At 35.9% G+C, this 54,905-nt stretch overlaps 5 protein-coding genes and 1 non-coding gene across 19 annotated transcripts; 4 read left to right on the forward strand and 2 right to left on the reverse strand.

Annotated features, from left to right (window-relative positions):
• The first annotated feature begins 1,745 nt into the window (after positions 1-1,745).
• On the forward strand, positions 1,746-3,296 carry LOC130742767 (60S acidic ribosomal protein P1-like). The gene is given in 4 exon segments (XM_057594865.1): positions 1,746-2,326; positions 2,329-2,355; positions 2,538-2,753; positions 2,832-3,296. Coding segments are annotated over 4 exon segments (345 nt in total). The 5' UTR covers positions 1,746-2,278; the 3' UTR covers positions 2,886-3,296.
• Positions 3,297-3,586: 290 nt separating this feature from the next.
• On the reverse strand, positions 3,587-7,922 carry LOC130746338 (granule-bound starch synthase 1, chloroplastic/amyloplastic-like). Of its 2 annotated transcripts, XM_057598931.1 has the most exons (14): positions 7,718-7,922; positions 6,947-7,318; positions 6,576-6,656; positions 6,369-6,467; positions 6,207-6,296; positions 5,949-6,012; positions 5,761-5,861; positions 5,535-5,644; positions 5,209-5,452; positions 4,936-5,112; positions 4,634-4,825; positions 4,448-4,534; positions 4,220-4,348; positions 3,587-3,923 (listed from the first exon to the last, which is right to left on the reverse strand). In XM_057598931.1, the coding sequence occupies exons 2-14, from the start codon at positions 7,298-7,300 to the stop codon at positions 3,807-3,809; spliced, it is 1,845 nt and encodes a 614-aa protein (XP_057454914.1). In that variant the 5' UTR covers positions 7,301-7,318; positions 7,718-7,922; the 3' UTR covers positions 3,587-3,806. The 2 variants fall into 2 exon arrangements, with proteins under 2 accessions (XP_057454914.1, XP_057454915.1); XM_057598932.1 differs by lacking the exon at positions 7,718-7,922 and having other exon boundaries at positions 6,576-6,692; positions 6,947-7,086.
• An 8,584-nt stretch (positions 7,923-16,506) lies between these two features.
• Positions 16,507-34,092, forward strand: LOC130746339 (uncharacterized). Of its 3 annotated transcripts, none has more exons than XM_057598933.1 (19): positions 16,511-17,810; positions 18,311-18,622; positions 18,753-18,992; positions 19,110-19,227; positions 20,189-20,346; positions 26,133-26,766; positions 27,389-27,453; positions 27,562-27,663; positions 27,751-27,893; positions 28,921-28,976; positions 29,093-29,754; positions 29,862-30,052; positions 30,159-30,465; positions 30,860-31,147; positions 31,279-31,388; positions 32,209-32,539; positions 32,977-33,384; positions 33,478-33,718; positions 33,801-34,092. In XM_057598933.1, exons 1-19 carry the CDS (start codon positions 16,512-16,514, stop codon positions 33,824-33,826), a joined length of 5,691 nt encoding a protein of 1,896 aa, XP_057454916.1. In that variant the 5' UTR covers position 16,511; the 3' UTR covers positions 33,827-34,092. The 3 variants fall into 3 exon arrangements, with proteins under 3 accessions (XP_057454918.1, XP_057454916.1, XP_057454917.1); XM_057598934.1 differs by having other exon boundaries at positions 20,204-20,346; XM_057598935.1 differs by lacking the exons at positions 31,279-31,388; positions 32,977-33,384; positions 33,478-33,718; positions 33,801-34,092 and having other exon boundaries at positions 16,507-17,810; positions 32,209-32,342.
• Positions 34,093-41,319: 7,227 nt separating this feature from the next.
• On the forward strand, positions 41,320-46,116 carry LOC130746340 (RGG repeats nuclear RNA binding protein A-like). Of its 11 annotated transcripts, none has more exons than XR_009022091.1 (8): positions 41,321-41,642; positions 42,890-43,035; positions 43,414-43,569; positions 43,670-43,723; positions 44,023-44,211; positions 44,328-44,615; positions 44,715-44,787; positions 44,858-46,116. XR_009022091.1 is itself a non-coding variant. In XM_057598937.1 (7 exons), the coding sequence occupies exons 2-6, from the start codon at positions 42,913-42,915 to the stop codon at positions 44,583-44,585; spliced, it is 780 nt and encodes a 259-aa protein (XP_057454920.1). In that variant the 5' UTR covers positions 41,321-41,642; positions 42,890-42,912; the 3' UTR covers positions 44,586-44,615; positions 44,715-46,116. The 11 variants fall into 11 exon arrangements, 5 of the variants coding, with proteins under 5 accessions (XP_057454922.1, XP_057454920.1, XP_057454921.1 ...); XR_009022092.1 differs by having other exon boundaries at positions 44,861-46,116; XR_009022087.1 differs by having other exon boundaries at positions 44,328-44,991; positions 45,223-46,116.
• A 3,016-nt stretch (positions 46,117-49,132) lies between these two features.
• TRNAC-GCA (transfer RNA cysteine (anticodon GCA)) lies at positions 49,133-49,204 on the reverse strand. The gene has a single exon. It is a non-coding gene; the product is annotated as a tRNA-Cys (tRNA).
• A 1,377-nt stretch (positions 49,205-50,581) lies between these two features.
• LOC130746342 (pyruvate dehydrogenase E1 component subunit alpha-3, chloroplastic) lies at positions 50,582-54,090 on the forward strand. Its single transcript, XM_057598941.1, has 3 exons — positions 50,582-51,055; positions 51,421-52,201; positions 53,584-54,090. The coding sequence occupies exons 1-3, from the start codon at positions 50,813-50,815 to the stop codon at positions 53,859-53,861; spliced, it is 1,302 nt and encodes a 433-aa protein (XP_057454924.1). The 5' UTR covers positions 50,582-50,812; the 3' UTR covers positions 53,862-54,090.
• The last annotated feature ends 815 nt before the right edge of the window (positions 54,091-54,905 follow it).

Here is a 54,905-nt window from a genome sequence, read left to right on the forward strand (position 1 = left end):
GTAAAGGTTTCAATATTAAAATGGGATAAATGGTGGATTCATCTTCATTCACGGGATCGTTATCATTAATAATTAGTATCCCATTATAAATCACTATCATACATCACTTTTTTTGTGAAATATCTTGATGATCGCAACAAGGGACGGATTAATTGTTATCCATTTTACTAAGTTTTTGAGAGACACTAGCTATAAGTTCACACCCCATTTTCCTCCGCACACAAAGTGAAGAAGAAAAAAAATTAATAAATATGATACGTTATGTGATGATAAAAAAAAAAAAGGGAAAGATGTGGAATTTGGATGGGAGGAAATGAGTATAAACTTATCAAATTTGTTAGAGAAAGGGGACCCGCTTTTCACCGACTGCTAAAGAAAAGATGGGTGGCTGATGTAAGGGATTTGATATCAAAATGAGTTTTATATTTAACAAATTAAATGAATTAAATGTCATTGCAATTTAACAAATTAAATGTCATTGCATGGTGGTTTGCATGGGGAGAAGGATGAATGATGGGTAAGGCCATACGAGATGATTTTGGTGGATCTAGTTGATAATGAGAAGTTAACAAAATTTATCCCGGTGAGTCAAATCAGAAACCTTTTACTTACAAACTTAGGTTTGCTCTCATTTGTGTCATGTACTAATTAATACGCAATATTAGTCATTAGCTTAAATAATACATGCATGCAATTTAAAAAAAAAAAAAATTTGAGTGCATATGTATCAAGTTTAATTTTTATTATTGGGTTTGAGTTTTGACATAGAAAAGTGGTAGGATGTAATACCCTAGAATGTATGGATATTTCTAACTCTATCAAGTTTATCACCATGGTAAAAAGATATAAATGTTTCCTACTCGACAGAAAGAAATTGTAAAAAGAAAAACAAGACTAATACGATATAAATGTTTCCTACTCGACAGAAAGAAATTGTAAAAAGAAAAACAAGACTAATACGTGTCTTGGAGTTTCCATCTCAGATATATTGCCCCACCTAGCTATCTCTTAATAACAAATTCTAGAAGCTAAGTGCTATTAGAGCCTTAGAGGGTCGACATACCAAGTTGGATCAATAATTCTCTGTCTCTGACAGTGAAAGTCTAAATACTCTCTATGGATAGGATCAATTATCAAAGATTCCTTAGGTTAATTTTGAATTCTATAATGATCCATCTAATCTTTATTTTCTTCCACTTAATAAAGACCTATGTCCTTTAGCACATGAGCTTAAGGGTGATTTGAAACAGGAACTCGGTCATATTCTGCAGTGCAGTGATATATTTTCCCTTCTCTCTTTCCCCTACTAGCATTGTAATAAAGCCCTACAACTTTCGGTGATACTTGATTACAATTTAAAACTTTACAATGATGATAACTGCTCGATTACAACCATACTTATTACCCTATGTAATTCCTTTATTCTTTAGTTGTAGGAAATAGGAAGTGAGGTCAAAGTTTAGGTTCACAACGTTCGGACTAACTTTTCAGTAAATTGAAGAAAAGGTTTGAAATCATATATAAAGAGTACTTAAAAATAATTATGGGAAGGAAATATTAGCCCTGATTTGGTTTGGTTAAATTTAATCATTTCATTTAAAAATCACTCATGTAAAGTCACAAGCATATAATAAAATTTTATTGTGAGACAATGAGGGGGAGTGAAGGGGACACTAATAGAGACAAAATGGTTAATCTTTATGGTCTTTTCTATTTTATGGGTATTCTTCCAAAAATTGATGGAGGCAATGCTTGCTTTTGATTCTCTACGATGGTGCACGACTCATAGGGTATCTTTCAGCACCGCGGTGTGATGTTGATATAGCGGAGCGAACTATGAGAGAAAAACTCATGTTCTAGAAAAACAATGAGATAACAAATGAGTAACGTCTAAGTAAACATATGATCAAACATGTATTTATAGGCATGGTCAAGGTGAAACTTAGTATGGTGAATAGAAGATACTCAGTTTATCACCTCACCAAACTGAAAGTTGGACTCCTCTTGGGCCTATTCAAGCGAGGTCCATTACTTCCTCTCATCACCAGTGTGTTGCAGTGAGCCATTGCCTTACGCATAAACCCTGAAACTCTAGAACTGTCTGTCAACCCTCCTTGCCTGCAATCTCATTTCTTCGATGTAACACTGATCGCTGTGTTTCTATGCAAAATTTTCATGCTACATTGTGATAATTCATCAAGTAAATTGAATATTTTTTATTTTTAACGTTATCTATTTGCCTTTATTCATCTTTTGATGTTTGATTTATAGTGTGAAAATGTCACTGGGAGAGGTTGCTTGCAGCTACTCACTCATGATCCTTAATGATGAATTGATGATAACATCGCCATCACTGTATCCTTTTTTGAACTCACATTCATAATGTATAGTTTTTACTTTTTTTTTGAATTTTAGTTTGAATTATTTCATGCCTCAATTTTAAATCAATTCAAGGGGTTTGAAACTGTTTATGAAAATGTTGGAAGATTGTGTATTTGTGAAGATGGTTTTCTCCTTAAGTTGATATTTGTTGATAGAGTGAGAAGATTTCAACTTTGTTGAAAGCTGCAAATGTACAAGTTGAAGCTTATTGGCCAAGCTTATTTGCTAAACTTGCTGAGAAGAAAAGCATTGAGGATTTGATGTCGAGCGCCGTCGGAGGTGGTGCTTCTGTTGCTGTTTCAGCCCCTGCTGCTGCTGCTTCTGGTGGCGGAGCTGCCGCTGCAGTCGCTCCTTCTACTGAGGAGAAGAAGGTATATTTTTGGTGAAGAAATTGTTCTTTAACTCTGTCTGCTGGTTATCTAATTGGCATTTTTGTTGTAATTTTACAGGAAGAACCCAAGGAAGAGAGTGATGATGATATGGGATTCAGCTTGTTTGACTAGAGGCAAATGCAATCCTAGTATGATCTGATCTATTTTTTGTATTGGGTAATGGGTGCTTACTCATTTACTCGATGGATTTTGTGGGTCTCAATTTTGTTTTGGTTGCATTAGTAGGTGATGATTTTATTGTGTTCTAACTTGGGAAGATAGTCTGTATCCCTTTTTGAAAATTACGATTGAGAAATCATCTATGATGTATCTCCTGCTCTAGGCTGTGAAAATGTGTTATGTGTAGGTCTCACTTTCTATCATATTGCTAATCAGTTTATAGTTGGATTGATGGTTAATTCATTGTATAATTTCTTAGTGATTTAAATCAGTTTAACAAATAAGTTTGTTTTTGACAACAATTGCTAAATTGTACTATGCTATGGAATGGGTTCCCCCCATCTCACATGTGAAATTTTAACATAAGAGGAATTTGATGGTGGTAGTGTCCTATCTCGATTTAGATTGTCAGACGATTTTAGAAGGATTAAGAATTTGATTTTAACATCTTGAGCTCTGTATTTTGAAGTGTAATTATGAAAGAAAATTATCCAAGTATATGAAAATCTGAGATTAAAAACTATGATAAGTGTGTTGACGTATAAAAAAGTCGGCAAAGTGTATTGGTAACATTTAACCTTTAAAAATTGTTAACGTGTTTCCTTAACCTTTAAAAATGTCAGAATTAAAAATAAAAAAAATCTATTGAAAAGTTTTTATAGTAGCTTCAAAACAAAGTTACTTTATAAAAAATGATAACTATAATTATATAAAATTAACCTCTACTTTACATAAAATTCCTAAAAAATAATCTGCGCAGTTTAAAATTAAATGGCCCTATTTTAAAAGAAAACAAAAATGGAAGTATGAAGAACACATGGGAACTTCATGAAACACATACTAGCAGAAGCTTCCCTCACAGCTTTGTTCTTATCATGGAGTTGCCAAGTTTTCCTTTGCTTGTGGAGCAATTTCTTCTCCCTCAATTCCAGCTTCACTGCCGGGAACTCCCAAGCTTAGCAACACTTCCTCCCACCTCTTAGCAGGTCCCTAAATCCCAAAACAAGATTCAGTTACACTTGGTATGGATTGGTAACTCTACAATCATAAACATAAACAATAAACAATAGAAACTAAAGTTTTATCCCACTAAATAAGGTCGGCTATATGGATAATGGATCACATGGTCCGTACGTATTAAAGATACAACCAGTTTTACGTTGGTTGCCACAGGCTTAGGACCAGCTGTGAGACAACATAGGCGGAGTTTTGGTAACTCTACAATAGGGGGGGGGGGGGGAACCATCATGGCTTTGAGTATACTATTAAGGTTCTGCCTCGCTTACCTTCCATGAAAGATCTTGAGCCATGCAATTCTTGATTATTTCTGTAAAAGCTAGAGTTCCATGTACTGCAAGGGCCCTTTTGACAGTCTTTGCTAGAGCATCCACATCCGCAGGATCCACAGCTTCACACTAAATCGAAATATCAAAAGAAAATGAGATAATGGTTAGTTCTTAGCACTTCCGATGCTACAGATACAATTGCATATTAGGAAAGCTGGCTGCTAATACCTCAACATTGAAGGAACCCATCTGAAAACCAGTGAAACCTTCTTTGACTGTGTCGACTAATCCACCTGTTGAGGCAACAATTGGTACCTAGCACAAGCAAGAATAGAAGTTGAAGTAAATGTAAACTCAGTAATTAGATGAAATCTTATGGTAGCATGAAAGGAGTGTGCAAATCAGGAATTATACAGTTCCATAGCGCATAGCTTGTAACTGAATGAGACCACAAGGCTCAAATCTGCTAGGAATCAATATAAAATCAGCTCCAGCAATTATCATGTGGGCTAGGGGAACATTGAATTTTGCAACTCCTCTGGCCTTGTCAGGGTATGCTATTTCGAGTTGCTCAAGCTGCTTTTCCATTTGTTTTTTTCCTGTTCCCTGAAACATAGCATAGCATAGCATATTTACATGAGATTCTTGTATCTTCTTCTATGTATAAAGGACTAAAGAAATTATGTTTACTTTTTTATTTTGGGTTTAATACTTACAAGGGCTACTATCTGAATATTCTCCTTAATAAATTGGGGAATGGCTGCCACAAGAATATCAGAACCCTTTTGCTCTTCAAGCCTACCAATGAAACCGATGAGAGGAATATTTCTGTCGACCGGCAACCCAACTTCTGCTTGGAGGGCTTCTTTCAGAAGAGCCTTTCCTTCCACCACCTGAATTAGGAGAGTTTGCTTAAAATTTGTTATTTGTTATGTAGATATCTTTTTTATGAGCCATGACAAAATTTAGATAAAGTTCAAGATTCTTACTGTTGAAGCATTGTATTTGACTGTTAAATATTTGTCCGTGGATGGATTCCACTCCTGAACATCCATGCCATTCACAATTCCAGTAATACCAGTTCTGCGAATGATGTTGTCCAACTCCACTCCTTTATCTGGGCCTGACACAAGTTCCTCAGCATAGTATGGACTAACAGTTAACACCAGGTCTGATTCTAAAATTCCAGCTTTCATCCAATTGGTTTTCCTTCCAATCACTGGTTTAACATGCCTGCAAGATTATAACAATATGAAGCAGTTTAATTTTATTCTTGTTTATCATGGTTATAATTTAAAACTGATGGAAAATATACCCATCAAGGAAGTCAAAGGAGCTTTTGAATTGATCAGGGAGATTGAGAAGTTGAAAGTCCGCAAATGCAAATCTGCCTTGGTAAGCAATGTTGTGAATGCAGTAAACAACCTGATAATGGTAGCAACCAGAAAGAGCTTCTGAGTTGGTCATGAATGCTAAAATAGGTCAATCACAAAATATATTAAAGTGCGACAGTATGATAATTCGATGTGATTAAAACCTACTCGGGCATTCTTATAGATGCCGATTGACTGGTACATAGATTTCAAGTAGCAAGGGATAAGGGCAGTGTGCCAATCGTTGGCGATGAAAATGACATCTTCACCTGCGTGGAAAAAAAATTCAAACATCAAATTTAAAAGATCTTCTACTGTTAGTTTTGAAGAACTTCATTTTTGACCTGAGTACATACCATATGGTCCTGAGAAATATTTATTGCTCGTAAGATTCAGAACCCTTGGTGCTTCCAAAGCTGCCTGTGAGTTTAGACTTGTCAGTTAAGAGATATGAATACAGATGTATATAGACACATTACATGGACATGAGTTAAGAGATATGAAAAAGTAATGTTCTTTTTTGTTGGAATGTGTTAGTTCTTTACTGAATGCATTATACAAACTACTACATCTGAGAACAGAACTCTTGCAACCAGAGGACATGGATATCGAACCTGGCAGAACAGGCTAAAACGTAGTTGATTGTCTTGGTAATCCTCTCCTGCAGTAGGCCCGTAAAGTTTGGTTCCACTTTTCCCCCAGACCTTAAAGTTCAGACACTAGTGAGTAGTTGAAAAACAGTGAGAGTATTGCTGAAAAACTTGTAATACTCCAACCTTTTCAAGAAAAATAGGGTGATCTACAAATACACGATCAACTCCTCTCTTATGGCAGTGGAAGAAGCCAACTTTTTCTGTTTTGTCTCCTACTTTCACCTGCAATAAGCAGATTTACAATGCATTTAACTATAGAAGAACACAATTGGGTGAAAACCTCTTCTATAAAAATGAAAACCTGATTTCTCATTTTGTCAACTGACATACCTCAATTGTTACACTTGTATCCCATGCATCTTTGTACTGGTCATAGCGTGGAGCTATGGTCATAACTCTATGCCCATTAGCCTAGAGAAGGATTAATTAGAGGAACTCTTGCTCTCACTGAACCCCAAATATGCCAATTAGTATTTAGCTATGAGGAATGCTAATACCAGTCACTTTATCACTCTCCTTACAACACTATCTCTTTTATTGGTTGAAATTCATGTGACCGGATTGCGTGGGATCCATATAACTTGGTAGATTCCACGAATTTCAACTAATAAAACAGTGTGTTAAGGTGTGTTAAAAACAGTGTTGGTAGCATTACGCTAGCTAATTAAAGAGGAAAGAAAGAACAATAACAGTAAGCTTACTGCTAATGCTGGCGGCAGACCTCCTAAAACATCTCCTAAGCCACCAGTTTTGCTCCACGGACCAACCTCCGTCCCGAGGAAGATCAAATTCATGCCACAAATTATGACACCTGTTGGCCTGACATTCTTGCCTTGAAGACCCTTCCTCCTAGCTTGCACTGCCTTAACTTGAATTGGGGTTCTGTTTAACAGCTCATCCACCAGGTTCAAAATTCTCAGTCCATTGTGAGTATTTGTCTGCCTTAGAGATCGAAGTCCCGTCGATGCAGCTTTAGACTCATATGAGAGAATTGATCTGTGGTGGATGTAAGAACTGCTGGACACTAAGTTACTTGAAGCAGCCACTGCCGCCATCTTTGATACTTCTGAACTCTGAAGAACAAAGATTTTGATAATTAGACTGACTCCAACATTCATGGACTCTTTCCTTCTGTTTCCATTTCCAGTTTCAGCTACCATCTAATTTTACTTTAATCTTAAATTTTTATAGTTCTTGATATTGTTTCTACTATAACTTCAAAAATAATGTGAGGGTTGTAATTAAAACTAAAAATGAAAAAGTGAAAACTAGGCATGCCCTTTATACTTGAGGGTTTAATCAGAGTAGTTCAAAGTTCCTAGCTAGCAGATAATATTGAATGCTAAGATAAGAAACCATGTTTCTCATAAAACTAGCTTAAAAGCATGTTTACAAGAAAACGACACATCAAAATAGTAAGTCTAAATTTAATGGGAAAAAAATATTCAAATTTGGAATTAAAACTAACTAACCAGCCAATGATGCACGCAGAGTTTGGGAGAGAAAGAGTGTCTGGAAGATGAACTAAGCTTCAAGGATTAACCAGCAAGTTCATGAAGCATTGACGAGTAGAATTATTGAGTTTTGTCTCAAAACGATGCAATTTGTAGCAGTGTGCTGCTCGTGAAATGACAAGCTTTTGGATTTTCCTTCCACGTGGCAACCATGGAATGATCCTTGTGTACTACATCGCTTAGACACCTCAAACCTTATTAGAGGCTTTCAACGATTTGAGAAGCTTTGTGGAATGATAGGAATAGAATATGCCCTCGTGCAGAATGCCTTATAAAATTTAGGCTTAATCCTCAAATTAGTCCCTGTCTTTGTCTCGTCATCTGATCCAAGTCCCTGACCGGAAAAATTTGTGGAAAACGTCATCATCAATGCAAAACGTTTGGAGCAGATCCTCGCTAGAGCTCGGAGCTCCGACGAGTAATGAAGTGGCACACTGACAGGGTTAAGTGAGCTGACATGGATTTTAAAAACAAATTAAAAATTAAAAATAAATAACACATCAGAATTTTTAATTTAATTAACAAAAATAAAACTAATTAACAAAACTAACCCTAATTTAATTAACAGAAATTAAATTAAACTAAAAACCTAAATCCAAACAAAAACGGTGAAGTTGAAAAACCCAAATCCATATCCCCTTCTTCAGCATGTTCATCTTCTCCATCCCATCATCTTCATCCCCTCAACCTCTGTCTCTTCCTTTCTTCCTCCACACACCTCAACCATCATCTTCAGAATAACCACCCACCACTGCTATCTTCTAGATCTAGACGCAGCCAACACCATCAACCTCTAGATCTAAATGTTAGATTTATTTTTAATTAACTCTCTCTTTTGTTATGTGGATTAGCATTATCAATTAATTAAGATATATTTTGTTTGGTCATTAATATCAATTATGTGAATTATTAATTTAATTCAATTACATGTATTATGATGGATGGTAGATTAGGCTTTTGTTATTAACTGTTCTATGATGGGTTAGGTCAGTTAACTTTGCCTAATGAGGGGACCCTGATCTCAACTGGTAATATATAAACTGCTGCCCCATTAGACAGTTTATCTAGAGAATGTATTACCAGGTGCAGAGAGCAGTTCCATCCTCTGGTGTCTTTCCACTATCATTCTCTGGTCAAACAACATACTCATGTATTCTTCAATCCTTTCAGGTGCACAATTCTTTTCTCATTATTGAATCAGAACATGCTGTAATCTGTATCTATATGTATATGATCTATTTGGTCAGTTAAATTCAGCAATTGGTATCAGAGCTTGATAGATATGGGTTATGGCTGCTTTATGGAATGATTTATTAATCAAGTAATTTCCGTATGTGTGCCTGTTAGCATCAAAACTCCAATGCGTTTCAGTTCGCGTATTTTGTCTGTAACGGCGTTACTGGCGTAATTATATTTCTTCATCCCAAATTTTGTGCATGATTCTAGAAATTGTTTGGATGGTTTTGATCCTTGTTGTTATTCGACCTACATACTAAAATTTGGGGTGACTTGGTTGAGTACTTTGTGAGAAATTGATGCTTTAGTATCTTGAACCCTTAAATTTTCGATTTGCAATTTATCCCTTTGTGATGCATGTTTTCAATATTTGTTTGAGGGCTATTAATCTACTTAAAAATTCGATTAACATGCTCTAAATTATTTCATGAGACATTGAAATTGAATTGGCTGCCATGAATAGCTATATTTTGCAATACGGGTTCTGTTCTTCAAAAGAAAGTCAGAGAAGAAGCATTTCTTGTTATTTTGCTGTAGAAATTAAACAAAACAAAAAAAAATGGTTATTTTCCTTTATTTTCTCTCTCCTGGACGTGGCACATATGTTGGTTACACATGATGCACTTCTTTACCGCACGTGCCTTGACTGATTCCTTGTGGTGGTGATGGTATATTAAATATCAAAACCAATCTGAATTGGCATTCCAAGCACGTTTTTTCTTTTCTTCTCTACCAGTGCAATTATGAAATCAAAATTATCACTAATATATATTTTATATTTGGAAAAGTATTTTATATTTTTATAGTTTAATGTATCACCCATTAGAGAGAAGAATATATTGAGTTTCATGAGCTTATTAAATTATGAATTTTATTGGCTCTACTCACAAAGATAAACGGAACACTCTCTAAATTTGATTATAAAATCTTAATACACTGATTGATTATATAATTTCATGTTTGGAGAATTTCGTTAATAAAATTAATTCTCCGATTGTTGTTTATGTTTCTTTTAGCTATGCAATTATATTAGTGCGGCAATTAAGACATGATGTCATTTTTTTTTGGAAGTCTATAATAAATTTATTATTTAACCATTGTAATACTTGGTTATTACTTAGTTTGTTAAAGTGGTAGTTAAATATAAATTGTGATCAGACTACCATATTTTATGGCTAAATTTTGCTATATGAGTTTCATGTTGAAAATTTAAAATTCTTTTGTGCGCTCCTATTTATATAAACCAAATATTGAATAGTAATTTTTTATTACTATGCTATAGGCTCACGGACCTTAAAATTATGGAGACAGTTCTTTAGTTTGCTAGCAATATTTTTAGTATAATATGTTTGCTATTTTCTTTGTATATGGAACTAATATTTTAGGTCTTTATATAATTAAAGCCTATAATCTTTGTATATAAAATACATCTTATGGTTTATACAAACTTTGGTGTGATTACACACGTTTTATTATATCTTGTGTGGCTGTGATCTCACCTATCGTGAGCGCAGTTATTCAGAATACTTTGGTGTGATTACATGCGCTTTATTATATTTTGTGTAACTGCGATCTCACCTATCGTGGGCGTAGTTATTCAGAATTTGAACAAATTATATTACCTAAATTCTTTAAAGAATCTACTTGTAATTTGTGTATATTTACATTACTGATAATGTACCCTATCAGTATATTATTGTTAGTGTAATTTGTTGTTTTGTTTGTAATGTATTATGCGTTGTTAACTTATGTCAATTCATTCTACTATCCTATCGATATTAGAATTTTTATGGGACATATGATTAGATACATTATATTAATTGAGCAATTTGTTACAATACATTATCTTAAAGATTTGCATTTGCCTATCGCAAAGCAAATTTATATTGAATAAAATATCTATTGACATAATTTTCCTTATTATTGCATTGTGTAAGGAATGGATATACCCTATCGGTATGACATTGCTTGACATGATCATTGTGTGATAGAGAAAATAGTTTTGGCTATTCTTTTAATTTAAAAATACTTAAAGTATCATGTTGTTTTATTCTAGTATGATTAACTCAACTATTTTTCTCTATCAAGTGGGAGAGACTTATATTTATGAGTTGAAGTTATGCAATGTCTCTCACTCTACTAATTGCTCAATTAGTTGAATTTGAAAATGAATACACTTATGTGTGATATACTACTAGATATCACTTTATAATGGGACCTATATTGAGGATATTATTAAATCTCTTTTGAAAATATTGGAATACAATGAACTTCCTATGATTGTTAAGATAATTTGTCAAGCTATCAAATTAGCGTATTGACTTTGAGCAATTGTTTCTTATCCACAATATATAGTGAAAGTGGGAGTTAGAGACTACTTGTTACCATATCCTCTACAGTGATTAATCATATAGATCATATATGCTTCCGCTGATATTATTGGTAAACCCAACTTTATATTTAAGTGTGTTTAGTTATTATCTTATATTTTAGCACTTGAACTTTGAGTGAGTTATTGAAAGTGATCCCAAATTTTATTAAAATACTAGAAATTTTAACTCACTCATTTTGTGATAAATTATGGGTTGCCTAAAGATTTTATGTATGTAACAATATAAGGAGATTTTATGTTGAGAAATGTCGAATGGACATTTATAATCTCCTTAATCTTATATGCTGAGTTTGTGGTTAGTTTCATCACAAATTTCATAAGAATTTGGGGTATATATATTAGGCTCCATTTTGTGATTCTTTAGTAACAACTTCTCATAATAACTCAACATTATTTTATTTCTCTCTAATTAATTATCCTTGGAGAGAGAAAGATTGTGAGATCCAGACTCACATTGACTTTACCGCAAAGTCATTATCCCACTATTAAAGGTTGTACCATTTAGAGTATTTTGGTTCTAGTTGGCTCCAATTGATTCCTAATGTTACCAACGGTATATTAGGTTAGTGGGAGTGTACACACTCTTTTGGAGACTTTGGTACTCAGTCTCGTTCCAGTTACTGAGAGATATATATATGTATATATATTTTCTTGAATCTCAGTAAGCACTTTTAATGAGTGCTTAGGGCTATTTTGTTGGTACAGCACATTTGACATGTAATTTTATGGTGCTTTTGTTTTGGCCAACATTATTCGGTTGATACAACACATTTGACATGCAATTTTTTTTGTGCTTTGTCTTGGCCAACATTATTCGGTTGGTACAGCACATTTGGCATGCAATTTTTGGTGCTTTTGTTTTGGCCAACATTATTCAGTTGGTACAGCACATTTGGCATGTAATTTTATGGTGCTTTTGTTTCGGCCAACATTATGTCTGGTACAGCACATTTGACATGTAATTTTGTGGTGCTTTCGATTAAGGCCAACATTATTTTGTTGGTACAGCACATTGGCATGTAATTTTACTGTGCTTGTGATCATAGCCAACATTCCACGTTATGTATGGTCATATGTATAAGTGACTTGGATGTATAGTATCACTACTCCTATCGAGTATGATTTCTTGCATTTTAAGGTATTTATACTCTTGTTTTAGACCAATGGTCATAAGTGCTTGCTCATTATTGACATTTTGTGTTTTATTAATTCAAGATAACCTTTTGCCAAAACAAGTATCGTCCATGCTATTATAATGCTCTAGCTTCACATGGATTTATAGTCACTTGTTTAGGAAATCTTGAATTGATTTTATGTCAACTTTTGCAGAGCATTTTGTTGTTTAGCCAACATGTAATTTTTACTTTTGTTGGGCTAAAATGCACTTAGACCTTTGTGGAATTTTGTTTGTGGCTTTGATGGTACCTAAAGAACTTCTATACCCCTTGTGATAAAATTTCAGACTCTAGTATTGGAGTACATTATTAATAATGGTATCTTCATTGATCTAAGACTTTATTGTTGGAATCACATAACTCATGTGGTTAAAGTCTTTTGATGTTCAGGATCAGTGGGAGTCTGAATTGTAATTTATGAGATATGTTGTTGGTTTGTTATCATATCCCTTATAGCATTTTAGATGCTTAGGTCATTTTATGGAATAGCACTTCTTGTTACTATTGTGCTTTCTATGTCCATCTTTGTTTTATATGAAATATAAGCCTTTGTTACATATGATTATTATCCCTATCGGATATGATCTTTTGTTTAGTAACTTTTGGTGCACAGCTTATATTTCTTTGGCTTACATGTATTTTGTCATAATTGATGTTTCGTAGTATAATGATACATATATTTTAGGCTTAAATACTCTGTAGGCCCCTGAAATTGTACCCCGTATCAAAATAAGTCCCTGAAATTTTTTTTCCGATTCCGGGTCCCTAGAAAAATTTGTTTGATCAAAATAAGTCCCTACGCCGGAGAAGACAGTAGTGGTTGCCCCCCTCATTGTTTCCACAAACCATGAAATAACATGTTTAAAACACTCCTAGACCTTCATATATCTGATCTGGGCGAAGAAATCGCAAGAAACAAAGCTAAAACGAAGAAACCGAGAAGCTCCATAAATTCCGGTGAGAAGAAATCAACTTGCAACTGGCCTTTTCTCTTCAACTGTGACGACCCAGCCCACGAGACCACCACCACTGAGTTCCTGAGGACGAGACGAAGCCGGCCCAACACCCTGGTCGTAGCGCCGCCATGACCGTCGTCGTCAACCACCGTCTTCTCCGGCGTAGGGACTTATTCTGATTAAAAAAACAATTCCAGGGATCCGGAATCGGAAAAAAATTTTCAGGGACTTATTTTGATACGGGGTACAATTTCAGGGACCCCTAGAGTATTTAAGCCTATATTTTATATTAATTGACAAATGTTAATCCAAGTGGGAGAATGTTAGATTTATTTTTAATTAACTCTCTCTTTTGTTATGTGGATTAACATTATCAATTAATTAAGATATATTTTGTTTGGTCATTAATATCAATTATGTGAATTATTAATTTAATTCAATTACATGTATTATGATGGATGGTAGATTAGGCTTTTGTTATTAACTGTTCTATGATGGGTTAGGTCAGTTAACTTTGCATAATGAGGGGACCCTGGTCTCAACTGGTAATATATAAACTGCTGCCCCATTAGACAGTTTATCTAGAGAATGTATTACCAGGTGCAGAGAGCAGTTCCATCCTCTGGTGTCTTTCCACTATCATTCTCTGGTCTAACAACAGACTCATGTATTCTTCAATCCTTTCAGGTGCACAATTCTTTTCTCATTATTGAATCAGAACATGCTGTAATCAGTATCTATATGTATATGATCTATTTGGTCAGTTAAATTCAGCAATTGGACATCTCCCCAGATCTGCCCCCATCTCACCCCAACACCAGGGACCACCGCACCTGACCACCAAGCCTACCCAATCAGATCTCGACCTTCTCTGTCATCCCCGCTTCTGAGGGAACGAAACCAGAAGAAGTTTGCTCTTGTCAACACCAGGAAACGAAACCAGAAGAAGGGAGGCAAGGAGGAAGAAGCTATTTTGCCTCTTTTTCTTCTTTTTCTGCGGATCTCTCTTTTTCCCCTTTTTCTTTCTGGCTTCAATTGCAAATTTATAGGTGGTGGTGGCTCGGTTGCTGGGTTTGGATGGTGTTGGTGGTGGCTCGGTTGCTGGGTTTGGGTGGTGTTGGTGGTGGCTCGGTTTCTGGGTTTGGGTAGTGTTGGTGGTGGCTAGGTTGCTGGGTTTGGATGGTGTTGGTGGTGGCTCGGTTTCTGGGTTTGGGTGGTGTTGGTGGTGACTCGGTTGCTCTTCTTTATCTTCTTTGCCCAGACTCTTCATTTTCATCCAGAATCAAAGCATTGGAGGGTTGTTTGGGATCTTGAATGAACTGAACAATTTAAGTGTTGCTGGGTTTGATTTTTTGAGATATCTGAATGTGTTCTTAGTAAACCATTCTCCTTGTGTAAAAGACAGAATGTATCCATTCACTTGTTGAATTGATTCCAAGCTAAGATAGCTCTTTATTGGTAGAATTTGTGTTTGGACATTGTATGTAACAATTCATGATAAGAAAAGGTGACCAAGTGATACTGAAAGTGTTAGATTCAAGAACCAGTAAATCACCTGGGATTTCAATTTCAGATTCTTGAGTCTCCATTGTTCTGAATTTTTATTTCCCGTTTACAGAAATTAAACAACCTTGCAATTTTTTTATGCCATATCTCTCTTCATTCTACATAGTACCTTGATCTGAATTTTTAGCATGTGAGATGTTTTCCTGGGCTTATGATTATTTTATGGGTTTGATTGATGATGGTGGCAGAGAAAAGGAGAATTTCTTTTGGTTACAGTAGGAAAGTTAGACAAAAGGAGAATTTAATTTTGTTAATTAAATTAGGGTTAGTTTTGTTAATTAGTTTTATTTTTATTAATTAAATTAAAAATTCTGATGTGTTCTCTATTTTAATTTTTTTTTAAATCCATGTCAGCTCATTTAACTCTGTCAGCGTGCCACTTCATCACTCGCCGGAGCTCGGAGCCGGCGAGGACCTGCTCTAAACGCTTTGCATTGATGAGGACGTTTTCCACAAATTTTTCCGGTCAGGGACTTAGATCAGACGACGAGACAAAAACAGGGACTAATTTGATGATTAAGCCTAAAATTTATTCAGGGTTGTCGAAATAAGCATGTGAGTTACTAACCCACAACCCAAATTATATTTATAGGAAGGAAGAAATATGTAAAAATGATAATATGTTCATACCTCATTTTTTATACACCTCATTTCCACATAAATTTATTTTTATCTATTTTCTTTTATCATCTATCACATATGATATTTCTCTCTTACTTTTTCTTTTCTTATTATCTCTCTCATCATTCCACATCTTCTCACATCAAAGTGAGGTGTGAAAATAATACTATTATTCAATACGTAACCGTTTCTAAAATTGGTGACACGATGACAAAATAAAATTATAATATAGAAAAAAAAAATTTGAAGTTTATTCTTTAATTTGATAATTAATTACATCTTCATAGAGACTCGATCTATTATTTTTATTGTCAAAATGTTTTTGGACTTGGAAAAATACTCAAACTTAGCTTGTATCCACATTGATAGATCCATAATCCTAATTAATTAAATTTTTCCGATGGAGAAAAAAAAATCCTAATTAAATAAAAAAGTAAGTGAAAAATCAATCTAGTAAATAATCTAAAATATGATAAAAATATTATAAAATATCTTTTTCATATTCAAACTGAGTAGTCACATTAGACGAATTGTGTCTTTTTTTTCCAGATGAATTGTGTCTAATAAGTAATATAAATTTATTTTGATATCACGGAAAGTTTTGAATCTCTCATTTGTTCCTAGCTTGGACTCATAGGGTTCATTTAGTGAATAAATGTATAATTAAAAACCTTAAATTCATTGGAGGCCTTAAAACCTTATTTTAGAAATCATTAAATTTTAACTACTCTTTTTTTTAAAGAAAATTTTAACTACTCAACTCAGTGAAAGTAGAAGTTAAAATTAAAAACTGAAACTCCTGAGTGATGCAGTCAAACTTAAACATGAGTTCTACTCAGCACCCGACGACAGCTGAATCAACTTCCATGGAGCTCGACCTCCGCTCCTTCATCCCTTCCCTCGCCGCCGACACCGACGACGCCGACGACGGCCCTCACCGGACAATCGACGAAATCCTCAACGAATGCGACACATCCTCTTCCTCATCATCACCCTCTCCTCCCTCTTCTCCCTCACAAACTTCAAACACCAATTCCCAACCCGAACCCGTTCCCTTCTCCCGGGTCAAACCCGCCCAATTCCCCAACCCTACCAGAGCTCCGCGCCCATTCTCCTCCCTTTTGGACCGAATCAGACCCAACGCTAAGCCCGGCGCGGCCCTCGCCGCCGCTGCTGCCGCCTCCCGAGCCGTCCCCACTCCCCATGCCGCCGCGATCATCTCCCGGAGGAAAGTTGTCGCCGATTTGGGGTCCTCGATCGCCGGCGATGATGATGGTGGTTCTGATGTTTCTTCAAAGGGGGAATTGGGCGAGAAAATCGATAGGAAAGTTGAGAACATTGATAACAAGATTGAGGGAAGTGAGAGTGAGGGTTTTTCTTCTGCTGATGCAGAAATTGCAACTGAAGTGGAAGAGTTGAAGGATGGTAGTGCTGACATTCAGGTGCACACTGATTCTTCTCTTGTGAGTGAGGAGAAGAGTGATTTGGATGAATTTCCTGAGAATGATATAGATTCTGCACCTTTTGATGATGTTGGTGGTAGTGGTGAAAAGGGTATTGTTGATTTTGTTGATGTTGGTGAAAAGGGGATCACTGAAGCAGAAGAGCTAGTGAGTGGTAGTGGTTTTGTGGAAGAAGGTATTAGGAATGAGGTGAGTGATGGTGGTGGTGATGATGATGATAGTTCAATAGGTGATGTTGATGTTTCGGAGCTGGTGGAGGAGAGGCTTGAGGAATTGGAAAGCAGAATGGTTGCTGATAGAGCAGAGAAAAAACAAGAGTCTTCAAAGAAGCCACTTGAATTGGCTGAGGAGCTGGAGAAGAAACATGCTTCAACTGGTTTGCATTTGGAAGAGGGTGCTGCAGCCCAGCCGATGAGGCTAGAGGGTGTTCGGAGGGGGTCCACAACATTGGGATACTTTGATGTTGATGCTGATAATGCTGTATCAAGGGTCATTTCATCCCATACCTTCAGGCGTGAGCACGGTTCTGCTCAAGTCTTGGCAGTTCATGCTAATTACATTGCAGTAGGAATGGCCAAAGGTCTAATAGTTGTAGTGCCAAGTAAATATTCCATTCATCATGCAGACAACACCGATGGAAAGGTTGTTTCCTCATTCCATCGAACTTTTCGGATTTGCTCAAGTTCAATGCTCATTGAATTCTAGAAATGTGCACGTTTACCTGCAAGTTTATCTAGTGTGATATGAATAACATTTACAGTTAAATTAAAATTATGTTCACTGCTTTCTTTTAACTTCCTTAATTTTTCCATTAGATCTTGCATAAAGCAGATTCTATCATAGTTTTTACCCAAAATATCCGAGTTGCTTGACATAATGAATGAGAAACTCACAATAGGAATGCAGACGATGTTTCTATTTCAGATAGAAAATAAGAGTTAACAAAAACATAAGTAAGGGCCAACCCCACCCCCACCCCTATCCCCACACACACAGCATAATGATGCTCTTTGAGTGATCATTTGCCCAAATGTATAAATAAATTGGTAATGCTGATCCTTTTTACTTTGGAGCATTTTTTTGATTTGAGTTTTGCTATCAGATGTAGCTTCATTTATCAGTGTATGCCGTTCACTTGTCAGATGTTGATGCTTGCTATACAAGGTGATCGCTCACATGCTCCAGTGACATCCATGTCTTTTAATCAGCAAGGAGACCTTCTTTTAGCTGGTTACGGAGATGGTCATGTTACATTTTGGGATGTACAGAAAGGTGTTGTGGCAAAAGTTATTAATGGAGAGCATACAACACCTGTAGTACATATATTGTTTCTAGGGCAGGATCCTCAGAATAATCGTCAATTTAAAGCTGTTACTGGTGATTGTAAGGGTCTGGTTCTCTTGCACAGTATCTCAGTGGTCCCTTTGCTTAATAGATTCAACATCAAATCTCAGGTAAATTCATATTTTGTATTAATGTGTAATAGATTTAGTCTAGCTTTGTTTTATAGATGACTTATGAATTAATTTCACATCAAATTGCCTCATGCTTCTCTTCTTTATTGGACTTTTATTAATTTTCCAGTGTCTTCTTGATGGGCAAAGAACGGGTTTGGTGCTATCAGCTTCACCACTCATTTTTGATGAATTCAGTGGAAGTGCCTCACCTTATTCTCAGGGAAACACCATGGTCTCGGCCAGCGGTATAAGTAGCATGATGGGAGGTGTTGTTGGGGGAGATGCAGGTTGGAAACTCTTCAATGAAGGCTCTTCTTTGGTTGAAGAAGGTGTGGTTGTATTTGTCACTCATCAAACTGCCTTGGTGGTATGAAATTCAGATATTTGTGCTGGATCTATTTACTTTTTGTCTCGTAATTTTAACTTCAGCTTTGTCAAAACTTTTTATGCTTTGTCTATTGAAGATATTAAATCTTTGTTATAGGTACGCCTGAGTCCTAAATTGGAAGTCTATGCTCAAATCTCTAGGCCAGATGGAATTCGAGAGGGTTCCATGCCATATACTGCATGGAAATACATGGCACAAACAAGTAGTTCTTCTGGTATGGATTCATTTTGTTATAACTAGGTACTGTGCCAGTGCTTTGCATGAGTTACTTATAAATGAAAACCATTAAATTCCATTTATAAAACATTTTTTTATGATACATTAGTTTTAATAGAAAGGAAATCAGAATTAAAGAGATTTATTTTTCAAGACTCAGAGAAAACAAAGCTTCAAGAAGCTTGAGAGCATGTTGCTTCTGGAAGAAGTTTCATGTCAAAATACTCACAAACAAACCTACCCTTACCTAGCAAATAATTTACCAATGGCATAATAGTGTTTCATTTTAATTCTAAGGATGCTAAAGCGTTATCTGAGAAGTTGAAATAATGTAATAGGGGGCCAATTTGAGCATACTGTTGGGATTTGACCAGGAAGTATGGCCTCTTCAAAGTAGTTACCCTTCATGTTTTGCCCATGTTGGACATGTATCTGTGTTGGAAATTTCAGACAATTTTAACTAAATTTACAATTTTTTTCTTTGAAATTTGGAACTTTTATGCTAACCAAAATTACAAGAGAAAAAGGATGACAATCAGATTTCAAGGATGTGCCACGTCAATTAATGAAATTAAATAAAAAGAGAGATTTTTCTCACATCCTTGAAATCTGATTGGTTGACGGTGTAAAAAAACTTTACACCGTCAGTGCATAGAAATTAAACTCAAATTACAATACTATAATAATTAGATAGATGACAACATTTATTATCTTTACATATTCATGCAAACTTTTGGCATTGGTTCTCTCTTTTAATTCAAGATTTATGTTTCCATATTAATTTCACACTGATTTTATATGAATTTTTAAAATCTTCTGTACCCCGTGTCCTTATCGTATTGTATCGATGTCCCATGTCGTGTCATATCCATGTTTTGTAGTTGTTTCACAGATTTTTATAGTCATATAAGTAAAGATTTATGTTGACTTCTTGCTAATTACTGCTTACACACTTGTAGAAAATATGTCCACAGAAACTACTGCAAGAGTTTCATTGCTTGCAATTGCTTGGGAACGGAAAGTTCAGGTTGCAAAATTGGTCAAATCAGAATTAAAAGTATATGGAAAATGGTCTCTTGACAGTGCAGCTATAGGTCTGGCATGGTTGGATGATCAGGTACTAAATCGTCCACTTTTTTTGTCACTGTTTATCTCTTTGCTTGTTAAGAGAATCTGAAGAAAGGGAAAATGAAGAAACTGAAATCATTTCATTGATAATTGCTTCTGATTACAGAGAGTGAAGACTCCTTATATAGGAGATTAACCAACTTGCATTGGAAGCTATCTAGGCAGTTACATCCTAACTGAATTCTAACTGAATTCTAACAACCTAACACCTGTATCTAACAACCTAACAACTGTATCCAGCTGGCATTCCAGCTGGCACAGATCATAACAGAAACTACACATAAGCTATGCGATATGTTTATATCTATTGTTACTTATACACTCTTATACACCCCCGCAAACTGAAGGAGTAGACAACAACCTATGTTTGTCTACTACATTCAGTTTGTCTCTTAATGCAAGAAATCTTGTAGGAGAAAGTGCCTTAGTAAAAATATCAGCTCTTTGATGTTCAGAAGAAACATGTTGAACCAGTAGACTCTTATCTTGGACTTTCTCACGAACAAAGAAGATATCCATCTCCATGTGCTTGGTTCTAGTGTGCAGGATTGGATTATGAGTAAGAAGAACTGTACTCATGTTATCACATAGAACTGTGGGAGCTGTGAAAGGGATTTGAAGCTCAGTTAGAAGAGATTGGACCCACATGAGTTCAGCTGTGGTGTTAGCTAAGCTCCGATACTCAGCCTCTGTGCTGGACCTGGCCACTAATGTTTGTTTCTTGGCAGTCCAAGAAATCAAGTTAGGCCCTAGAAAAACACATGATCCAGAGGTAGATCTTCTATCATCTGGATCAGATCCCCAGTCTGCATCACAGAATGCAGTCAAGGGTAGAGGTTGCCTGAGAGAACACGGCTGAAGAAGAACACCATGAGTGATAGACCCTTTGAGATATCTTAATATCCTCTTGACAGCCTTCCAATGCTCTTCATGAGGCTCAGCCAAAAACTGACACACCTTATTTACAGCAAAGGAGATCTCAGGCCGTGTAATTGTGGCATATTGCAAGGCTCCTACAACACTTCGGTAGAGTGTTGGATCTGTGAGAACAGTACCACCATGCTTTGTAAGCCTTTCACCACATGCCATAGGTGTAGATATGCCTACTGCTTCATGCATATTTGCCTTGGTAAGAAGATCTGAAATGTACTTGGACTGATTTAGTAATAATGTTCCATTGGGCAGATGAGTGACCTGGACTCCCAAGAAGTAGTCTAGTTGGCCTAGCTGTTTGAGCTTAAATGTAGAGTGAAGCTTGTCTACCAGTTGTTGAATGAGAGTCATAGAAGCTCCTGTGATGATTATATCATCCACATAGACTAGCATGTAGATACAACCCTGAGGTGTGTAGTAAGTAAACAAGGATGGATCACATTTGCTGGCTTGAAAACCAAACTGAAGTAGAGCCTCTTTTAATCTATGAAACCAGGCCCTAGGAGCCTGCTTGAGACCATAGAGGGCCTTGTGCAATTTGCACACCAAGTGCTTGTCCCCTTGCTCAAAACCAGGTGGTTGTGTCATGTAGACCTCCTCTTCCAACACACCATTGAGGAAGGCATTGCTGACATCTAATTGCTGAATTTTCCAGCCTCTTGAAATTGCCAAAGAGAGAATTAGCCTAACTGTGATAGGCTTAACTACAGGAGAAAAGGTCTCCGAATAGTCAAAACCATGAACTTGACTATAGCCCTTAGCAACAAGGCGAGCTTTGTACTTGTTAATAGAGCCATCTGGATTTTCTTTAACTCTAAAGATCCACTTGCAACCTACTGCATTTCTGTGAGCTGGCAGTGGAACTAGGGACCAAGTTCCATTGCTCATAAGAGCGTCATATTCCTCTTTCATGGCCTGTAGCCATTTCTCATCTTTCATAGCTTGCTTTACTGTTGTTGGCTCCATATGTGTGAGCAACAATGTTGGATGAAGCCTTGGCTTCACTATCCCTGACTTTGCCCTTGTTTGCATAGGGTGACTGTTATGAACCACTGGAATTGTGGTTGCAGCTGACTCTCCACGAGAAGCTACACCAGAATCTGATGAGGATGCAAGCTGTGAAGGTAAGCTGAGTACTGGTGCAGGATCTGAGACAGCAGCTGTAGGTGAAGAATCTGGAACAGCAGCAGCAGGTGACACTGCTTGAGTAGTAGGTTGTGCAATGGCAGATGCAGTGGAGCCATGATCAAGACTTCCAGAAGAGACAGAATGTTGTGGAGGTGACTGAGATAGTGTTGAAGAGACTAAAGGGATATGAGATGTTGGACATAGAAGATCTGAGGAGAAAATAGGTGATGCAGATTGTGTGGAAAACAACTCAGAGTATGGAAATCGATGTTCATGAAATAGAACATCTTTAGAAACAAAGATCCTACCTGACTGATCTAGACACTTGTAGCCCTTGTGATTGGAAGAATAGCCAAGAAAAACACATTCTTTAGAGTGCAAGGACAGCTTTGTAGAATTATAAGGCCTAAGAAAAGGGAAGCAAGCTGAACCAAAAATTTTAAGACTCTTGAAATCAGGAATTTTTCTATACAATCTAAAATAAGGACTTTCACCATCTAGAGTAGTAGTGGTCATCCTGTTTATGAGATATGTAGCAGTTAGAAAAGCATGATCCCAAAAATGAAGTGGCATATTGGCATGAGCTAACAATGTAAGACCAGTTTCCACTATGTGACGATGCTTTCTCTCCACACTCCCATTTTGATGATGTGTGTGAGGACAAGTGACTCTATGCACAACTCCAAGAGACTGAAAATGTGAGATCAAAGGTTTGAACTCCCCACCCCCATCAGTTTGCACACTCTTGACTTTATGATGAAATTGCAACTCCACCATAGACTGAAAATTTACAAAGGTAGCATAGGTTTCTGATTTTTTCTTTAAGGGGAAAATCCAGGTGAATTTGGAATAAGCATCTACACATGTTAGAAAGTAGGAAAAACCACATGAGGATTCTATGGAGGCTGGTCCCCACAAATCAGCAAAAATTAACTCGAGAGGTTGAGTATATATGGTAGTAGAAGAAAAAGATGGTAATCTATGAGACTTTCCCAAACAACAAGCTTTGCAAAAAGAGAAGACACTTTTATTTCTTGGAATTGGAATATTACACAATGATAGAGTGTTCTTAAGAACATCATGATGGGGATGACCCATCCTATAATGCCACAAATCATAAATGGATGTACTACTACTATTACATGATTCCTGTCCATTACTACTAGATTGTACAGAAACTGAAGACAAAGAACTACTACTACTGCAAGTTTCAGGTGCAGATCCTGAGGTCAAAGTAGTGGCTAAAACTGCCTTATTTATGCTAGACTGAGAAGATAAACCAGGTGAAGAAGAAGCCTGGAACTGAGAGACTTGAACTGCTGGATGTGAAGACAAAGAGACCTGGGAGAGTGGACCATCAAAGTAGTACAAGAAGAAGCTCAGAGGTGTCCTGATGGCGAACACAACAGTAGTTTGCATGAAAAGAGAAGAAAACATTATTATCTTTTGCAAACCTACTAACACTAACAAGATTTTTGGTTATGGAGGGAACGTGAAGAAGTTTCTTAAGAAGTAAAACAGCTTGAGGATTAAAGATAGAAGAGAGAGTGGCTGTACCTATGGACTGAATTGGAAGACCTTGACCATTCCCCATGTGTATCTGCTCTTGTGTGGCCATTGGTGAGTTATCCACGAACACTGTTGGATTATTTGTGACATGATGAGTAGCTCCTGAATCTGGATACCAGGTCACTGGAGAGGTAGAATGAAACGGAGCCTGTGCTGGAACAGCAGCTAGCAATGCCTGTGGTCGTGCAGCTTGTTGAGATTGTTGTTGTAGAGGCCTTTGAATTGCAGGTGTAAGCTGCATAGGGTTCTGATTGTAAGCTGGAACAGGTGAATTCCAAAATCCTTGTGGTGGTTGCATGAGATTAGAAGAGGAACCATATGATGATGGTGATGGTGATGGAACACACCAAGGAGGCCACTGTGGAAACCCAGCAGGTGCAGAGACACCATGTCCATAAGGTGGGAACATCTGTCCATAGGGAGAAAACCCTAGATTTGCAAAAGAGGGAAAACCCCCAAATTGATTTGGGGAAAACCCTAAATTTGTTCCAGAAGCTTGAAATTGAGCACCAAAACCATTGTTAGATGCAGAATTACCAGAATTGGGCACAGAATTGACTCCTGTAGGACGAGACCAGCATGAGGCAGCATCATGTCCCCACTTGCTACAGTAGGAACACTGAACATTCCTTCCTCTGCCACGACCACGTCCTCTCCCATAGCCACTGGAGTTGCGATCTCCAGAGTGATGGTCGCGATCTCCACCTTGATCTCCAGAAGCAGATTCCGATAAAGAACCTGATGGAGAAGCCCACACTGCTGCTGGTGATGGCGGAGCAACAGCAACTGCAGCAACCGGAGCAGTGACTGGAATCGCCGGCGAGATGGGAGTTGGATTGACAGATTGAGGAGTCGCATGAGCTAAGAATGCCGATGCAGTGGTTTCTGCAAGATTTTTCTTCTTCATGCGCTCAAATCGAGCTTCATGTGCGATAACCATTGCCTCCACCTCTGAGATAGTGAAGAAGGAATCGCGACTGTAAATCACAGTCATGAGAGCACTGTATTCATCTGTGAGACCATCAAAGATTGCTTCTAGATGATCACGAAAGAGAACTGGTTCTCCAATCGAAGCAAGTGTGTTGACAATAGTCTTGATCCTTTGAAGATATTCTGATGCAGTTTTCGAACCCTTGGTGATGTTCTTCAACTCACTCCTCAATTGTGCAGACTGAGCACGAGATTGAGCATTGAAGAAGCTGTGAATTTCTTCCCAAACTTGCCAAGAATGAACACATTGAATGACATTAGGAAGAATTGAAGTAGATAGAGTAGAAAGAAGCCACGTAAACAAACTCGAATCCTGTTGTTCCCATGCTGTATATGCAGGATTCACATTCTCTGCTACTCGATCTTCATCAGTGAGAAATTTGTCTGGAATTTGTGGATCTTGTACGAATCTTTGAAGCTTGTGTGATCTGATGACACCTTCAACTTGCTGTTTCCATGAATAGAAATTGGAAGCATCAAGTTTGATGCTCAATTTGTGAGAGAAGGTTTGAACAGAATTCGCAGAAGAAGAAGACAGGGGAGAAGAAGAAGAATCCATAGCCATGGATCTTAGGCTCTGATACCATATTAGAAATTAGGAGGCCTATACTCAACCACAAAAGCTAGCTCAAGAGTTGAGGTTTGCACTACCCTTATAAAGCTTATCTTGGCTCTATCTCTAGCCAATGTGGGACTTCTAACACACCCCCTCACGTCCAAGATTGAACAGACTGGAACGTGGGATAACAACGGGTGGCCCAAATATGGGTGGTAACCACAACAAATGGATCTAGGATAGGCTCTGATACCATGTTAAGAGAATCTGAAGAAAGGGAAAATGAAGAAACTGAAATCATTTCATTGATAATTGCTTCTGATTACAGAGAGTGAAGACTCCTTATATAGGAGATTAACCAACTTGCATTGGAAGCTATCTAGGCAGTTACATCCTAACTGAATTCTAACTGAATTCTAACAACCTAACAACTGTATCTAACAACCTAACAACTGTATCCAGCTGGCATTCCAGCTGGCACAGATCATAACAGAAACTACACATAAGCTATGCGATATGTTTATATCTATTGTTACTTATACACTCTTATATTGCTTCTTAATAATAAGGGTATTTAAAAGGATATTACACTTGCTCAGATGCTGGTAGTTCTCACTTCAACTGGACAACTGTATTTATTTGCCAAGGATGGAACTGTGATTCATCAAACCAGCTTTGCTGCAGATGGTATTGGAGGAGATGATCTAGTTTCTTATCATACACACTTGATCAATATATTTGGGAACCCTGAGAAAGCTTATCATAACTCTGTTGCTATAAGAGGAGCTTCTATTTATGTACTTGGTCCAGCACATCTTCTTGTTTCCCGTCTTCTCCCTTGGAAAGAGCGTATCTTGGTTTTACGGAAAGCGGGTGATTGGATGGGTGCCTTGAACATGGCAATGACTCTTTATGATGGCCATGCTCACGGAGTTGTTGATCTTCCTAGAACCTTGGATGCTGTACATGAGGCCATAATGCCCTTCTTGGTGGAGTTGCTTACATCATATGTAGATGAAGTTTTCTCCTATGTTTCAGTCGCATTCCGCAGCCAAATTGGAAAACTGGACCAATCCAATAATTCGAATAATAGAAGCAATTCAGTGCATTCTGAGATAAAGGAGCAATACACCCGTGTTGGTGGAGTTGCTGTTGAATTTTGTTGTCATATCAAACGGACAGACATTCTTTTTGATAAATTTTTTTCCAAGTTCGTGGATGTTCAACAGAGAGGTATTGCTTTGTCTTGTGCCATAATACCATGAATTTTACAAATAGATATGGGTTAGCTCTAAAGACGATGATGAGTGGGAAAAAAAACTAATCCATTTTGTTATTTAACGTAGGCAGAACTTCACACTATACTTACCAAAACAAAAGAGTAATTACATCTTATATATTACTTGGTTGTATCAAAGTTTCTATCTCTGCGATTTAAATCAATGCTTACAATTTTTCAAACATGAAAACAACAAGAATCTTCTATTCACTGTATCATCTTTTTCCTTTTGTAATATGAATAATACTGTTATCCATTTTGAGCTATTAAACTTGTATAATACTATTTCTTTTTTAATCAACTACCACAAGATAGTTTTTAATCAACTACACTTTTCAGTTTCTCTCTCTGTTAGAAATTATTACTTAGTCACTGAAAGTAAAATTTTCTACTTTTATCTATCAATGGTTGTAAAGTTAAAGGGGTGCTGTACCGAAGCTATTTCTGGCAGTGAAGTTATTTAATTGTCATCAGCTAGGAAAGATGAATAGCTTGTGGGGATGCTCTCACATTATTTATCTATCCTTTTCCAATTTCAAATGGCTGACAGTGCTAGGACTTTGTACTTTTTTCCAGAAACATTTTTGGAGCTTCTGGAGCCATATATTTTGAAGGACATGCTTGGATCTCTACCTCCTGAGGTAATAGATCATGTTATGCTTTTTGGTTATTGATATTTACTATTTAGTTTTCAAACTTATATTCTCAACTGGTAAAATATCTTCTTTATGTTTTGTCCATTCCTCAAGATTATGCAAGAACTGGTAGAATATTATAGCACCAAAGGGTGGTTACAGAGAGTTGAGCAATGTGTACTTCACATGGATATTTCATCCTTGGATTTTAATCAGGTTCTTGTTAGATCTTTTCAAATATTTTTTCTTGTCATTAATTTTTAATTGTACAATTGCTGAGTGGCTAATTGGTACTATTTTTAGGTTGTCAGATTATGCCGGGAGCATGGACTATATAGTGCCCTAGTGTATCTCTTCAATAAAGGATTAGATGATTTTAGGGCACCTCTGGAGGAGCTGTTTGCAGTCTTGCAAAATAGCCAGAAAGAAATTGCTATTGCACTTGGGTATGTTGCTCTTATCTTATCTATTCTGTTATTCTTATTTTGTTTTCTCAACATCCATTTGTGACAAATGAAAAGTCACAGGCCAAGTGTTGGATTTATGCAATTTGTTTATATCAATGATTTGTTTTTAAAACATGTTTAACAAAAAAGGGAAAACTATTTGAATGAGATGTTTTTTGTGGTCGAAAAACCTATGACTTGAAAATTCTAAACAAAACAAAATACATCTCTGAGATGTTTTGCAAGGTTAGTTTTAAAAACTACAAACAAACTAATTTTCAGAACAATTACTATCAAATAAGTATTTTCTCCTTTTTTATTTTTAAAAACTAAAATCTATTTTATAAAACAATAATCAGATAGTCCTCAAGTCTTTCTTTGTGAGAAATGTAACTAGTATAGTCAGAGAAGAGAACACACTGAGGTGGTGGCTATGCCAGTAATGGGAATCTCTCTAAAACATTCCTAATTCAGATATCCATTCCCCCTCTTCCTACCTCCCATGCGAGTTGGGACATAGAAAAAGTGACCATTTCTTATTCATTAGTAATAGTAGCCAATAAAAGAAGGGATTATATTAAAAATATGCTTGAACAGAATCTTCTATACGCACAGCCTTCATGTTCATTGACCTCCTTTTTAGTGGTGAAAAAAATTAGGCATTTGTATAAGAAAATTGATTGGGAAATTGGTTAAAATTAGTTGATGGCTTTATCTCTACTAGTAAGAAGCAAGTAAAGAGGGGCGCTGTGGGGTGCTAGCACCTTCCCCACGTGTAATAGACTTCCGGACCTTGATCTGGTTTCTTTTTGTCTGTTTTGGGATTTTCTAGTGTTTTTCCCTAAAAAACATTGGTGGCGACTCTACTGATACTGATTTGTTTATTGTGCCATCATGCCACGACGTACATGAAAACTGGCAGATTTTATTCGCTACATTTTTTGAAAGTGAAAATTGTTAGGTTTGTCTTAGCTTGAGAGCAGTGGTTAAGTATTTATTTTTCTTCTTTTGCCTCTCCTTTTAACAGGTATAGAATGCTAGTTTATCTCAAATACTGCTTTACAGGTCTTGCCTTTCCACCAGGTAATTTTTCCTGTTATTTTATCTTTCTTTATTTATTTATTTTTATTTATTTTATGCTTTAAATGTATTGCAATGATACTGCATAAAGATTATTCATCTGTTACATGTAATTGTAGGCCATGGAACTATTTCTTCTAAACGCTTGCCATCTCTTAGAAAAGAACTTGTAGAGTTTTTGTTAGAGGACTCCAGATCTCTGAAACCACAGACAGTGTCAGACATTACATCCAGAAAGCCATACCTATATCTTTATCTTTTGTTAGAGTTAGACACTGAAGCAACATTAGACGTCCTCAGACGTGCTTTCGTGGAAGATGAAATTTCAAATGCCTGCTCGTCTTCACCGGATTCAGTCGATGGACCTATTGAAGAAGCACAAAAAGAAAATAATGTTGCTGAAACTCAAAATACTTTAGTTCAGAACACAGTAGATGCTCTCATACAAATAATTGATATGAATATTGTTCCAACTGATACAACCTCTTTCAGTGCTGATAATGAGTTAATGAAAGAGTGGCCTTCGAAGGACATAGGTTATATGTTTGAGTTCATTGCATATTATGTTGCTCTCCAAAGAGCTAAAGTTTCTAAGGGTGTGCTGTGTCAAATGTTGGAATATTTGACATCAGATAATCACTTTTCAAATAATGTTTCTGTTGATAGTTCAAGCCCAAAAATTAGAGAGAAGCAAGTGCTTTCTCTTCTGGAAGTACTTCCAGAGTCAGAATGGGATGCGTCATTTGTGCTAGAGCTATGTGAGAGCGCCAAATATCATCAGGTAGGTACATTGTCCATTTGTTGATATTATCTTCAGAAGCATAGTAGTACAAAGTATTGACATATGCCTAGTTAAGCAAATTTTACCAACTCTTTTGTTGGGTTTAGGTTTGTGGGTTGATTCATACCATCAGACATGAGTATGTGGCTGCATTGGATAGTTATATGAAAGATGTAGATGAGCCTGTTCATGCCTTCTCCTTTATCAACAAAGTGTTCTCAGAGTTGACTGACAAGGACCATACTGCTATTCGATCAGCAGTCTTATCCAGAATTCCTGATTTGGTTGAACTAAGCAGGTAATCCTCTTACTTAGCTATGCTCAAGTTAGTTGGATTCCTTCATAGAATTTATGGTTTCTTTGTTTTCATTTATGTAATAATATTTATTTTTATTTGCTTGCAGGGAAGGAGCATTCCATATGGTTATCAGTCATTTTAGTGATGAAAGTTCCCGTATCATCTCTGAACTCCATTCTCATCGAAGAAGTCTTTTCCTTTATTTAAAGACACTCATTGAGCTTCACTTATTTGGCACGCTAGACTTGTCTAATATGAGAAAGGTTGATATTATGAATCCCTGTAATGGAAAGCAAGTTATGGATCTCCCACAAGAAGTCCGTTATTACTTAGAGAATATATCCCATTTTCCCAAGTACATGCGTGAAAATCCTATTCAAGTGTCTGATGATCTTATTGAGCTTTACCTAGAGGTGAGTTTTTGTACCAATGTTTTTGCATGAACAGGTAGTTTGATTTTTAATTTAATTCTTTTTGACATCTAGAACTAACTTGATTGTTTAGGCTTGATGATGATATGTGTTTTTTGTTGTTCTTGGGATGTATCATGCGCCAAATTATGTGATTACTGCTTTCTATCTCATTTAATCTTTCATATCTCAGTAGGATTGCTGTGGAGATATGGACCTTATTTCATGTATATCTTTTTAAGTGTGGTTTAGGCTTCTTTATCCTCTCATGTTTGGTAAAAAAAAAAAATTTTATAGTAAGGGAATTTATCGCCTTAGTTCTTAGCTTCTAACAAGAACATAGTTTAATTTTTTTCATGTTCTGATACATAGTTTTTTTTATGTTTTAATTTTGCAGTTATTATGCCAGTATGAAGGTGGTTCAGTTCTCAAGTTTCTGGAAACATTTGATAGCTATCGCGTGGAGCATTGTTTACACCTGTGCCAAGAATATGGCATTGTAGATGCTGCTGCTTTCTTATTAGAAAGGGTTGGTGATGTTGGTAGTGCTCTTCTACTTACACTTTCTGATCTGAATGGTAAATTTGTTGAGCTTGATGCTGCTGTGGAAGCTGTAGTTTTAAACCATCGCAAGGGTGGTTCTTCCCATATGGAAGTATTCAACAAAGTTTTAACAACAAAAGAGGTGTGTATAAATGTTCCTGGAGTTACAACGTTTTAGTGAAGCTCTAAAACTTTATGTTTGCTTTGATGGGTGTGCTCGTATGTTTGTATATAGTAGGTAAGCTAATGTTTTAATGGTTACTAATCCAATAGGTGAATGACATACACAATTTATTGCATGCCTGTATTGGTCTGTGTCAGCGGAACACTCCTCGTCTAAATCCCGAGGAGTCAGAGGCACATTGGTTTAAATTACTTGACTCGTAAGTGTAGTATCAATATACATTTCCTTTCATGTCCTTCTTTATTAATTTATTTGTTGTTTAGTGCTTTAGTTAGACGGGATTTTATTATTTTCTAATAATCTTGTTACCAACATACTTGTACCGGATATAGTTCATCATATCCATGATAAGATGCAAAAAATGAAACTTGTTCAAATTGCTGCTTTTTGTGCGGTGAATATTAGAAAGGAGGGACTGAAAAATACACGGGTCAATTTATTGATTTTAAGAGGATGAAGTAATGGTTTCAAAGTATTCCTAACTACTATGGAGTAGGGTACACCCTTCATTTAGCACTGGATCATAAAGGCATTGATTAGTGCTGCTTCTGTAGAAAGGAGCAGTGCTTGAAGCATATCCAATTGATAATTGGTAAATATTAAGATAATTTACTTGCATGTGTTTTTCAGTTCCTCGGAATAATCACTAATCACTTTAAGTGGCTTGTAATCTCATTTGTAAGGTAAAATTAAACTTTGTTTACACATTAATGTGGTGTAGCAAAGAAATTATGTGGATTTTTTGTTGGAGCTTTGGGGGGTGGGGGGACCTCCTTTCTTGCCTTTTGGGTATAACCTAGATTCTACAGCCAAGCGGGGATGTAAGAAGGGAAATACTAAAAGGACTTTTTTACTATGGTAAATGATCAATGAACCATAAAAGTGACTGACAGAGTTCTACAGAGTACAGATTTTGAGTTAATGGTCAATGAACTAAATGTCTGAAGAACAAGCTTTGTCTCTGACATATGAGAGATCTTTCAGTAGTGACTAGTAACTAACCTTTGATTTTCATGCAGGTTTTGTGACCCACTGATGGATTCATATGCTGAAGACAGAGCACGTGAAAGAAATAATTATTCTGGAATGCTAACTGGATCAGTGGATTCGCACCTGGACAAAGATACACATAAAAGCAATTGGAAAATTTCGATGTCTCGAAATGGTCATATCTTGAGAAAATTGCTTTCCCAGTTCATTAAAGAGATTGTAGAGGGAATGATAGGTTTTGTTCACCTTCCGACTATCATGGCCAAACTCTTGTCTGATAATGGTAGTCAAGAATTTGGCTATTTTAAACTTACCATATTGGGCATGCTGGGAACATATGGCTTTGAAAGAAGAATTCTGGTAAGGTTAACTTTTCCAATTTTGTTTAATTTAATTTTAAAATTTGATTCACTGATCAAGCTTTGCGAAGTATATTAACCTTCATACATTTACTACGGCAATTTATTAACTGAAGCTTTGGATAGAATGTTGTCAAAATCTTCTCCAAGAAACATGACAAGAAGTGTTCAATCTAAAATTTCTATTAAATATTATTATTTAGGAGTTGAGATATTGTTGTATTAGTATTGTACGAGTTTCATCATGTATAGGTATAAAGAATGCTGCAACTGTTTGCTTGATGCATTTTATTTTTCACGTTCTTCATGCTAAATTATGCTCTGACTTGCATCATGGCTCTGACTTGAGAACAGAATGAACTTCCTCATTGTATAAATATGACTTCCATTTGTAAGCTTTGTCCTGATTTCTTCTCTTGCTTCTTTTGTTGCAAACAGGATGCTGCCAAATCCTTGATAGAGGATGATACATTTTATACCATGAGTTTACTCAAAAAAGGGGCCTCTCATGGATTTGCTCCCAGGAATTTAGTGTGCTGTATTTGTAATTGCCTCCTTACAAAGAACTCAGTTAGCTCTGGAATTCGAATTTTCAACTGTGGCCATGCAATCCACCTCCAATGTGAAGGTTCAGAAGCGGAGTCATCAAGCAAAGGATCTTCATCTGGTTGCCCTGTATGTTTGCCTAGCCAGAAATCCAAGCAGTCTAGAAACAAATTAGTCATGGCAGAGAATGGATTGGTCAACAAATTCTCATCAAGACGCCAACACCCTCATGGAAGTACTATTTATCTACACGACAATGATTTTTCAGAGAGTACATATGGACAGCAACAGATATCACGGGTAAAATATAAAAAACCTGCACACCCTCTCATCAATATATTGGGCCTTATCCATGAATTTCCAGACTTCTAATATTTGATCTTGCTTCTGCAGTTTGAGATATTGAACAGCTTGCAGAAAAATCAGAGATTTATGCAAATAGAGAACTTGCCTCAGTTGAGGCTTGCTCCACCTGCTGTGTACCATGAAAAGGTAAGTAAAGTAACAGACTTTCTGACTGGAGAAAGCAGCAATAGATCTGCAGCCACCGAGAAACAAAGTAGAAACAAGCAGAACCGAGAGCTGAGAGTTAAGGGTTCATCAATTCGGTTTCCTTTAAAATCAAGTATATTCGGTAAGTAATGTTTTCTTAACAAAGTTAAGGTTAACAAAGTTCAGTGGTGCTTGATTCTGATACAAGGGAAACTTGTCTGCAGGAAAAGAGAAGACAAATAAGCGGTGACTAGCTGTTATTTAAGAACAAGAGAACGGTGTCGGCAAGAGAGATCATGCACTAACAATTGTACAGGCTAACAGCAGATTTCTTCTTCCCTCTTAGGCTGTCTGTAAAGCTACGAGATTTGATGTATCTCAACCCATTTTTATTCTATTGTAACTTTTTCTAACTGTACATTACATGTAAATGATTGTTGTATATACAATACACAAGGTTTTGTATATGCACAATGAAAAGCCATTTAATTTAATGAGTTTAGGATATTCGAATCATGTGATGAGGAAACATTTTTCTGTCTCTTTTTCCTTTCTTTCATCCTTTCCTGTTTTTTAGCTCCTTCCAGATTTTTTTTATTTCTTGTATTTATAAAGCGAGTGTTTTTGTTATTCTCTTGTTTCCAAAGAAAACTAAGTGCTTGTCATGTTGTCAATATGTTTGTGTGTTCACGCATTTCCGTAATCAGTTTCGAGACAGTTAGCTTAAGTTTGTTAGCTGTAAGATTCTAATTCAATCGGTTATGGTGATTGCTACACATGCAACACACCCTTGTAGATATTGTGAGCATTACATCAATAGAAATTAACTTAATATTTTACCAATTCTACAAAGCACTTTATAATTCGAAAATGTTGTTGCTGGTTAAAATTCTATGTGTGAATTCTCTACAAAAGCTTTACCACTATCACCCATCTTAGAGAATACAAGAGCGTGAGAATGTGACAAGTGACACTCCCACGAATTTTCATATTTTTTGAAAATTTAAAATTAGTAAAATTCTAAAATTTAACCATTAGATGTGAGGCATAATTAATTTAGTGCTCTTTATTTCCAATCTTAAAAATTCAAATTATTTGAAGTAACAATTTCAATATTATTTTTTTTGGTTATTAAAATTTCAATATTTTTAACCCTTAAATAAATAATTACATTTAATGTACTCTTTTTTTTTTTTAAGTTCAAATTCAAAAATCAAATGTACGTCTTTTATTTTTATTTTAACTCAAAATCAAATGGATGTCTGACGCCATTAAATTATGAAACTACAAATTATATATCTCATACAATTAATTGTTGGAAGTTTAATTTAGTCAATACAATTAATTACATGTCGCCGAATAATAGTTAAAGTGCTAAAAGCTGGGGCCTGGGTGCCGTAGTCTGAGGAGGGGAAGTCCAAGATTCAATCCTTAGAGAGTATAATTTATCTTTTCGATGTAAAGAAAAATACAATTAATTACATTTATAAATATGATTTTCATACAAATAATTATGAAACAACCAATTAATGATTATGATTTTTGCTTCTTCAAATCAAGGGGTACATATGAGTTATTGGTTGATTCTTTTGTTTCTTATTGGATTTAAATCCTCTCCACTTGTTCTCTCTCCTGCAGCCTCTTCAGCACTTATAGCTAGTGACCCTTTGATTGATCAAACGGTGCAGCCAAATAAAGTTTATTTTTTATTTTTTTTGGTAACATGGAGGGGCTAAGCCCCGAAGCCTAAACTAAGACTTGCCTAGGAAGAGAAGCTCCTGAAGAGTCACCCGGCAGAAGTAGGTAGCAGCCGGGGGGGAGGGGGGGTCAACAGAGTGGCCTAAGTTCGCCAGAAAATCGACAACGACATTCCCCTGCCTTCGCATGTGGGTAAGGACCATGTTCCAAGATTTAGAGCGCCATTTGTGGAAGTTGTGGAAAAAAGTTTCCATCGGGTGAGTGTCTTCACACCCTTTGGTAATGAGATTGACTGCCGTGAGGATATTTCTTTCGATGATCACCTTGGGTAAGCCCAAATTCCAGGCTAATTCAATCGTCGTGAGAATCCCCCAGAATTCTGCTACCAGGACACTCGAGGAGCCAAGATTGTGATAGAAGCCTGTTATCCAGCGACCTGTGGAGTCACGAAACATCCCTCCACAGCTTGCTCTGTTCAGAGGCTCACAAACAGAGCCATCCACGTTCACCTTGGTCCAATCTTGGGGCGATGGATCCCAGCCAATCAGCACAGAGGGATGGGGAGGTTGAGGCATGTGATCCCCGAGCTGGAAGACGAGGGGGCCGAAAGGTAGTGGCCAAATAAAGCTTTGATGGTTGCACCTGTTGTTCTCTATGGTTGAATCTTCAACCATTTCAAATATTGATTTTTTTTTACTAAAACTTTGTTTAAAATGTACTACTTAAAAATGTATTATTAGATGTTAAACTAATAAAACTTCATTTATTTTAAATTTGTTGTTTAAGTATTTTCAGAAGTATTTATATGTAATTTTATTATTTTTTAAAAATACTAATATAAGTGGTTGGTGTATAAATATTTACATATAAAAGTGATTTTTTATTATTAGAATGATGCTTGAAAATTAATTTCTCAAATTAAACATTTTTTAAATTTTAACTATAAATTACAAACTGAGGTAACATTTAGTAAATAGATCAGGTATGATGGAACATAATGGGATATATGAGCTCCAACTTCTATATATTCCTTAATTATTATATATTTATGATAGAACAAAACATCACATAAGACATCTAGCTTGTACCAAAAAAAACATCACATAAGACCTCTTGAAGAATACACTTAGTTCAATGAAAAATGATGATCCAAGGAGAACAGAACAACAAACTAAAATACCTCTATTTTTTTTTGTTGAAAAAACTATTTTCTTTTGCATACTTCAACATTGACAATCATCAAAGAAATTACTGACTAACTGCGTTATTCTCAAAATCAAAGATGCATCTCTACCACGAGCATCAAATTGAATTTCCTCGCGAATTCAAGATCAACTAAACCAAATTGAAGCAAAAATTGTAATAACCAATGTAAAGAGTACCTACTAACTAAATTGAAGCAAATTTTGATAACCAACTAAAGATTTGAAAATGTACATTAAAATCTAATGTCTCTCTAATCCACAAGGTTTCAGCAGCTTGAATCTCTTAATCCTCTCATCCTGCAATAGGGGCTGGTGCTCAGCACAATAGAGGCTACCGTTTGGCAGCCTCTAAACAGCGCCAAATGCACACCTGATGAGTTGGACCTTGAGCTGGACCAGGTGGTGGCCATGATGACAGTGGAGCATCTGCAGCAGAACTTTTACGCTTATAACCTCTTGCTTGAGCCTTGTGAAATTTACAATAAGACCCCGAAATCACCGGTCAGATGCATCCCTTGGCACGCATGCATTGAGCTGCTAGTGCTACACCCCTCGCTACACGCCACGACAACGAACAGGGAACCGCACTAGTGCGGATAGAACAAGATCACCATCACCTTTTCCCTTGGAGTTAGGGTGGGGGTGGGATCAACTGAATCAACTTTACCCTTGCCCTTGCTCTTGTAGTCAGGGGTGGGGTGGGATCAATTGGATCAACTTTTCCCTTGTCCTTAGCATCGGGAGCTATTCCAGAGTTGCCAACAACAGTGACATTAACTTTGCCCTTGCCTTAGGGTCAGGAGCTAATTTCATGATCATTGGTGTCGTGTTGGATGTGATAGAGGCGTTTTACCATTTTGTCGGATAGAGAATGTTGACCGACTTGAGATATCTATTTAAAGATAATATTATACCTTGTTTTCATATGTTTTGCTTATAATAACTATACACACTTTAGAGATTAATATTTAGGATGTTTATGACTTCTACGTTATCTTGGGTAAAATTATGTCTATTCTCACAAGCCTAAGGCGATAAAAGAAGTACCTTAAAATCTAAGTGAAGGAAAATGTAGCTAAGGAGGAATAAATTATAACTAAATTAGATGTTTGATTTGCGCATTGTGTGAACATACATTAATATATATTTTTAGTAAAATAATATTTATTTAAAATTAAAAAATGTAAATTTTATTGTAGTATATTATGGTGGAAATTTTGTGGTATTTATTTTTTCTCTTATGGAGCCATTGGAAGGCTTTTTTTCCTTTTCTATTCAACATCTATATTATGAATTTTCAAAAGCATAAATTAAAAAAAACATCTATGTTATAGATTTGCTACTATATGTAACAAGAAAAATTTAATTCATAATTGTTTTTATTATTTCTAATACATAAGGAGTATATATGAATTCCATATAAAAAAAAGTATATAATGAATAAGATATACTACTAAAGATTAAAAAGATTGTTCATGGGTGGACCAAGTACGAAGTGAGCCTCAAATTTAGTCTCATATCATGTGCCTCAAGTGAGCCCTGCAACTCATCAATCTTAATTGCCTCAAGATCCTTGGATTCTTCGATTGTTGTGACTATGTGATCAAACTTTGATGTGAGTGATCGAAGCACCTTATCCACCAGAGTTTGATCAGTCATCACTTCACCATTGGTCTTCATCTGATTCGTGAGAGTCTGAAGACAAGTGAAGAATTTGGAGACTGTCGCACTCTTCTCCATTCGAAGATCCTCATATTGCCTACGCAATGTTTGCAGCTTCACCTTCTTCAGCTTGTCGACTCCATCATAGCTCTTGTTCAAGATGTCCCAAGCTTCCTTCGAGGTCTTGGCTGCAGTGATTTTCTCAAAATCCGCAGGATTCAGACACTGGTGAATGATGAATAATGCTCTCAAGTCCTTCTTCTTTGGCTTACGATGCGTTGCACTCTGCTCTGCCGTAGGATTCTCAGGTAATGGATCATACTCATAAGTGACATATTCAAGGATATCTTAGAAGCCAAAAATCACCTCCATCTGGGTATGTCATCGATCCCAGTCGTTCTTGCCATCAAGAACTGGCAGCGATGAGGGAAAATTTCCATTTGCTCTTGCCATGACCTTGAACGAAGCGTCCACCTTCATCGGAAACTCGATCGGAGCAAACACCTCCATCGTCAATTCTTGACCTCCATCGCAGCTTGCCGCCTTCACGTGGTGGTTTGGATCGCCGGAACCATGCTCTGATACCATTGTTGTATTCAGAACTTGAATCCCTTAGCTCAATGGATTGAATCTGAGCATTCAATGTTAGGAATAGTAATCAATGTGAGAGAGAAAGATTAATGTTAATCATCAACACTAATGAAGAGAGAGAGGGAATGTTTATTCATTGATTGCAGCACTCATAATCACTATGAGTACTGTATTTATACAATCTTATTACAACTGAGTCAAACTAATCATTGATCATTAATACAAAGACCAAAATACAACATACCCTAATTACAAGGACTAAATTCTTAATTACAAAACCCTTATTCCATCAAAGCACACAACAAAACTACCTCTATTTTGTACAAATTTATATTATATTGTCATCCTATTTTGTGCACTCATGATATGTTGGTTGTTAGATAAAATGCAACTATTATTTTCATCATGATAATAGCATGCATGTTAAAGCATTGACTATCTTGTTAGTCATAATAAAGGAAATATTATAATGAAATTCAGATGTGTTAACATAAATAAAATGAAAAATGAAACTAACTCTTAGTTTTTTTAGAAAAATTGAATGTACTATATATCAGCAGAGAAGGCTTGAGAACACCTTATACAAGGGTAGACCCACCTAAAAGAAGGGAACAACAACCTCTACAAAACAAAAAAACAAAAACATCAATGCACAAACCTCAAGCACACCAAGAAGGATAAAAAAAGCCCACAAATCCAAAACAAAAACACATCGGGCCAAGGTCACCTAAAAAGAGAACCTTAAAAGAAAAAGTCATCCAATATCTCAGCCGTAAAGCATAGGGTATTTAGAACGTAAATGCTTTGCTAAGCTTAAAACAACTTGTTCGTTAAACCCATTAAAATGTACGCATCTCTTTTCCCCTTGAAGGCAAATATGATTCGCTTTTGCCAAGATGCAATAGGAGCCAACGACCTCTAGAAGAATCAGAGGATTAGTCAAAGCCTGCTCCTATTCTGACACCACCGTCCCCTGATCCACCACTACCTCAAAAATTTTCATTCTCATCTTCGGTCCTCTACTATTCATCTTTCTAGGACGTCCTCTTTTTCGACGCCTCCAATCCTTCTTCCTCACCACAACCCTGAGGATGATCCAACATATCATCATCAAAGGGAGTATAGACCCAGTGGCAAACGCACTATCACGGGTGCGTGTTAAAGTAATCTGCTTTGAATGTAGTACAAGGTGTTGAACACTAGGATCGATCTCACGAGGACTCGGTGAAATATTAATTGATATTAGAGTTAAACAAAGCAATTAAAAATGGGGTTTGGTTGATTTGATTGAAAAGTAAGCAAATAGAAATTAAAAGAGATTTAATTCAAATAAGAGAAAGCGTTAGTCCTTGGATTATAACATTCAAGTGCAACAAACCTTGATTGGTTACAAAAGATTAATTCTTCCTTATTAATTCTCTCATTCGTGAGAAATAATTAACTAAGCGGAAATTAATTCACAGTTTCCTAAACTAAGCGATTAAGAAACAGTTACGAACTAACATGAACTAAGCGAACATGCATCAACTCTTATTTCTAAAACTACGAAATTAAGCAAACCCTAGATCAGAAACGGAGATGAAGAGAATTAATAAAGAACGAATTTGCATGAAGAACAAAACCTCAAGTTTTCACACACAAGAATATTAAAAATTATATGACTAACTAAGGAGTTTAGCAACTCATACTAGAAAAGAGGGAGAAAGTGATGAGGTGATATGGTGGTCAGGTGGTGAAGTCTAAACATCTCTTATTTATACTAGTAAATAAACTTGTTCATCAAGTAACAATCCATTGTTATCTAAATCTTTTCTAAATCTTCACAAAATCGGGCTCACATAAAAGAGTAAGTTGTTGATCACTCAGGAATTTGCGGGTCTCACAAGAAGTCTGAATCTTCAATCGAGGTAAACATGAGAGTTGTAACTCTTTAAGTTAGCTTCACGGGCCTTCAATCGGATCCTAATTCGGAGTTCTGTAGCCCAAGATTTGATCATTTTAGTGAAGCTTGCTCCAGACTAGTAGGATTAGCGACAACAACTTTGCAAGGAAATTATGACCATATTCTAAGCTGATTCTCAGACTGTGCTAAACATGGAAAGTTATCTTTCCAACGACATATTATGCACTCTTTTTGAGTATCAGTAACTCCATATTTAACATGTTCTAGCAAAACAGTCACAGAAATTAAAAGTGTAGAATTAAGCACTTTTCCATGAATAATTCAAATAAGCACTAATGATCTGTACATGACAAAGTCATAACAATTAAGCAAAAAAATGTATATAATAAAGCTTATAAAGACACACATAAAGTGCATCAATTATGTGCTTATCACCCAGCCCGGGAAGAACAAGATCCAAGCAAATCATAGCTAACCGGATGTCTCGAGCCATAACATGAGGAACCCACGATACCCAAAGTCACCACTGCTGGAGGAAGAATAGACTGAAGGGGAATAACACCACAAAAAAGGACCCATAAATGTATATGTCAAGTGTGCATATGGGAAATATCTTTGATTAAACACCGAATCAACACCGTCAAAATTAATTGCCATCATCATATTCCCTTCTCTAAAGAATATGCTTCTCATGAGGGATACCATGACAACATCCACTTGCTTATCGTTGAAAACGATTCCTCTAATACCCAGACGAGGAACTCTTGGATTAAACACCGCCAAGTCTGTAGCAACCTGCGTACACTCACCTTTCAACATCTTTATTGCTTAGGGGGAGATATTTTCTGGAAAAGCTCTTCATCTCTCCCCCTGCAACATCAAATGCATCAACCACCTCATCTTATTCTACCTTAAAATCCAGCATAAGCATATCAGGAAAACGAAGAGGGTATTTAGCAACCGGCACCACCGGGGATGATCTGCCAACCTTCATGCCGTCAAGATTGGTAATTGCCTTCAAAACTTCTTTCATTGTTTTCAGGCTCATGTATCTGAACCTCAATCTTCTCCCAATCTTTTGTTTAATTATTCCTCTGAACGAAGGTCCCAATAACACTTTTGAACTGTGTAAAGAGCTCTTTGATATGGAAGTAGGACGAAGAGAGAAACTCCATCATGCACCTGCTTCAACTTACTTTTTCTCTGTTTCATCTTCATCATCGCTCTCCTCGCTTTAACCTCTTCATCGTCTACATCTTCATTCTGATTTGTGCCATACCTTGTCGTTCCACTGCCTGAATCAAATGAAGAAAAGAAAGATTTGTCTGTTGGGTTTGGAAAAACTTTACCATAGCTGCGATTTGGAGATTTCATCCCTCAGTATTAAGTTATTTTTATTCACTTAAGACAACTCTTAGTTACATAAAATGAATAGGATGTTAAATGATAGACATTATATTGTTTTCATTTTTGTACTGTGTTATATGATTAATAACATAAGTTTTTAATTTCATGGTTCTTATTTTATTAATTGTTATACATGTGATATTAATTAAATTTAAAATCTATAAACTCTATAAAGGAAGAGTTTTAGCAGCCTTAGGGGTAAATCTGTCAATCAACAAATAAATTTAAAGGCAATGAAGCTTGACCATGGATATTTTGGTAAAAGTCCCTTTTATTTCACTTAGATTGAATCTCAGCCATTGATTCACATTAAGTTATTATTTACGGATCAAATCTTGGCCATCCAAATCCTCCAGCAATCTCCTTCTTTAAAAAGAATCATTGACTCTCTAAAATCCCTAACCGTGCGTTTCTATTTTGGAGCCGCTTCGTCTCTAGCGTTTATTCTTCCTTGCCGTTACTCTCAAAGTCTCTAAAATAAAGTTCTCGCTGAATCACGCTTCAGCCCTTCCCCATGTTCGTCGAGCTTGCTCTTGCTGCCAACGGAGAAGCAGTGAACAACGACGGCTTGAAGGAGAAACTCAATCGACCACATTCATAACAGATTGCGAGTTGGATTCTCCTTTTTCATCTGTTTTCATTCTTCTAGGGCTTTTAATCGCGTGCACGGCTTAACATTATTTTCTTCTTGGCAGAATTGCGGTTTCACCTCAGATTCTTTGTTTGTTTTTTTTTTCTCTGTTCTGAATCTGTCACCTTCCCCTCTAGACTATGAAAATCTGTTCGACCCAGTTTAATTTGAACGAAAGGGGGTTCAGATTGATTTTAATCATGTTAGGTTTTGCAGGTTTGGAATTTTTAATTTCTGTCATGGGGAAGAGTTTTTTGAAGAATTTGGGTGATGAGAAGCCTGCAACCGAGGAAAAAGAGGCAACATATGGAAACAAGGAAAGCCCTGTTAATGAAAGTGAAGAAAAGGAGCCTGAGGACAAGGTTAATAATCTTAAAGCTTTCTCCATTGATCTTGATTTTGCTTCTTCTGAATTTTATGCCTTTCATTATCCAGAGACTAACAGGAGAGTTGTGTCTTTTGATTGAATGATAAATCATTCAAGTTCAGTTTGGGTCATAAGTTCATCTTATGAATTGCATGGGATTCTTTACGAGAAAGAAACTCTTGCTCAGCATTGTTTTCTTGATTATGAAATGATGTTTTCATTCAGTGTTGGTTTACCTTTTGAAAGTGTTAGAGACTTGATCTGCATGTATTATTTTTTGCTCATATAGTTTCTGAATTAAGTGTTACATGTTGAATTTATATTCTATTGGCTTCTGTTTGTCCTTCTCTAAATGCAATCTAAACTGTGATAGGAGATGACACTGGAAGAATATGAGAAGGTGCTGGAAGAGAAAAGAAAAGTCCTGCAAGCACTCAAGACTGAAGTGAAAAAGGTGGATGCAAAGGAGTTTGAATCCATGCAGCCACTTTCCCACAAGAAAGACAATGATGAGATCTTTGCTAAATTGGTAAGAATTTTCTCCCTTTCACCATTCTAACTTTTAGTTTATATTATATTAGTGAACTGATGCCTATAAATATGTCTTTACACCTTTAATTTCTGTCCAGGGATCTGACAAGGATAAGCGCAGAGATGCTATTGAGAAGGAGAAATCAAAGAAGGTAGGATATTTTAGGCTTTGGTTCATAATTGGTTATTATATTAAGCTTCATGACGAGCCAGTCTCCTTGATTATGGTGATTACCTACCTTCAATAATTGTGTTTTGAAAGCTTATGAGTTGATTATAGTCTAACTTTTGATATATAACCTGTTGAACAACAATTGATTTAATTGAAAACACCAATTTTGGGTTTTAAAATCTTTTAGTATGTTGTAGATGTCATAATTATTGATATTATGGGTTAAAATGAAGTGATAATTTTTTTGACCAAGTTGTTAAAAGAGACATTAAAATGAAGGTAAGCAACACAACAATGAAAATGACTCCCTTGCCAAGAATTGCGACAGGATCAATGAGCAAGCTGATTCTCCACCTCTGGTGGCTTCTCTGTCTTCGATACCAGCATGGATTCAGGGTGAAGAGGAGCACAGCGGTGTATCCAGCAAGTCGTCCTTTTCCTCCTCTGATTCTCACCATCGATGGAAACGTATGAGATCCAAACTTCACTTCTCCATTTTCTCCCATTAACAACCACTTCTTGAAATCACCATTTGATTCCCCTTTTTGTTCTTAATTACAATTTTCCTGTTTTGGGTATTTCAGGATTTTGGGTATTTCATCTGTTATCTAAAAGCAATGAGGGCGAGTGAAGCAGCAAGCACCATTGAATGCCGAGTGGTGAACCCTCTGAATGAGTGTCACGGTTTTGATGCTGCTCCTTTTTCCATGTTCCGCGTTCCTAACCTCGATTATGTGGTGCTTTTTTGGTGTTCAACACCGCAGCACATTGATTATGGTGGTGAATCACCCCCCATGAGGTCAATGTTAGTAGGTTTTGGTTGCTCAAAAGTTCCTTCTTAATGATAGTGTTTTTTTCTCTGCAATTTTAGGGTGAGTCTAATTCTTCCACTACATTTTGTTCAACATTTTTTCTCCTTTCGTTTCATTTTGTATTCTGCATTGAGTGAAATTATGTTATTATTGATGAAGGTTTGATCTCTCAAGTTCTGAAATTATGTTTTGCTACTGATGTTGTGGGTCTCTCTTGAGGTCCTATTTTCATGTGAGTATGTCTTCCATTGTTTGTTTTATGTCAAAATAATTTACTAAACATATGACTTTGCCTATTGTAGCAGATAATGTTTGCCTGAATATATCACGCCATGGTTCAGCAAAATTTTATTTTATATATTCAATCTCCAATACTCAGGACTAGGCTCCTCCACCTTCCTCCTTGCTTGCAAAATCTGGCGGTGCCAAGAAGAAGGTTTGCGTTTCTCTCTTTTTTTTGGTTTCGTTTCTTTTTCTCCCCTTAATGTAATATCTCTTGATGGGAGTAATCGGTTGGATTTTTTTTATTATCCATGATGGGTGTCAGAGCTCACATAAAAAATTTGATACCAATCATTTTCTACAAAGAATAAATTTTTGTTATGATTTATGCAATATGAAAGATGGGGTGTGTGGTATAAAGGTCATATATTTGTGCTAACCATAGGTGGAGCAAGGGATCGAAAAAGGATCAAGCCAGCTATGACAAGCTTCTCACTGAAGCACCCAAATACAAACTCCTCACTCCTTCCATTCTCTCTGAAGTCTGATTGTTTAAGGATGTCTATTTTTCTCCCTGTCTTTTAGTTAGTTCTGATATATATTATTCATGTTGATGAGGAATCATGTGTTGGTGTTGTTTTGGTGCATGTTCTGTGTTATGGTCACATTTGATCTCATTTCGTACTTGACGCTGAGACAGGTGGAGTTGTCGGAGTAAGACCAAACAATGGTGGATGAATGTTTAATGGCAAGATTTCGCTTGACAAAAAGGTTTGCTTTCTGTTTCTTTGATTTACATCTTTGTACCTTTAGGTAATGCCATCTGCTTCTATATTTATTTTTCTATTATCTCATTAAAAAAACCTATTTTTCCTTACTATTGTTTTATACATGTTCCGCTCCTCTGCTGCGTGTAATGAACACAAGTGGAGATGATCAGGAAGTGGGGGTCCTGGAGTTTATCAGGTAAACTTCTTTATTAACTACTTTATCCATCTCTTATGGTCAAGAATCTTGGTCCACTGATTGCGCTCCAAAAACATGCTTTTCTGACACTTTTGTGAGGAGGCTGGGTTTGTGGATGTTGCCCATGTTCCTAAGCTTTCAATGCTGGAAATATTTCATGGACTGCAGGTACATCCAACTTCACAAAGCTGTAAAGTGTACCAAGATATAGAAAAACTATAAATTGTATCAAGTTTTCATGTTTTCTCAACTTTCTTTCTTTTGTGGGCTTAGGATTTCCAACCACTAAAGTTATCAGTTGTAATCAGGTTGATTATATATTTAGGAGAATTATCATGGCAGCACATGTATGTAATATTTAGCAGTTTCATCACGATTTTTTTCCTTATATATAAAATTCATTTTTTCGTTTTATCCTTAAAATATATTTTAATAAATATAATAAAAACAACACATATTTTAAAAAATTTACGCGATAAATTAAAATAAAAATCCTCCGTGCATCGCACGGGTCAAAGCATGTATGTCTTATGTTGTCTTCACACTTTAGACTATATTTTATGTGATCTTGCTAAGAGTTTTAGTTTTGTAGCATGTTGTGTCATCAGTTTATTTTTAATGAAGATAGGTTACTACTGCTTTATGTCCGGGTCCTTGGTTAAAAGAAGTGGCCAAAATTGTCATTTGGTCCAACTGCAATCAAAGCACTATTTAGAAGCACAAAATCATGGTTATTATAACAATCTTAGGCCCTCTTAACTCAATCTTTGTTTTCGGTCTTTTGTTCATGTAAAAGTTAAATCTTATATTGAAAATTCTATTAAAGAGGAAAATTAAATACATGCTAATCCAATTAATGTGAGAATTTGAAAAATTGGTATTATGGTAAAAAAAATAGTAAATTTTAAACATATATCTCCCTTTTGATAAAGAGTAAATTCATCGAAACAATATCACATGCTCATTCATGGCCATAATGCCAATTTAAGAAATTATCTTCCTTTTATTTCAAAAAAAAAAGAAAGAAATTATCTTCCTTAATTAATGGAAAAAACCCTTTGCACTATAACTATTTCTATTCCATGTGGTTAATTTCTGTGCATGAAAAAAATTAGTGGTTAATATCAGTTAGGAACTTCATAGAAAATGATTTTTTTTTGAAACATCCAATGAACATAGTTTTAACATAAATTTGATATCAATGCAAAATAATTTTTAATTTTGGTTTTATTATTTAAAAACCACACAACACGTTCATGCTCATAATGACGATACAAAAAAATATCTTTCTTAACAATAAATTAAAGGAAAAAAATCTTTGCACTACAATTATTTCAGTTACATGTGAGATATGTGTTTATTGAAAATTTTAGTGGTAAATATGTAATTAATATCAGTTAGGAATTCCAAAAGACATGATTAATTAGTTAGAATTTATAAAATATATTAATCCTAAAAAATGAAAGTTTATTGTTTTAAAATTAAATTTATATTGTTGAATTCCGAATTAAAAAAGGTGCAGTATTTCTAAATGTTAAAATAAAAAGCATAAAGCGAAAAATGAAAAATAAAAAATAAAAAGGAATTACGAAGGCAAGGTTCTTTAAGTAATTGGTCTTTATGGTTATTTTTTAGTTTTGTCCATTTTTAAGTTTATATAATTTCAAATAAAAAGGAAAGTTTTTTTTGAATTCAAGAATAAAAAGGAAAGTTAAATACACTTTAATGTGAGAATTTGAAAGATTGATATTATGGTATAAAGAGATCTTTCGCAGTGTCGAATACGATTTTTTACAGGAAATGTGCAACGATACACTTTCAATTTTATTCACAATGTAATTATTCCAATTGAAAAAAAAACATTCAATGGCTATTTTTAGCACATGACTTTAACTCCATGGAATAGATTATTTAATAGATATCGAAAAAACTATCAATCGAGCATTTAGAAAAATAAGTACAAAAAAGAAAAATAAAATAGCTACTCAAAAAAACAAGGCTTAATTGCACTTTTGGTCTCTCAACTATTGCCTTCCTGCGAAAATCGTCCCCAAACTTCAAAATTAGCAAAAAATGTCCTCCAACTATACATGTTGTTGCACTTTTGGTCTGTCGTTTGCCTTCCGTGAGAAAACTAACGTGATAAGCTGATGCGGCTCCCTCACGCGTGTCTCACGTGACTTTCTTCATAGCGCTTGATGACTGGACAAGTCACATGCTTCTCATGTGACTATTTTAAGGGTTCCATGGTGAAGAAGACGATGGAGGAGGGAGATGACCGTTGGAGCAAAAACATACAAATTTATGATTTCATATATCCAAAATAGATTTAGTTCTTTTAATCCCTAAAATATCTTTTAAAAGAACTCATAGACTTAAAAGAAATACACACAAAAAACAAAATGAATATCCCCGCCGTGCAAGCACGGGTAACAAAACAATTTTTTTCCTCTATAAGAAACTAAATTAAATAGTGCAACATTAAAGACAAAACCTAAGAATACATAAAATGGTTGTGCTTCTACAAAATAAAAACAAACAAATTCTCGACCGAAAAAATTTATAAATTTGTGTTTTCTTATATTCAAAATTATTTGTCCTTTTAATTCGTAAACTATTTTTTATTGTCTCCGAATGTTAGCTCAAGTGGTAAGAGTTAGATGACATAAGAGTTGGGGAAATGAAGGGTGAAGGATCTAGCATTCGAACCCCGAGGATTGACTAATTTACTAACATTTTTGACAACTAACATTTTCCTATCAATTCTTTTTAATAAACATAACACAAATTTAAATTTTTTTGTACAATAAACAAAAATTAAAATCCCCCGTGCATCGCACGGGTAAAAGTACTAGTATATCATATAACCACAACAATTTAATGATTTATATCATCATACTTTTAAAAAAAAATCATGTGTATCCTTATTATCTTTTCTTTTTTTAAAAATTTATCACACAATTTTATATGGTCTTTAATCATTAATAACATATTCATGATAAAGTTTCATTTTTATCTTAGCTACTCTTGATGGATATAACATCATAATTGTAATAATTACCTTAAAATATTATTTTTTAAAAAATTAAATCAATTAATTTAAATTAATAATATTTTATAGTTCTATTATTTTTATCGTTCTTTATAAAAAATATTGAAAATGGTACTAGTGGAATGGAAGAGAAGGAAAGTTAAAGAAAAAAGAATAAAAGAGATGAAGCATTTGTGGAATTTGTATTTTGCAATTTATAATTTTTCCTCGTGTATAAGAAAAAGAATAATCATTGCCTTTTTATTCACCAATTAATATATTCCAAAATGCAATGAATCTTAGCGTTAATATCCGTGCAATATAAAGAGAAATTTAAAAACGTTTAAAAACGAAAATAAGGGCCCAACCTGGTTCGAACCGGTGACCTCTTGATCTGCAGTCAAATGCTCTACCACTGAGCTATGGACCCCTTTGATGCTATAATGAAGGATAATATATTACATATACCAGATTAAAATCATAAGTTGATAACATGTGGCTCAAGTTATCGTGTATGAAAAGGACTTGGAATTGATCCATATGCCGTGCCAGGTCGGCAGATAACCAGGTTCACATGATCATTCCACTGTGCTCGAAAAGAAGAAGAAGCATATGATCATTCATTCCAATGTGATGAGCTTCTTTCGATTCACCTTTCAAAACTCTCATAGCCCAAGTCTCAATTATTAGCTTCATAATGACTGCATATTAATATCATTCACCTCAACTCATGAATTATTACGACAAAGAATATCTAAAAAAAGAATGACAAAACAAAGCAGTCAATTTGTAAGTGGCAACATTACTTACCCTGCATAAATTATAAGCATGTCATAGTCTAGATGAATGAATGAGGAAGATCCGTATCCATTAACCAAATAATCACTAATTCCTGCTCCAATATGAAGAAACCACGCATCATAATCACTTGTTTTATATTTGGTCCAGGTTGTTTGGAAGTATGATGTAATAATAAGAAATTTCATGCACAAATATCCAACCCTTTCTTATTTGAGAAATTAACAAAGGATGCTATGCTACATTAGTGCATAAAAAGTACCCCAACTAATATATTAATGATAGATTCATTGCCTTCTTTTTTCCAATTTTATTTCGTCTATTTTGCATAAATACATTAGCCCATAATTTAGTGTTTCAAAAATTTAACCTATTAACCAACAAGTTTCAGCACAATTAATAAATAACTGAGTTTTTTAAATATTTAATCAGTCGAGAGTTAGATCCCCAGACATTGTGTATGGAGAATAATTTGTTAGAAGAGACTTACTCACTTAATATAACCTCCAAGTCTCATGAGAATTAGTCTCATGATTGCTGGTATTTAAGATACTTAGCAATACAAAAATAAATTATACTTTTAAATTATTATTTTTAAATATTATAATTAAATACTCATTTTATGGAATTGTAAGTCACTTCAACCTAAATGAGTTTGATGCCACTTGGATATTACACCAAGAGTTCTTATCTATAGACAGACATAGACATATGCATTAGAGTTGACACATTTCTGACACATGCATGCATTAGCGACAATTTTTAACCGTCACAATAGAAAGACCCCAACCAAATGTGTATGTTCACCAATCATATACCCATTTCACTAATTAAAAATCCCAAATTAACACAATAGTGCATCTTTGGGGGACAAGTAGGAGTTCATCAAACATTGGTTTATCCTCATATAGAGAAATGGTTTAAGTAGGTAACTAAATGCAAATGTAGGAAAAGTTGGTTGGATTTCGGTGTATCAAATGAATTTGCAACACAAGGTCATAATCATAGACACACACACATTGGCACATTGCACATTGGCAAAGACCCCCAACGGTGAAGACAACGATTATCACCAAGTTACACTCCCTCGTTTCCTCCGCCACATTCATGATTCACCACCACCCTTTGTTTCTGAATCTCATTATATAAACTAAACACCTCAATTGAATCCCATTCCATTTTCCTTTCATTCTTCTTCTTCTCCTTCTCCACACACAAACATCATACATAGTATTCAACGATGTCTTTCACTGCGACCAAATTCTCCCACCTTCCTCCTCCTATCAATTCCACCATCCCCAGATCCAATGACAACAAGCCTCTCTCCTTCGATGTTTCCAGAGCTAACCCTTCTTCCTCTTTCCTTGGATCCGCTCGCAAGGTGCTTCGCTTCAATGCGGGCCCCGCTAAGGTTCTTGCTCAGCGCCGTTCTTCTTCTTCTTCCCCTGCTGCTGCTGTTCTTCTCGAACGAACCTCCAATCTGGTGACCCTTTATCCTTAATTGTTGTTTTTCGTTGGAAAAATCTTTACTTGATGTGAATAGCTATTGATTCTCTGTAATGGGTTTGTTGAGGAAAAAACTTGATTTTTCACACAATTCAGCTCATTGGAATTGAACCCATATGATAATTTATGCTCTGCATGATTCAAATGTCAATTTTGTCTTATTCTCTTTCAGATGCATAGCTCCTTCACACACTGGTGATTTAGATTTCTTGGGTTTTATTTTTGTGCTATCTAGCTTTAGAAGTTTAAATTATTGAAAATAGTTATTTTTGTGCCATGTTTGCCAATTTTGTTTGGAGATTTTGTTATTAAGACTGTTGTTTATCTGGATTTGTTTGGCAGCTTATCACAAAAGAGGAAGGGTTGGAGCTCTATGAAGACATGATATTAGGGAGGTTCTTTGAAGACAAGTGTGCCGAGATGTATTATAGGGGCAAAATGTTTGGTTTTGTTCACTTGTACAATGGCCAAGAAGCTGTGTCAACTGGATTCATCAAGCTTCTGAAGAAAGAAGATAGTGTAGTGAGCACCTACAGGGACCATGTTCATGCACTGAGTAAAGGGGTCCCGGCACGGGCTGTGATGAGTGAACTCTTTGGGAAGGCGACGGGAGTCTGCCGAGGTCAGGGGGGTTCGATGCATATGTTCTCAAAAGAGCACAACGTGCTCGGTGGGTTTGCATTCATTGGTGAAGGAATTCCAGTGGCCACCGGGGCAGCATTTTCCAGCAAGTACAGAAGAGAGGTATTGAATCAGGCAGATTGTGATCATGTGACATTGGCATTCTTTGGAGATGGAACTTGTAACAATGGACAGTTCTATGAATGCCTTAACATGGCTGCTTTGTGGAAGTTGCCAATTGTGTTTGTGGTGGAAAATAATTTGTGGGCCATTGGGATGTCACATCTCAGGGCAACTTCAGATCCTGAGATATGGAAAAAGGGGCCAGCATTTGGAATGCCAGGGGTTCATGTAGACGGGATGGACGTTTTGAAGGTCAGGGAGGTGGCAAAGGAGGCGATTGGAAGGGCTAGAAGAGGAGAGGGACCAACTCTAGTGGAATGTGAGACCTATAGATTTAGAGGACACTCATTGGCTGATCCCGATGAGCTTCGTGACCCAGGTGAGCATTTACTTTTATTATATTCTTTTACTATGTTCTTCATTTTGAAGTACATATGTTAGTGGTCCTTTGCGTTTCTGGTGGGATCTATCTTTAGTTGCACTAAGCATAATCCTTATATATTTTATTGTCCTACAATTTGCTTAACATCCTTTTGAATTCTCAAAAGAACCATCTGTGTCCAAAGCAGTTACCTCTTGACAGTTGCTGTAGTTGCTTAGATTGCTCAACATCCTATCTTGACAAGGGTTTGACCTACTTTTATTCTTGAACCTCCCCTATTCCAAAAAAAGAAACGACAAACCAAAAAGGTGGTTAAGGTTTTAGATTAGCAATATAGATCGGTGGAGTTGAACTTGCAGCCGTGCAAGAGGTATAATGTTGTTATTTGGTCATGGAATGTGTATGATTTCATTGGAAAATGCAATCCAATAGGGTCAGGTTACTATGCTTTACCAATTAATTAAGAACTATAGCCTAAGCAACCAGTTTCTTAAACTTCAATTATTTTCTTCAATTCTGAAATGATTGTAAAAAACTCTTTAGCTTGACTAATGTATTTTTTTATCCCTTACCTTTATGTCTTTATTTAAGAAAACAAGTTTTCGAAGCCATAGGTACTAGTAGGTAGTTGAGAGAAAGATTACTAATGTTACTAACCTTGCTGCCTGAGAGTGTTTATATAAAGCTGGTCTTGACTCTTGATTGAAAGTGGAGGACTTAAACTTCAATTTCGTTTAAGGATATGTGCATCCTACCCCGCGCTGTGAAAAGTATATTTTGATTAGTTCATCACCTACCTCAAAAAATGGATTACCAACTCGGATAACGTACTCTTACAGACACAGTTTATTCCACCTCTAACACTGCTTCATTGATTGTACCAAATACCAATCATAATTTTTTTCTTTACATTATTGTTATCAAACTTTTCTTCTCTTTAAAGTAATTTGGAGAAGGAAAATAACACAAGAAACAAATGAATTAAGCTTGTTACATGGGTTGATAGTTGCTCATTTCAATCTTGTCGCATTAATTTGCAGATAGAAAAATCATACTCCACTCTTGTTAGTTTGAGCCCAGACTGTCGTTATCTGACTTGATATGTCATGGTGCTAGCTGCAGATTAGTGAATGCCTATTTTGATAAATTCAGATGTTTACTAGACTCTAATTCTAATCATGCTGTCAACTATGGAAGTTTCAGTTGCTTAGTTACTGCTGGTGCATATTCATAATACATCTAGAAACTAATTTCTCGAAGTCTGTAAATTTTTATCTCGTGATGATATATAAGCCACATATTTTTGTTATATTTTTCATCAAGTCTTCTTCTGTTTCCAAATAATTATTAGTAATCATAATATTTTTCTACTTTGACAGCTGAGAAGGAACACTATGCTGGTAGGGATCCCATCACTGCATTGAAGAAATACATTTTTGAAAACAATTTAGCCAGTGAACAAGAATTGAAGGCCATAGAGAAGAAAATTGACGAGGTCCTTGAAGAAGCTGTTGAATTTGCAGATGAGAGCCCTCTTCCACCCCGCAGCCAGCTTCTGGAGAATGTCTTTGCTGATCCCAAAGGTTTTGGTATTGGGCCTGATGGCAAGTATAGGTGTGAGGATCCAAAATTCACCGAAGGCACTGCTCATGTCTAATCTTTTACACTCTGACTAATATCTGCTTGGGGCCTTCAGTTTTGTATGGAAGTTCTTAATTTGCATGCAGTGCACCTTGTCTACGAAACAGGACTTGTTCTTTTTATTATTGTTTGTGTTAAGATTGGAAATCTACTAAGTTTGATTAAAGCCTGTAAGAACTGTGTAAAATAAATTTTTATTTTTACTTCTGCTCTTAAGTAATATACTTGTTAAATGTGAGGTGACATATGAGTATGGGGTATTTAGGGCCAATGCTTCTGATGAAATTTTCAAGCACTAACACAAAGCTTTTGGATTTTCTGCTCTTTTCTTTTTCTTTTTTACAATTGAAATTACTTTTCAAAATACAACTGAAATGTGTTAGTTAAAGAAAAATATTCTGTGCAAATTTTCACCAACTGATCCAAACATGCACTGGATTAATATCACTAGGAATAACGACTCCATAGTAATTTGTGAATGTATGGATGCAAGCGAGCCCATAGGATTTGCTGCATATCTTAAGGGACTGCTCAGAGGCTCGACAGGTTTGGCGGGCATCGCATTTGCCATTGTAGTGTGCACTATTTAGAAATGTAAGTGTAATGATGTCTTTGATGGGGTGCAACTTGGGTAGAGCTGGCTTTTGCGGTTTTGTGAGGAATGTGTCTGGTGTTTAGCTTCTTAGTTTCCATGTCTAGTGTTGACTTTCCATGGTAGTTGGTGGGTATTCATTAGGAGCTTTTACTCTCTAAGGATGTTGATTTCAGCAAAGTGCTTGTGTTTTCTAGTTCTTGTTAGCTATCAATGGGGTGGATACCCTGCATCACTATGGTGCTATTTTGAGGAGCATTGCGTCATTAGTTCTTCTCCTTTGGGAAGTATAGTTTCAGCACATTATTCATGAGGAAAATGCCTCTCCGGATGCCCTTGCAAAGCTAGGAGCCCAAATTGCTACTAAACTTGTGATTCGTTCCACTTCCCTTGTTGTAATGATTGAGTTGCTTTCTCTCATTAGATTTTGTACAAAGAAGAATGATTTATAGCTCACGCTACCATATC

Source organism: Lotus japonicus, chromosome 3 (genome assembly GCF_012489685.1).
Source record: "Lotus japonicus ecotype B-129 chromosome 3, LjGifu_v1.2".
Classification (NCBI taxonomy): Eukaryota; Viridiplantae; Streptophyta; class Magnoliopsida; order Fabales; family Fabaceae; genus Lotus; species Lotus japonicus.

Bases quoted from the DNA above. Each gene is read 5' to 3' on its own strand.
- LOC130746338 (XM_057598931.1), bottom strand. From the start codon at position 7,300: ATGGCGGCAGTGGCTGCTTCAAGTAACTTAGTGTCCAGCAGTTCTTAC. The intron at 6,468-6,575 runs GTATGTCAGTTG...TGCTTATTGCAG, and splicing joins ATACAAGTGTAACAATTGAG to GTGAAAGTAGGAGACAAAAC. The intron at 5,453-5,534 runs GTATATTTTCCA...ATAATCTTGCAG, and splicing joins TCCTTTGACTTCCTTGATGG to GCATGTTAAACCAGTGATTG.
- LOC130746342 (XM_057598941.1), top strand. From the start codon at position 50,813: ATGTCTTTCACTGCGACCAAATTCTCCCACCTTCCTCCTCCTATCAAT. The intron at 51,056-51,420 runs GTGACCCTTTAT...TTTGTTTGGCAG, and splicing joins TCGAACGAACCTCCAATCTG to CTTATCACAAAAGAGGAAGG. The intron at 52,202-53,583 runs GTGAGCATTTAC...CTACTTTGACAG, and splicing joins CGATGAGCTTCGTGACCCAG to CTGAGAAGGAACACTATGCT.
- LOC130746339 (XM_057598933.1), top strand. From the start codon at position 16,512: ATGCAGTCAAACTTAAACATGAGTTCTACTCAGCACCCGACGACAGCT. The intron at 18,623-18,752 runs GTAAATTCATAT...TTAATTTTCCAG, and splicing joins GATTCAACATCAAATCTCAG to TGTCTTCTTGATGGGCAAAG. The intron at 20,347-26,132 runs GTACTAAATCGT...ACACTTGCTCAG, and splicing joins TGGCATGGTTGGATGATCAG to ATGCTGGTAGTTCTCACTTC.
- LOC130746340 (XM_057598936.1), top strand. From the start codon at position 42,913: ATGGGGAAGAGTTTTTTGAAGAATTTGGGTGATGAGAAGCCTGCAACC. The intron at 43,036-43,413 runs GTTAATAATCTT...AAACTGTGATAG, and splicing joins AAAAGGAGCCTGAGGACAAG to GAGATGACACTGGAAGAATA. The intron at 44,212-44,327 runs GTATGAGATCCA...TGGGTATTTCAG, and splicing joins TTCTCACCATCGATGGAAAC to GATTTTGGGTATTTCATCTG.